Source organism: Berghia stephanieae, chromosome 1 (genome assembly GCF_034508935.2).
Source record: "Berghia stephanieae isolate SIO BIC M18660-M18661 chromosome 1, UCSD_Bste_1.3, whole genome shotgun sequence".
Taxonomy (NCBI): domain Eukaryota; kingdom Metazoa; phylum Mollusca; class Gastropoda; order Nudibranchia; family Aeolidiidae; genus Berghia; species Berghia stephanieae.
The window spans coordinates 109,342,653-109,414,741 of NC_088360.1; the positions used below are offsets into that span (position 1 = coordinate 109,342,653).

Here is a 72,089-nt window from a genome sequence, read left to right on the forward strand (position 1 = left end):
TGTATGCTGTTTTGATTGTTTTTTGTTTTTTTGTTGTTTTTTTTTTTTGGGGGGGGGGGGCTGTTTTTTTTGGGTTTTTTTTTTTGGGGGGGGGGGGGGGGGCGATTACTGAAAGAACGACCCCGACAAGTTTTCTTACGTTATAATAATATTGACATTAATAACTTTAACTGAATGAATTTTGTCATCCTATGTTTACACTGTTTTACTAACTATCTTTGATAAAATATTTTTATTTTTCAAGTCGGGGGGGGGGGGGGGGGGGGGGGGGGGGTTCAAGATGAATTAAGAGTTGTCTTAACGTTTTAATGTGTGTTTATTTTGTTTTTATTTTGTTTTTGTTTTTTTTTTTTGGTTTTTTTTTGGTTTTTTTTTTTGTTTTTTTTAACTTTTTAAACTTTTCTTTGAAAGATCAGCTTGTGTCCTTAATACTTTTGCTAAGTGATATGTCTCGATGTTGAAAGATTTTGTGGATTATGTCGACCCTTTCTTTTGATTCATGAATAAAATATGATACAAGTTTGTTTAAACTCTTTGAATGGTGTGTTTTCCGAACATGATCATTATTATCGTTCCTCATAATGTGTGACCCGCCGTGTTATTTGCGGTAATATGATCGAGATGAACAAGGGAATGAAAACTTGACTATAACGTGAGAGTGACCAGAATTCAATCGCACTTGTCAAATGGAATGAACAAGCTTTAATTATTTTTAATAACGAATACAAGCGATGTTTCCCCTTTGTCAACAAAACGCGATGAATGAAACGCTAAAGACGTATAATGAGAGATAAGGGGACGGCATTCTCATGCTATAACAATGCCACAATCCTCTCATCTCTATATATTATTATATATTTAATGTTTCGTTCATGGTGTTTGTTGACAAAGGGAAAACCTGAAACGTCTACATCATCTGTATTTTATTAATCAAATTGGAAGCTTCCAATCCATTTGACTGTTGTTCTTTAGAGCTTTATTCTTAGAGCTTCGAGCAGCAAACTTTACATATTAGAATCAAAAAGGAAATTATATTTTTGGTGCCGTTTGCAGGATTACAGTTGGTCGCCTTGCAAGTGTGACATATAGGGATGATTTCTAGACACAACACACGAGGAAGATTTCTAGACATAATTATGACACATGGGGGGATGATTTCTAGACATAATTATGACACATTAGGAAGATTTCTAGACATAATGATGACACATGGGGAAGATTTCTAGACATAATTATGACACATGGGGGGATGATTTCTAGACATAATTATGACACATGGGAGGATTATTTCTAGACATAATTATGACACATGGGGGGGGGGATGATTTCTAGACATAATTATGACACATGGGGATTGATTTCTAGACATAATTATGACACACGGGGGGATGATTTCGAGACATAATTATGACACATGGGGGATGCTTTCTAGACATAATTATGGCACATGGGGGGATGATTTCTAGACATAATTATGACACATGAGGGATGATTTCTAGACATAATTATGACACATGGGGGATGATTTCTAGACATAATTATGACACATGAGGGATGATTTCTAGACATAATTATGACACATGGGGGATGATTTCTAGACATAATTATGACACATGAGGGATGCTTTCTAGACATAATTATGACACATGGGGTAAATTTCTACACGTTATAGTGGATAATCAACACGATGTCTTACATCCCAAAGAAGAAAAAAAAATACTACACATGTGTATTCCTTATCGTTTTGATTCTGCCTTTACTTTGAGGTGTCCCGTTCTCCCCGGCGTATTACCGTGTGTAGACCGTGGGTCACAAATGCCCTTTTCAATCTCATCATTTCCCTCACCATCTTATTTCTTCGTTTGCACAACAGTCTGTGTTGAGTTTTGTCATATTTTCTTTATCTTAAAAGAATTCAAGCAACTATTCATATTAATTAATATTATTATTCCACGCATTGAAAATGCTTTTTTTTCCTCCTCTCCTCTGTTTTAAGGTAATGTTTATTATTGAAATGTATCATAGATGTTCATTGAAATAAATAAAAGTTATTCACTTTTACAAAGTGTGTTTTATCTTTTTTATGTTATTCAATTTGCTTGACTTACTTGACTTAATTTTTTTTAAAAAACAAAATTCCGTTTATTCATCCCCATAGGGGAAATTTGTTTTTAGAGTCTATTCCAAGAGAAGACTAGAATAACCCAGGCGTCAGCCGCAGAACAGCGCCGCAAAGTGAGCTGAATGAAACGCTAAAGAATTATGATGAGAGATAAGGGGATGGCATATCAGCGCCAGTAAAAAGGAAGAGAATGGGATAGAAAACAGTTTTAGAATTATATTAAAGCACCCAAGAGAAAGTAAGACATAGGGGAACTGGGAACAGCGGCGGGTGATCGAACTCGGTACGTTTCGGGTACGACGCAAAGACCGTACCAATGAGCCACGCTGCCCCCTTAACCCCAGTCGAAACATAGGCCATCAATGATGCTTCGCCATTTGACTCTTCCTTGGACTGTCTTCTCCACCTGCTGCTTCCATGTGTAACCGCCTCTCCTTGCTTCTACCACCGTGCTTCTTAGTTAACCATTTCTTGCTGAGTGGGGTTCCCGACCTCCCATAATGGGCAGGAAGGTACTTGTTGTGTCTTCTATCCCACTGTATCTGTTTTCCAATTGCTTTCTGTCTTTGTCTTGGAATGAGATTACTTAGTCTTGTTCTGACCCTGGCCGGGGTGTAAAGTTTTGGGGAAAATCCGGAAAATGGGATGTGAGGAGAGAGTTAAAACAGTAAACAATCCGATCCATTCCTGTCGTAACCAACGTCAATAGTAATTACCCTGAACCAGGATCTCTCTACATTTCAGACATGTCTGGATTCAGATGAGGCCGAAATAATCCCTGAAGAACTAAGAAAAGCTGCAGTGCCCTCCGTACTAAAATCACAACAAGATCTTAACAGCCTCGATCAATACTCTTGCCCAGAACAGTGACCAATGGAAACAATTAATTAACAACATGGATGGAGAGAGCAGCTATACTGATGGACCATGACTGAATCACACAATTCTCAGCAAGCGTCATTCGGACTGCGAAGCTTACTACTACTACTACTACTACTACTACTACTACTACTACTACTACTTACTACTATTACTACTACTACTACTACTACTACTACTACTACTACTACTACTACTACTACTACTGCAACTACTACTACTACTACTACTACTACTACTACTACTACTACTACTACTACTACTACTAATACTACTACTACTACTACTACTACTAGAAGAAGTGGACTGGTGTGACTGTGTGGTCATGTGGTATGACACTCGCCTTCGGATCGGAAGCCTCGCTGAAAGCATAGTTGAGTCCTTGGAAAAGGCTCTTTGCTCACATTCTCACACCATGCTCAGGTGTAAAATGAGTACCTGGTCGTTAACAGCGTTGTCTCTGTCGGAGAAAATTGTATTAACGCCTAACGGGTGTCATGGCTCGTCCTACATGTTAAGTGTTGCCGTTGGCCAAGAACCCCTTTGAGCACGTTTAGTGGATATTGCGCTATATAAAATCTCAGGTGTTTTGGGGTTTAAAAAAAAATGATTTTCGAGATCTACTAGCAGACAAGACGTGCCACTCCTTTTCTGTCTCCTGTTTGGCTTTCAAGCAAATTAATGTATTACTATCTAGTTATTGGCTGAAGAAGCGTTTTGAGCCCAAAACGTTCTGTGTTTTGGGTTTTGTTCTTGTTCGAAGCTGATATATTCATTTTTGTTAATTACTCTTTACTATGAGTAATTCATGTATTCCATATCCAAAGTTCACAAATTCACATCCAACGGGAAGGAATAATGTATGGTACTGTGGATATGTTTGAATTATCACAGTTATGTCCCTTCCCTTCCTTCACTTCGTGGAAATAAAAATCAGAACATTTTTTTTTTTTATCAATATCTAGCAACGCCGCCAGGGTTTGAGTCTCGCTTTGAGCAGCGCATAGTTGAGTTCTTGAAAAATGCTTTTTTCTCACATTATCTCATCGTACGAATGTGTAAAATGAGTGCCTGGTGGTTAACAGTGTTGTCTCGGTCGAAAAAAAAAAGTGTAATACCGCCTAGCTTTGAGCACGTATATTCGTCCCCAAGGGGAAATTTGTCTTTAGGGTCTATTCCATGGGAAGACTTGAATAATTCAGGCATCAGCCGCAGTGCAGCTCCATAATTTGGGCTAAGGCGATGTGACTTGCTCAAGGCCACACAGCGAAGCGAGTAATCGAACTCGGTATCATTCGGATACGAAGCAAAGACCGTAGCGCTGAGCCACGCCGTCCCAACAAGGTCCTTCAGTGGAGAGGAGTGAAAGATTAAACTATGCAAAAAAAAAAAATTGAAATGAAGTGAGTAGGAAAGTGCCAGAAGACATCAGAGAATAAAATTGTATTCTCTGTTGTCTTTTGATTCTGGCACTTTCCTACTCACTTCATTTCTTGTTATTATCAACATAAATGCCTGCTTCAATCACTTTTTTGAAGCAAAAAGTTTGGTTCGATAAAAAGAAATTCTGCCGTGTGACTGGATTTTACGTGATGTATTAACCCTTTCCTTACCAACCATAGGAAAATCGTCACATTCGTTAAGATACAGCCAACATTTTTCTTATTCAAAATATCTCTTGTACAATATAACATTTTAAGAAAACGAACATTGTGTTGTAGAGTATGTTTTGTTAAAGAAATTATGCATCGGAAGATGTTTACTGCTATCGTTTTTGAGTGATAAAATATACATTTTTGTGTTAGTTGGGTGTGAAGTTTTGGGGAAAATCCTGAAAATGGCTGGTAAGGAGAGGGTTAATGTTTTTATTGTTTTTGTTATAGGCTGAAAAAGGGGTTTTGTTTTTGTTTTTGTTTTTGTTTTTAAGGGTTTTACGGCAATTGCAACACATTTAGGTTTTATCAGCGCCAGTAAAAAGGAAGAAAATGGTATAGTAAAAAGTTCTAGAATTACAAATAAAGCACCCAAGAAAAAGTAAGACATAGGGGAACTGGGAACAAATAGGGATCAGATGTAGATTCCAAGAGCATACCACCAATGTACTTAGTTTGAGATCGCCTATAAGTCTCATCCGGACAGAAACACAAAATCCAACAAAGAGGAATACACTCAAATGCTTAAATTATACATTCAAAATAACAAATTTAATAATACATAACGGAGAGATGATTTACAAGGAAATAAATATCATCTCCCAAAACAATAACTATGCATTTGACTGCTTCCCTCCCAGCTAGGACTCCGGCCAGGGCCAGTACAAACCAAGTAATCTCATTCCAAGACAAAGACAGAAAACATGTTGGAAAACAGATATAAAGGGATAAAGACACAGTATGTACCCCCCCCCCCCCCACCCCCTGCCCACAATAGGAGGTCAGGAGCCCCACCCAGAAGAAGGGGTTTGAGTTCCGTTTATTGTTTGTTGGTATTTTGTTCTTTTCTGAACCTGTTATATTCATATTTTGTTTCTTCATTAATAACGTGAGAAAGACAACAAGATTTGATATTAGAACAATAACGAAGTAAAAGTAAAGGCGCATTTCAATTTTAAAATCGTTTTATTTTATTATAATAATAATACTGTTTGTGACTGACTCCAAATCTTCTATCAACATTCATAAGTCTTTTTTCTTTTAGTTTTATTAAAATAATATAATGAATAAACTGTAAATTTATCACAATTTGAATCGACTGTCCGTCTGGAAATCTTGTGAATAGGTCGGATGAAGTGAGTTGGAGAAATGCAATATGAACTAATAATAATATAATAATAATAATAATAATAATAATAATAATAATAATAATAATAATAATAATAATAATAATAATAATAATAATAATAATAATAATGATGATGATGATGATGATAACAATAATAATAATAATAATAATAATAATATAATAATAATAATATATAATAATAATATTAATGATGATGATGATGATGATAACATATAATATTAATAATAATATATAATAATAATAATAATAATAATAATATAATAATAAAATAATAATACTAATGATAATATATAATAATAATATAAAATGATAATAATAAATAATAATTAATAATAATATAATAATAAATAATAAAAATAATAATAATAATAATAATAATAATAATAATAATAATAATATGATGATGATGATGATAACAATAATAATAATAATAATAATAATAATAATAATAATAATAATAATAATAATAATAAATAATAATAATAATAATACTAATGATAATAATAATAATAATAATAATAATGATAATAATAATAACAATAATAATGAACAATAATATTAATAATAATAATTAATAATAAATAATAATAATAATTAATAATAATAATAATAATAATAATAATAACGATGATTATGATGATGATGATGATGATGATGATGATGATGATGATGATGATGATGATGATGATGATGGTGGTGGTGGTAGTAGTGGTACAAAAACAATATCGAGTAAACAAAGAAAAAATTAGAATAACAACTCAAAAAAAAATATATAAATGAATAAATAAAAATATAAATAACTAAAGTGAATTAATTCAAAATTAGAAATAAATTAAACTAACAACCAAGAATAAATAAATTATCACTTCATTGAATTCTAGTCAAGTGTCTCATATTAAACATTTCCAAATGAACAGGCCTTTGTAAAAAAAATAAATAAAAAAGGAAAAAAAAAACAAATAAGGTGACCAACTGTGTAGATAAATCCCAATGTACACTTAAATTCTCTCAGTTAGTTTTCTGCAATCCTATTTACAAAATGAATACATAAACAAATTGAAAATTCGATGGCTTCAATTGGATTCAATAGCCTGATGTCACGTCGCCCAGCAACGGCAGCCATCTTGGTTCTAAACAAAGAAAATCAGAACTTTTTATTCTTCATGCTGGCTAGAACTTTTCTTATGTCTTGTGATCAGAATGTGTAAAAGTCAAAACATGATCAGATTTATAATGTTGTTTTTTTTTTCCTCTGGATACGCTTTTATGCTCGTCGGAGAAATATTTCATAAGGGCGTCCGCCACCATTGTTCCGATGGTTTAGAGCCAGTTACTAAGTTACCATGCGTCATTACGAGGGAAGAGCGTATTTAAGTCCAAGATCGCTCTTTAACCAAAGACCAGAGCTGCCTACTGCTACCAATAATTCGTAGAATTTACGAAATTTTGTCTCCAATTTCAGAACCTTACGAGCATCTATAAGTTATTAAATCTTATTGAAAATGAAAGTCGATGCCAGAGTGTATATTGTGACCCAACGTCTCAAAACGGTATTATGTCGGGAGGAATCAAATGCTAAAAAGTAAAATGAAAGGTAAACGGGTCATAAATATGAATTGCTGGTGTTTAGCAACCTGAAATATGATATTCATTCTCCTCTATAAAGTTTATGAACTCAACGCAAGTCTGATATTTCTGGCCACAAATTTAATTTTCAGCATCTTAATCATCCCGACTTAATACCGTTTTGAGGTGAGGGGTCACTAATGTTGAGGCTATTGAAGTATAAAATCATCATTGTGTGGGAACTGTTTGTCTATAAAGTAGTGACGTCATGGGTACGACCATCCAATGAAAATAGTTTATTTGGAAATGTGACAAAACAAAAATACGCCTTTCCGCCACAACATCATAAGATATCGTCGCCAAGCATTCCATGAATGAATATATATATAATCCATCAAACAAGATTTCTGATGTCAACAGGAATCACCCACGTTGTCCAAGTGAGCAAATTTGGTGGGTTAATAATCTTGCCCAAGGAAAGAAAAATGAAAGTGCCTGAAGCGGGGTTTGAACCCGGGGACTTTCCGGATCACAGTACAATGCCTTAACAACTCGGCGACCCCCCCCCCCTTTCATGTCCATTGGCCATTTGCATAGTCGGTAATTTAGAATACAAATTTCATGCATAGTTGGGTTTTCACGAGTTTTGACCGTTTCGAAACCGAAGCCATCCATATGTAAAAAGTTTTTATACTTTCCATAAGCGTATTCGTGATATCACAAAAGTGTTATATTTACAATATATATTATCTCTAAAAACATATATCAATATAAATCATGACTGAAAAAAAACCATGTGTTAATAGCGTAAATATATATCAGTATACCACAACACATTGTATTCTGGTAAAAGTGAAGTTAAAAGTAATAGTGTCTCTCATCCACGCGCAGGTGGAACTGAAGATGATACGTTCACAATGTGAAACTGAGACGAGAAGTTTACAATGTTAAACTGATGATGATAAGTTTACAATGTTAAATTGAAGATGATATAAGTTACAACAATGTTAACTGTGGATGTACAATGTTAAACTGAAGATGATAAGTTTACAATGTTAAACTGAAGATGATAAGTTTACATTGTTAAACTGTGGATGATAAGTTTACAATGATAACCTGAAGATGATAAGTTTACAATGTTAAACTGTGGATGATAAGTTCATAATGTTAAACTGAAGATGATAAGTTTACAATTTTAAACTGAAGATGGTAAGTTTACAATGTTAAACTGAAGATGAGAAGCTAATAACGTGAAACGGAAGATGACACACCAAGTTCATATTGAAAACAAAACATGAATTTTCCAAATGTTCAACTGAGGATGATGAGCTTAAAAATATATGAAACGAAAGATGATCAAATATCTACTCAGAGTTCAATTAAGCATATTAAACAGAAAATCAAGTGAGTAGAAAACTGCAAGAAGACAATAGAGAATAAAAAACATTTTCGCGGCGATGCGGGCTCGAACCCACGACCTTACTGATACGACAAATCCGCCTGGTCGTGAGAGAGACGTTATACACTCGACGCCATCCATCACTCAAAAATAAAAAAGTTGCTTCAAACGTAGTGTCTATCCTGAGTCCCTCTCCCCGACTTCTTGAGGTCATGGGTTCAAGACACACAAATCCGCGAAGTTTGTTTACAAGCCCGCAGTTAAGTTTAAGCTCTATTCTAAACACAAACATATAACAGAGACACGATTGAGACACTGAATAAACTCCAATATTGGGGTTGAAAATTAACTCAGAAATTTTTCTTTCCTGAATTAAGTATATGTATTATTGTTTGAAATGAGAGCCAAGCACCAGCAACAAATCAAATGCGATTTGATTTGAGTAGTCGGTGCTTCTTTCTTAATTAAAGAAAATGTTGTAAGAAATTGTACACGTTCATAAACTAATAAGTACCCATATCATCAACTCAAGCATCTTATAATTGGTCTATAACCTAAGTTGTAGTTAAAGCTGACATGTACATTTATGCAGGTCTGGCATCTGCTCCGGCGTATGGGCCTAGTTTAACATTGTTGTAATGAACAATATTTTGCTTCTTTTTTTTTCTTTTTTTTTTTTTTTTTGAGATTTCCATTACAACAACGAGCCCATAAGGAAAAGGTTATCAGACCTGCGAATATGTGCACGTCAGGTTTAAGCAAATGCTCGAGAGGAGACAGACATGGTGGCAAAAATTTAAATCTCTCTCACATTTCCATTGTAAAATTAAGTTGATTCGTTACAACATAATACTGTTTTGAGATGAATCGTCGCCATTGAGATGCTAACAGTGAGATTAACCAGTAGATTTTTTACCAATCAAAACATAGAATTTGTGACAAACTTTCGCACACATTAGTTGATTGTTTATAAACAATAGCGTGAATGATATCGACCTCTTTCTGATTACACATTGGTTTTATTACTATACCGAAATAGGTGACTAGTTATCACACGATTTTCTCGATCATAAATATTATAAACGTTTAAGTTTATACATAGCTTTATGTGCTGGTTCTATTGACCAAGCGGTATAACTATGGGTATTTTATCTAGACACGTGCCACCGATAGTAAAACCTGTGTCGTTCGCTATGTTTACCACCAATCACTGCTATTGTTTACATTATGACGACTGTCCGAGAGGCGTGGTTACCTAGGTTTCTATTATGACCAAGTTAATTTGAAAAGAGAGAAATAAGCAATGGGGATTTGAATTGTTTTGATTTGGGGACTGGTAAAAAGTCAAAGTCAAGGCAAAAGGAAGGCATCAAATGTAAATGTAAATATCATGAACAACCGGTTGAGTTGTTAACTCTTTCCTTACTGATCAGTTTCAGCAAAGAGCGTGTAGGTAACGATTGTTATGTTACCAAGAGCTCTCACTTCCCGCTTTTGGTGAAGCCAAGCATCTTCCGTCTTCTACTCGTATTTTCTTCATTGTATCAGTAAGCCTTGCGCGCATGATACACGCGGAGCACACTCATCTCGCTGTCTCGCCTGGCACGCGACAATAGCATTGCGGTTAAGACAAGTGAGAGCTCTTGGTAACTACGTTACCCTACACACTCTTTGGTTTCAGTATAGATAGTTCGAAGATGACGTCACTCAGGCCTTTGTTATTGTTTTTGCCATCCGCGTTTGTGAGTTGTTCTCACTAAACTGTATTAACCAGACTATAAAAGTTCATGGTTACACAGAGTTTGTGGGTTGGTCCGTTATACTTCCGGATGGCAATGTTGTGAACTCCTTGGCCAAGCGCATTCTATCTATAGATAGCTCGAAGATGACGTCACTCAGGTCTTTCTTATTGTTTTTTGCCATCCGCGTTTATGAGTAATGCTCACTGAACTGTATGTATTGTAACACGCCTGACCGGCGAGTCTTGTTTTTGTTGGCTCTTTCATTTACGTGTTTTGAGTGATTTTTATTTGACATTTCGCCTGGATTTTAATACCATCTGATTTGTGATAGTCTTGTGGTTTTATTGATATACATTTTAACGATTTCTAACAGAGGATTTTTCTAAAATTTTAAAATTTAAGTATGGATTTTCCAAAGTCGAACATAGTTTTAAACTGCTATTTGTTTACAGCCATATTGGAAACTTTATTCACTGTGCTATATTTTACAACTTTTAACAACTACCGTGTACATCGATCTATTTATAATACTAATTTTGTGAACAGACTCAGAGGGGGTAGACGAAAACAACGCCCTATAACCACCGTCATTGGTCATCGGCCAACCCCACGCCCGCTCCCCCTACGACCTCGATCCTCGCTTCAATTTATCAACACTCGTCCCCATCCAATCTAATCACTTCAATGAGTAATCCTCACCGTTCCTTGTCAAATGTCAACACTGTCCGTGACAGTCAGTATGAAATTAACGACCACCATGACAACAACTCGCAGCAACAGCACCGTCTTGAGCAACAACAAAAACAACAACAACAACAACAACAACAACAACAAGCTGCACGTAGTGATCATACCAGTTTAAAAATTGGATTACTAAATGTTAGATCGTGTCGTAATAAAACTCAAGACATAATCGACATTATTGAAGATCATAAAATTAATATTTTTGTCATCTTGGAAACATGGCTTAATCATTCATATGATGATCCAATTATGAAAGCAATTACACCCGAAGGCTTTTGTATTAAATCATTTCCACGCATTGGGAGGAAAGGAGGTGGTATTGCAATTATTTACAACTTGTCACTCTTTGACAAGATATCATTTCACCATGATAATTTTAGAAGTTTTGAATACGCTGGATTTGCCATTCATGAAAATAATTTTAAAAAGTCGTTTCACTGTGTCTACCGCCCACACCAAGCCAACAAAACAAAATATCAACAATTGATTTTTTATCTGAGTTCGGAGAATTTATGTCAATGCAATCCATTAACAAAAAGCATAATATTTTTATGGGTGATTTTAACATTGATTATTTCGGAAACAAAAATGAATCGAAAGTATTTCGGGAGATTATTGACACAAACAACAATATTCAACTTGTAAGCGGTCCTACAAACAACCATGGCCACACAATAGATCATGTCATTACAGACATTGAACATTCTCTCTCTTCATCTGTCTCAAATATTGATAAATTAATCTCTGACCATCATTTAATTGTGTTTTGCGTTTTATTTCCAATGAAGCACGAAGTAAAAAAGATGATAACATCTCGTAATTTGAAGAATATAAACATGAACATTTTTAAACAAGACCTTGACCATAACGTTAAAAATAAACATGATGCGAATGGTCTCCACGAGTCAATTGTTGGTACGGTGGACAAGCATGCTCCCTTAACAACTAGAGCAGTAAAAGTGAGACGTCAAGCACCCTGGTATAATACCGAAATAAAATTGAATGGATTAGCCAGGAGGCGGGCAGAAAGAAAATGGCTCAAGTCCAGAGATGCTGTCGATAAGAAGCGATACATCGCGGCTAGAAATGATGCAAAAGCCGTCAATTTCAGGGCCAAAAAGAAATTCTATGAAGAAAGCCTCAAAAACGTGGGACGTTCGAGACAATTCTTTGCCTTGACCAAGGAACTGCTGGGACAACAGACGCAACCAGCTCTCCCATCTTTAATCGATCGTGCAGATCTACCAACTCGCTTTGGTCAATATTTTAAAGAAAAAAACGGATACCATCAGGAAGGAACTCTCGTCTGAATCGATCCCTACAACATTTGACAAGTTTCATGGTGATTCGTTAACACATTTTTCAAAGATTACTGAAGCTGACTTACGTGATTGCATTATGTCGTCTCCAACTAAAAGTTGTGATTTAGACGCCTTAAATACTGCCATTTTAAAAAAATGCATTGATGTAATTTTAACACCATTTACATGTATTGTTAATAATTCGTTGCAGTCAGGTGCTGTACCAGACATTTACAAAGTTGCTCATGTCAAACCCTTTTGAAAAAACCTGATCTCGATAAAGAGAACTTAAAAAACTATCGCCCTGTCTCTAATCTTCCTTTTCTCTCTAAGATCTTAGAAAAGCTTGTTTTGAAACAATTACTGTCTCATCTTAAAAATAATTGTCTTGAAGAAAAATTTCAGTCTGCTTATAGGCAACATCATTCGACGGAAACCGCACTTGTTAGGGTTGTTAATGATCTCCTCTCTGTTATAGACAATGGTTCATGTTCTTTGCTGAATTTGCTTGACCTATCGTCTGCTTTTGATACTATTGATCACAATCTTCTTCTCAAACGTCTTGAAATTACTTATGGCGTGTCTGGTGCAGCGCTTGATTGGTTTAGGTCATATTTGTTTAATCGTAAACAGATTATTACGGTGGATGAATATAGATCGGAGGAAATCTTTCTTGATTGTGGGGTTCCCCAGGGTTCAGTACTTGGACCCGTTCTTTTTGTTTTGTACGTTGGCCCTCTGTCTAAAATCATCAGAAGTTTTGGTCTGTCTTACCATCAATACGCTGATGATACGCAATTGTACTGCGTTTCCAATATGAGAAATTTACAAGAAGTATCAGCCAATAGTAAAAATTGTATCCAAAGTGTTAAGAAATGGATGAATGAGAACAGACTGAAACTGAATGATGATAAGACGGAGGTGCTGTATGTGGGGAACAGGAAGTGGAAAAGTGAAACAGATTTGAAGTTGGGGGATGCCTCTATTCAAATTGTTGACAAAGTGAAAAACCTTGGCACATTCTTAGACTCTGGACTGTCGATGGAGCATCAGGTTAATAATTTGGTTAGATCTCTCTTTTTCCAACTAAAAAAGATTGCTTCCATTAGACGGTTCATATCTGAGGATGTGACCAAGCACCTGGTTGTGTCCCTCGTACTATCGAAATTGGATTATTGTAATGCTCTGTTGTTTGGCGTTTCGCAATACAATCTGAAACGTCTTCAGATTGTCCAAAACAGCGCTGCCAGACTAGTATTTATGAAGCGTAGGTGCGACTCTGCCGGACCTCTACTTCATGACCTGCATTGGCTGCCTGTTGAGAAAAGAATTAAATTCAAAGCTTGTGTTTTAGTGTATCGTTGTCTTGAAGGTACTGCCCCTTCCTACCTTTCAGAACTAATTGAAAGATATTCAAAACCCCGCCCCTTACGTTCGGCCAGTGATTCCACAAAACTAGTTGTCCCTCGAATTCGGAAAAATGCTGGAATGAGATCCTTTTCTCATTTCGGACCCTCTATTTGGAACGCCTTACCGCAGAGCATTCGTGAAAAAGAATCTTTGTCTATTTTTAAACGTTCGCTTAAAACATATTTGTTTCGATTTTAGTAGATGGTATGAGAAGCAAGATAGGTTTGGTTTGTGTTGTGTGTTGTGTTGTGTGTGTGTATGTGTGTGTGTGTGTGTGCTTGTGTGTGTGAATGAGTATGTTTCAGCCAAAGTAATTTGTAATTTAAGCGCTTAGAGTCTGGTGTCTCGGAGTTATAGCGCTATATAAGTTTTCAGCATTATTATTATTATTATGAACTGTATTAACCTGACTACAAACGTTCATGGATACACACAGTTTTGAGTGTTGATCCGTTATACTCCCGGATGGCAATGTTATGAGCTTCTTAGCCAAGCGCATACTATCTATATTCCCAAAATATAAACATAAACAAATTGATTTTATTTTTAAAATTAAAACAGACTCTCAACAAAACAACTTGATGTTCTTATTATTTAAACAAAGATCATTGTGATGGGCAAAATAAATCTGATTTTTTAAAAAATGTATATTGTGTCGTAACAAATGTGACGATTTTGCGGCAGGTGATAAGGAGAGGGTTAAAAAACAACAACGTGAGAATAAAATGGATGAATTGTCTACAAGGATATTTTGTGTTAACTCACTCAACCCTAACACCGACTATATCCGTAGTTTACCCGGGTCACTTTTACCCCATCCTTTTTAATTACAATTTTCTGAAACAAATTACAAGCGTAGTATCAAAGCTTATGTTTTTGTTTTTTTTCATTTTTACATGTTAATGGTAGTTGAATAAAACTATCTACGTACATGCTCATTTTTAATACATTTTTTTCCAATTTTGAAAAGTAGCAAAAAATCTCTAGGATTGAGTGAGTTAATATCCCTGTGAACACCGAGTGTGGCAAATGATATTTTTTCAGATTGGAAATTAAAAAGGAATAAATAAAACATGAATAAATATAGAAGGAATGAAGTTGACGTCACTCAGCTCTTTGTTATTATTTCTAGACAGCCATTTGGATGGTTAGTTCTGAATAATAAAAGGTTCTGCATAGTTTTGCGTGCTGGTACCTTTTAAACAGGCTGGCGGATGTTGTGAGTATTTTGCCTAAAGGCATAGCATCAATCGGAAAAAAAGAAGCGGCGACATGCTGGATGGCTTTAGCCGCTATTTTTGATTTGGTAAATAAAAACCTTATACCCCTTGTGGTTAACAGATCGAGATCTGTTCATTTTTTGGGGGGTGGTCGGGTGTCTATAGGATTCAATAGTCTGATGTCGCGTCCGCCCAGCAACCAGCACCTTGGTTCTTAACAAAGAAAATCGGTACTTTTTATTCTTCACGCTTTTTTACACGTCGTGTCATCAGAATGTAGAAAAGTCAAAACATGATCAGATTTATAAAGTTTTTCTCCTCTGGATACACTTTTATGCTCGTCAGTGAAGGGCGCCGCCATTGTTCCGATCATTTAGAACCAATTACTGTTACTATGCATCATTACGAGGGAAGTGACGTCACGACTGTTGAAGTCTATTAGACTAAAAGCGTGAGTTTCTTTGGCTTCACTTGCTTTTAAATGTTTCCTTTATTTTGTTTGTTTGCTTTCTTTTGATATCTGAAAACAATCTATTTCATAAATAATCGTAGTAGGGGAGTAATTATTATTCATCATCGGAAACTTCAGATTTTAAATTGTAATATTATATATATATATATATATATATAATATATTATATATATATATATATATATATATATATATATATATATACATATATATTCATAAAGACATATCATTTTTAAATCTTATGACATTATACACAATCAATAATATTGAAATACATATAAAAGTGGAGAGCTATAACCCCCCGTTGAAGGGAAAGAAAATATATCAATATTCAAGTGGTAGTTAATCGTATAAAAAGTAAGACTTATAAAATGCATTTATTAATCTATCAATATCAAAATAATTTCAAAATTTAAAATTTTGATTATTTTAAAAGCTTTTTTACTTTGAATAAGATAATTTGTAGAATTTTATAAAAAGTTCAAGAAATGTTTAGTACAGCGATGGTACATAATGATAAAATGTATGAACTCGAATGAAGAAATATTCACTTTACAGTACTCACTCACAAATCACTCATTTCACAACTCTCCAAAATCTTACACAACTTTAAAGTACGATCACAACATGTATTTAAAACAAAAACAAACAAAAAACACATAAAACGACCTAACTTAATACAGTTGAATCCTAATTAAGTCAACGCCTTTTAAGAACAACTTCCGTTTAAAGTCAACATCACTTCGTTAGTCCCAAATTTTCTCTTCTTTATTTAAGCGCGTCCCACTGAAAATGGATAAAGTCAACTTTGCTTAAAGTCAACCAGTTTTTCTTGTCTGTTAGTGTTGGCTTTATCAGTATTCCACTGCATTCACATCAGGGTAAAATTTCTCTTCACCAAATAATATTACTTCTTCAAAGTGTCACAATACAATGGTCATAATACAATAATACAAAACCAATGAATGTCATTGATAATCAATTAATGTGAACTCCAAACCAGCTACGAAGTCCCAGGTTTGACAGTTTTTGCCCAAGATGACAGTCATTAAAATGGATTGATAATTGGAGAAAGAGCTTTCTGGCTAAATTTTTAATCACATGACTTTCCAGAGCCTGGTTGCCAATTCAAGAGGCCAAAATTTAATAAACTCTTACACAAAAACATTGATCAACCCCTTTCTGTGTGCTGAACTCCCGGAAAAAGACATTTTGTACTTACTTTTTTTCCCGTTTAGCCAGTGTTTGGAAAATATAATGAGGGTTTATAACATACTGAATTCCATCCGTAATATACGGAAAATTGGCAACCTTGCCAGAGTACGACCATTAACGGGTTAAACTGGGAATATCTGGCAACTCAAATAGCCTGGAGGGCATTTTTGACTTAACTCTCTCCTTACCAGCCATTTTCAGGATTTTCCACAAAACTTCACACCCAACTAACACAAAAGTTAGAATTTTTATCACTCTGGCGTAATATTAGTAAGTTCTTACGATACATAATTTCTTTAGCAAAACATGCTCTACAACACACTGTGTTCATTTTCTTTAAATTTTATGATGTACAAAAGAAATTTGAATAAGAAAAATGTTCGTTGTATCGTAACGAATGTGACGATTTTCCTATAGTTGGTAAGGAGAGGGTTAACGAAGATTTCTAGATTTGAATAATTCTTTACTTAATACCTTCTTAAAACAGCAGTACTCCGGAGTCAGGGATTAGCATTTCTATGTAAATGAGATCGTTTGCAAAATGTTGATCAATCTTGTTCTTTCTGGGTTTTTTTGGTTGTTGTAAGTAGCATTAAAAGTATAATAAATATAACCTTAACAGATGCAATTATATATATATTATATATATATAATATATATATATATATATATATAATATATATATATATATATATATATATATATATATTGGTATACCTCAAAACAAAACAAAAAAAAACATATGTTGATATAAACTGATCATTGATAAACAAAATTTTAAATATAGAAAAATGAAATAATACTGGATACATGCTATAATTACCCATTCCTTAATCTCAAAACATAGGGTTTGGTACAAATCATCATCATCATCATCACCGTCGTCGTCGTCGTCATCATCATCATCATCATCATCATTACCATTATATTGTATTATTTATGTACATGAATACTGGCATTTACGGTGGGTTATGAAGAAATATCATTACATAAGAACAGGATGCGCATTTGTGGCCCGTCACTACAAAACTGTATTATTGTCGGAGTGATACATTTTTCTTCAAATTATGTGTTCTTTAAAACAAATCTGAATGAGAAAGATGTTGTTTGTATCGTAACAAATGTGACGATTTTTCTACAGTTGGTAAAGAGAGGGTTAAATTCATATAAAGTTGTTTTTTTTTAATGACAATTGATACAAAAAAGAAAACTTTAATCATGTTTACTTTATATTAAATTTTCTGAAACTAATTCAACAATTGGATTCCAGCAAAGAGGATCTATAAGAACATGTGTTGGAAATCATCGCTAAGATGTCGTAAGTGAGTAGTTGATTCTGCCATGAAACTGGATCGAGGCGAGTTACATTTGGCATCTGTTATAAAATACAGTGGAATCCGCATATAGTAAACACTCTTAAAGCCAACTTCTGCTTAAAACCAACACCTCAAGTTGGTCCCAAATGTATCTCTATGTCTTCTGCATCTAAGCGCGTTCCATTGATAATGGATAAAGTCAAACTTGCTTAAAGTCAACCAAATCTTTCTTTCAAATCCTGCAGTGTTGGCTTTATCGGGATTCCACTGTAGCAGAAAAGACATCACGTAAAATTGAAGAAATTACAGGCACTGATATCACAAAATGATAATGAATGGCGTGTATGGAACGATGTCAGAGTGGAAACAAAAACAACAATGATAGTTATCCTGGTGAGGATCGTGACTCGTCCCAAAATAAATACAAAAATTAGTCCAGTCAAGAGTTACGCAAGGCATAAAGTAAGTAATATTGGTCCTGAAAATAAATAAATAAGATAAAGCAAGCAATCCACTGTTCATCTTTTTGGAAACACAAAGGATCAAAAAGAAGTTTGTTTTGCCTTGTTAATTCTATGGGGTTTTTTTCTGAGTTAAGATTGCATGACTTAGACTTTGATGCTAACATTGACTATTATTTATTGTTTTCGGTACAAAGAAGAAACTATATAATACCTTTAAATAAGAAAGAATCATCCTAACAAGTCAGTTTAAGGCTATCGTGATTCAAATCATGGTCATCTCACTTCACCAAACACATAATGTTTCGGGCTCCTTTCTTCAGCCAGAAACAAAAACAATAGAAACCATGTTATTGTTATGGGTTGAAGATGGGTTTTGAGTCCGAAACGTTTCTTGTTTTTGGTATTTTGTTAATTTTTTTAATGAAGCTGATACAGACCTGCCGAGTACAACGAAAAATTTGTAGAAATACGAATTTTTGGCTCCAACTACAGAACTGTGTTCGTCTCTTTGACTCAATAAATCTTGTTGAAAATTAAGGTTTGGTTCCTTATAACATATATTCAGGTCTTTGGGCCATTTTGGGATCATGCTGAGTCCAAAGTGTTCTTTCTAAGCTATTTAAAGGTAATTTTTCTAATCCCCCCCCCCCCCCCCGAAAACTAGGAATTTTTGAAATTTCAAGTTGGCAGCTCTGCTAATATTACATCAATTGTTGTTCATTACTAAATAAAATATTAATGAGCATTTTCCACTCCTAAACGTATACCTATTTACATTTTTTAAAAATTCCTTTTACTTTTATCTGACATAGTTCAATACACACATTTCGTATTTCAGAACATTTTCCAAACACACTTTTCCACTCACTCAATCATACAAGTTGATGTTGATGAATGCCTTGAACCTCCAGTTGGAGCTGCAGACGTTCAACACGCCTGGAGAGCGGTGCAGACTTGATGCGTAATGGTCTGTTGTCCTTAGTGGAGCTGAGAATAAACCAAAAAGAAAAAAATTATTTCCAATTATCAACAAATAATCACAATGGAAATTTATATCTATATCCTTCGAAAATTCAAGGTTTTTTTTTTGTTTGTTTTTTTTGCTTGTTTTTTTTACCATTATCAATTCTGGAAATTATACAATTTAAAATCATAAGTGCATATATTTTTCATCCACCCCTTCCCTTAAGATTTTTTTTTTAATGTAATGAATAATTACGATAATATTGATTATGGAATTTATTTACATATAGCGCCTGTCCCATATCGCTATCAATCCAGACGCATAATGGACATGTCATGCAATTATACATCATACAAATTAACGCTTACATATCATCAATGTATTTGAAGCTCTCAAAGAAACTTAAAATTTTAAAGAAGCGCTTGAAAGACTTCAACCATTTCTTTTGTCGAGATCTTTTTTGTTTTGTTTTGGTGGATGGGTGGGAGGGAGCCAGCAGGAGGAAAAGCTGAGGAGTTTTGCAGAAGCTGATGTGTCACCCCAAAAATCAAGAATGTTTAAAAATTTCCCAAAGTCGTTATATTTGCCATTCAACTATTCTGGGGGATGGAATTTTGTAAATTGGTCACTTTTTTATATAATATATTAAAGTAATAAAAACAGTTTTAAAAATTAAAAAGTATTTTAAAATGTTCTTTAAAAAAAGCGTCTTGCGCTGTATTAAAATTCTAACTTATTACTTCAATGAAAACACACCAAAAATAAATGTTCTAATAAAAATTGGCAATTGATTTTCTTCATAAAATTCGGTGTAGAAAATATCGGATAAAAGATATGAAATAATTAGATATCCATCTTATTCTCCATGAATTTCGGGATTTCTGATGGCAATCAGAAAAAAAATTTGCGGACTAAAACGTTACATCAAACAATATGTCCATTTGATATCTTTTCGATCACAGGATGTCACGACTATTGTGATATAGATAGAGCAATAACCTAACACATCATACTGCACCACACAAATGATGCGTCTATCTTGATTATTGAAGCTGCAAAAGTATGAATTGGATTGGATTGGATATGAATAAAAGTAAAAGTTCACTTAAAGATGTTCATTGAGGGACTCACGAGCTCAGTTGTTGCGCAATCAAAGAGAACTGATATCAGTTCTAGGTTCATTTGTGAGATTGTAGGTTTGTTTGTTTGTTTGTTTGTTTTGTTTTTTTATTCATTTTCCCAAAAAATGTGTCGATCACTTTGTTCACCCAGCAGTTATTGGATAGTTGGGTCTGTAAGATCTGGTGGAAAGTACTTTATAATAAACCACTGTCCTATCCAAAAGATAGTAAGCAAGTGTTAATGTCTGTTTAACAATACAGAAAAGGGGATTAACTCTGGCGCCATGTGCCTTAAAGACATCCTTCGGCTGTGATGGACAGATAATTGAATTATATTAATGTTTTAAAAAATTAAATCTTTTTTATGATTGTAAGAGTGTAATAAAAAGTGAATTAAAAATGAAATAACTTATAAATTCAACTCTTTACATATATATATATATATATATATATATATATTTTATATATATATATATATATATATATATATATATATATATATATATATATATTATATTATATATATATATATATATATATATATATATATATATATATATATATATATATATATATAATTAAAGTATAAAACATAAAATGAATAAATTAACAAAAAGCCTAAGCCAATGGCACAAAATAGTTTAAAATGGCATTTTGAGATAATTTATCTATCAATCAACATAAAAATTAAAGCATTCGACCAATTTTCTAAATATGTCGTTTTAATACAGAACCATAATTAATATTCTTTATCGTTCATTGTGTTCAATATACAAGAGAATAAAATAATAAATTATTCGATAAATAATATAGCTATTGTATTCAATTAAACAATTTATAGTCACAGGTGCAGGGTTCCACTTCTAGTAAAAAAATTACAATATACAATTTTTTTTAAAAAACATTCAGAAAGAAACTCTCAATTTTTTAAAAGCATGCTCAATGGTGAATAATCAATTTTTAAAACGTGACAACTTGAAAACAAAGCAAAGAAATCGTCGTACAAAATTTGCCTTATTATTACCGGTTTATTTGACTTAGTTTCTTTACCCTTCATCTTTGAAGACATAGTCTAGTAAAAAAAAGTGATGTTAAAAATGTATGAATAATAAGTCATAATTTTTTAAATGATATATTAGATATTTAGAGAGGAAAAAACCCCACCAAAACAACCCACAGTGTGTAATGTCTTTATATAATGAGTACCTGGACATTAACAGCTTTGTCTCTGTCGGAATAAAAATTGAAATATCGCCTAATAGGCGTCATATGTCTATTCCTCCATATTGAGTCAGCCACCCCTTGTAAAGAGCTTTGAGCACGTCTTGTGGATATCGCGCTATATAAATGTTCTATTTTTTTTTGTTTTGTTTAGTTTAATGTACGTTGTTGTTTTTATTACAAGATATAATAAAATGGGTACATCAGCGTGTAAAAATTCCACACAGATAATAAGCTTAAAGCTGAATTCATGCGTGTAGCAGTATGATGCGCATTGAGCAATGAATAAATACAGACACAAAAATGCATTGCACTGTACACCCGTTTTGCCCTATTTATTTACCTGTTTTCTCTCTCTCTCTCTCCCCCCCCCCACCCCCCCCCCCTCCTTTTTTTCCCATTACTTCAAGCAATTCACGAATCGTATTATAAACTTTTCGAATTTGAAGATTTTGCAAATCTTTTTCTTCACTTAAAAATGTCTGATGACATTTTCTGTTATATAGAGAGAAGTAATAATTTGATTACTTTACTCAAAACTGGTCAATATTCTGTAATTATTAATATTAACAATGTAAACCTCTGAATTCTCAAGTTTAAGTCAATAAGTCTGTAAAAGAATTTCCATTTTTTGGATGAATAAAGTCTACTGTTATTATTATTATTATTATTATTATTATTATTATTATTATTATTATTATTATTATATATTATTATTGATATTTTTTTTATTATTATTATTATTATTATTATTATTATTATTATTATTATTATTATTATTATTATTATTATTATTATTATTATTATTATCATTATTATCATGAATAATTTCTCTAGTAAAAGAGACCATAATATTCTATGCTAAAAATTTTGTCATGCATTCTAGGAAACAAAGATATCAAATTGTATTAATATCAATATGACTTTTTAATTAATGGAACATGAGCCGAATTTGACTTACTAAATTTCTATCTTTTGTAGAAAATAAATCTTTTCTTTTTTTTTTATTCTAGTTATAAAAAAGGTAAAAACCCAAACCAAAACTTGTCCCCAAAGACTTTGTATGTAACTAGCATTTCACCATTCTAAACTAAACTAAATTCAAATATAATACTCCATTTATAACAAGACAAAATTCCTATTTCTAGGTTGTAGCTTATTTGTATTGCATGTTAATTCTCTCGAGTTCATATGAATGGAAAATCAAATTTGTTCAAATTTCAATCATGGTTAACTTGAGAGAGTTAAACGATTGAACATGTCTTTAACATCTTTTCGTATCATCAGTTACTTGTCTAATGGCTGCTATTGGATGTCAACCATACAAAGCTTGTCAAAAAGTTTGTACTTGGAATATCATTGTGCGGCTATGTCGTCTAGTTGTATGACACTCGCTTTCGGATCAGTAGGTCCTGGGTTCGAGCCTCGCTTGCTCAGCGCATAGTTGAGTCCTTGGAAAAGGCTCTTTTGTCACATTCTCTCACTGTACGCAGGTGTAAAATGAGTATCTGGCCGTCGTTGTCTTTGTCCGAAAATTGTAATATCGCCTAACAGGGCATCATGCCCCATCCTATATGTTAAATGTTGCTGTTGACCAGGGACCACTTGTAAAGCGCTTTAAGCACACTTAGTGGATATTGCGCTATATAAAAGCTCACTTAAATTTTTCTTTTTTTTTTACTTGGAATATCACAGGTTATTTATTGTCATCGAACAATACGTTTCTCATGGACAGGATTGACGATTTTAGTAAAATATCACCAAAAAAATCCCAAATAAAAGCATTTGATTTTTTACAAGTTATCAATTCATATAAAAAGTGTCCACATCAATGAAGAAAGGGCGAAAAAAGCGCACACCAAAAAATGTCTTTAAAAAAAAAAAATATAAAAAAAATAATATGTGACCCATCGTCCCTAAGCGGATACGTATTATGTCGGGATGAATTTGATACTAAAAATAGCATTTTATCGACAGATATGAAACTTGGGAGTTAACTTCTATCCGTCATGATAAAGAAATAATAAATACAATTTCTTACATTGCAAAAGACCCAAACTTTGTATTTTTTATCATTTTAACTCTAAATTCGGGAATCCCAATAGCTCAGTTGGTAGAGCAGTCGCATCACAAGCACAGGGACTGTGATCGATCCCAGTTGCAGTCGAGATTTTTTCTGACCCCCCCCCCCCCCCCCCCTCTCCCCATCCGTCCACCCAGCAGTGATTGGGTAGCTGGGTTCATTAGATCTGGTGGTAAGTACTTTGCGATAGACTAGTGTCCGATCCAAAGCGTAGCAAGCAATTGCTATTATTATTCGTTTCACGCTACAGAAATGGGGATAAACTCCGGCTCCATGAGCCTATGGCTCTGAAGGACTACTTTTTAAAAAACTTCAAATTCACTTTTCGGGTTCTGATTCATTCTGACATAATAACGTTTTGGGACGGTAGGTCACATATGGGACGTTCTTTCTTATTTTTTTTCTTTAAAAAAGCATATCCATATGCACAGCACCACATTTCTATGGAGAATTAAAAAAAAAAAAAAAAGAATTACGGTTACAACAAGGGCACCTTGCTTAATGACATTAAAGACGAAAGTATGACTTGGTTTCACCACGGGCAGACAAGAAAAATCTATCTGGAAAGATTCTGAAACTGAAAATGTTACAATTCTACTAATAAAAAAAAGGACAACACAGCATTGTTGGGAAAATAATGTTAATTACTTTAAAACAAAATTAAAAGCAGTTAAATCAACACATTACATTTTCTACATTTCTTTAACACACATCAAATCGATAACAAAATAAGTAACACAAATTTGTTTTTAAAATCTAACTGAAAAAAAAAAATAATAAATTGGGTAGGTAGAGAAATGAATGTGTAAGGAGATTATGAAATGGTCGCCAGCTGGATAAATATGTTGATTAGACACAGGCCATAACAAAAGCCTTCCACCGAAGAGTTTAGCATGGGGTGTCTCCAATTACCAGGAGGAATAACTCCAATAGGGAATGAGATTAGCGGAAGAGTAGCGTCCCTTGATTGGACGTCACCCATAGTCTGTGACGTCACAGACAGAAAAGTTATTAGAGAGAGAATTCATGTTGGTTGTGCGCATGCGTCTCTCGTCCTCTCTCTCTCTAATAACGTTTCCGTCGGTGACGTCACAGACTATGGGTGACGTCCAATCAAGGGACGCTACTCTTCCGCTTATCTCATTCCCTATACTAGGATGAATAACTCGTCTTCTTACCTGGAGTAACCCCTCTTACCAGCTCTGCTATTGAGAATACACTATCTTCCTAGCTACAACTTTCCTGATTTTTTTTTTTTTTTGAGGGAAAATAAATGGATTGATTTTTAAAATTTAAAAAATAAAAAGAAACGAATAAGTGTAATTTTTTTTTTCATGGGCCTTTTTGATACAAATGCAAAACTAAAACACCATCGTATCAAACAGTGTTCAAATTGTGACTTCTTTATAAACCCTAAAATATCAACATAAAACAATTTGGTAAACAAGGGGATTGATATATAATAAAGAGGCAAGAACCAAAATGTTTATTCCAATGATTCAGAATGGCTTTCTCGTATCCACATTATAGAAAATTATAAAGTCATCTGTTAAAAAGAAAAATACTGCCTCTGGATTATATATAAACTCATTCGAGTCAATAAATGAATTACAACTACCTGACTTACACCGGTCTTGAGAGAATTGAGTGAGGATAAACTTTGTATAAAAATCTATGTGATACTAGTCTACTAGAATAGAAAGAGCGTAAGGAAAAGACTTTCCAATGACTCTCCAGGATTTTTCTACAAGAGAAGACCTACATATCATCTCTGTCACCTATCTGGAATTCAGAATTGTATTTATGTCTTTATTGTTTTTTTTTGTTGGCTGAAAAAGGGGTTTGAGCCCGAAACGGTCCGTGATTGGTATTTTGTTCTTTTTTGAAGCTGTTATATTCAGTTTTGTTTATATCAAAATCATTGAAAAGTACTTTAACTTTGATTATAGCTCTGTAAAATTCAGACGAATGAATAAATGTACGTTTCACAATTAAGGTTTGGCAAGGAAAGGATTGTGAAAGTACAGCTTTGATTTAGTTCTCTCAAAGCAAAGAAGGAAAAAAAGAGCTTTTATATAGCGCAATATCCACTAAACGTGCTCAAAGCACTTTACAAGGGGCCAACAGCAACATTTAACATGTAGGACGGGACATGACGCCCGTAAAGTGGTATTAACATTTTCTCAGACAGAGACAACGCTGTTAACGACCAGGTACTCATTTTACACCTAAGTACGGTGAGAGAATGTGAGTAAAGAGTCTTCTCCAAGGACTCAACTATGCGCTGAGCCAGGCTCGAACCCAGGACCTTCCGATCTGAAAGCGAGTATCATACCACTAGTTTCGTACGGGCGGCTATGAGGTTGTACGAAACTGTTTTGGACTTTCAGTTACAGCAACGCAGACCTATTAGGTGGCTGTGATAGCTCAGTTGGTAGAGCTCATGCAAAGGGATGGATATCGATCCTGGATGAAGTCGAGTTTTTTTTTTCTGATGACCCTCCAACCACAGCAGTGATTGGGTAGCTGGATCGGTTAGATCTGGTGTAAAGTAATATGATATAGACTAGCATCCTATCCAAAGGGAAGCAAAAAAATTGCTATTGTCTATTTCACGATATAGACACTGGATAAACTCCAGCTTAAAGGGGCTTATGGCTCGGTATGGATACTTTTATTTTTTACTAACGCTGACCTATTTGCAATCTTTTATTATTATTCAAAGGTAGTGGCAGTAGGATATCAGCATATTATATAATATTATTGGATTAAATAACAGTGTGCTTGTGTGTGACGGTTAGGTAGGTCAGTGTGAAGGGATAATATAACATGTGTGAAAATAAACCTGGGGTAGCAAACAATATTAGATAGGGATGGCTTATAAGGTAGAAACATGTGACGTCATGGGTAGAAACCTTCTTCCTCCCTCCCTCCCTCCCTCCCTCATTCTATATCCCTCTTCCCCCCCCCCCCCCTCCCTCTCCCCCTCTTCTCTCTCTCTCTCTTTCTTTCTTTCTCATCATCATAAACATCATCATCATCTCAACCATCGTTATCATCATCATCATCATAATCATCATCATCTCAATCATCATCATATCATCACCATCATTTTCAACTACATCAACAATTTCCTTTCATCCAATTTTCAACAAATGAGTGTTGACGTTTACCATGTTTGATGTCAACATATTGCCTAGAAATATTGAGTAGTAACTGTTTTGAATACACTTTCTTGTTCAGCTATGACTAGCACTTAGCAACGATAATCAAATTATTACCATAACAAGAGACAAGAAAAACAAACAACTCACTAAAATGAATCTGAAATTCAAAATAGACAAAACAATGAATCAAACTACAAAACAGTAAAACTAAAGTCAACGTTTTCAGAAATGTGCTGAAAGCGACATCTTCAGATCTGACAACTCAAATCTTTATGGGCTCATTGTTGTAATGGAAATCTAAAAAAATGACGCAAAATATTATCCATATACGACAATGTTAAACTAGGCCAATAAGTGGGTTCGGATGTCAGACCTGCATAAATGTACACGTTGGTTGAAAGAGACAATTCACAAAGAAAAAAAAATAATTGAAAGATCGAAAGAGCAAAATGTCACATTCACATCAATAAAAAAAAAAACAAAAAAAAAAACTACTACCGAAAGCAAAGGTTAAATAATTTTGTTTTCCTTAAATGTTGCTTTGCTTTCCTAATTTAAGTCTGGAAGCAAACAAAAGTCTATACACTCGAGCACAGTTTCCTCAAACTCCTTGGATTTGGGATATGCAAAACAGTGAGGGTGGAAACCGTCGTTCAGGAGGGGAGCAGTATATGAATGTATGAAACTCTGTGCAAAGGGTAATAGTAATAAGGAAAGAATTTAGGATATATATATTCAAATGAGTTCAAGAAAACCATGTGTTATTTGAAACCGGGTTTGAGGAAACCGCAAGTACTCGAGTGTATTTAACTATTCTGACTTTCTGAACGTGTAGGTATTATTCAAGGAAGAAAAGTATTAGTCCCTGTTTATGACTTATGGTTACTTACACTTATGGCTACAATCTTTTTACTGTTTTCTTTCCATTTTATAGTTGAAAACACGCAATGATAAAAAAATCATGCATTGATGATGTGTGCAAGAAACAGTGGAAAGAAAACAGTGTAGTTTGCTTTTCTCTGCATCTTTAGCTAGAATTCTATTTTCAGTCTTAGTAAATCACAGACACGTCACTCACAAAAAGCAATCCTACTCAAGAACATTCCACGCTAGATTAGTCAAACTAATCTTCAAACAGAAAGAGTTTCAAAAAAGATCCAAAACTCTTGACGCCTCACCTGATGGCTGACTTCACTCAAGAGGTCAATAGGTCTGATAATAATAATTTATAGTGATTATAACATTTCAAAAAACAGGTTATGTATTGGTGCATTCCAAAATATTTATTCTTAAAACAGTCTAACAACCTTTTTGGTTTTTGGGTTGTTTTTTTTATTTATTTGGCTCTATAAGGGGTGCAATGTTCCAAAGCAATCGGTCCCTTGAGTATTTCATCAATCACGTGGAAAAACGGTTAGATTCAATTTAATTGCTAAACGATAAATAAAAAAAGAAAGAATGGCAATACCTCGAAAGATTTGAGAAATTTACTTGTCAATTAGTAAACATTTTTGTCACAGGAGGAGATAATTATTGTGTTATCGTATAGAGCCATAACCTAACACCATCCTGCACCACACAAAAGTTGCATTTATTTTCAGTACTGAAACTGCAATGGTATAAATTGGATTGAATTGGAAGATCTTAAAAATGATACACAAATTGTCTCCTAGAAAATAAAAGTAGGCTACTTGTTAATTCCTCAATTACCACAGAATAATTACATACAAGAGTTAAATAAACTTAATTACTAAACTATTGGGAAAGAACAGATATTATTCTTCGTTGAGTGAAAAGGCATACTATGAGCAATGTAAAGTGTGAACCAGTTACCAAAAATATATAAATATATCTATATAACAGGACATATATTATATATCTACTTTTTTATCGACTTAACACGCAACTTAAAATAAAACATTGTGCAAAGCACTAGCAGTCAAGAATCGTGGATTATTGCCTCTAAGAAAGTGTAAGATGAGTCGAAAGGAAATGAAGAACCCCTACAAATCGATTCAGCTTGATTATAAGTCCTACACATAGTGCTCTTTGGATACCATATAATATAACATGTTATGGCAAATTCAGTGAACTAAAACAGTTACAGCATATTTATTGTTTCTAGATACATTTTCGAAAGACACAAAAACCACAGATATATACCAACGTAAAAAATACTTATCATATAATATCTTTATAACTTTGACTAATAAAAACACCTTATTTTACTTTGAATTTGCATTCATATATTACGCAATCCATCAGAGATTGCCAAAACGGTAAATTGTTTGTTGGTTTTTTTTCATATCATACTTACTTTGATCTAAGATTGCTGCTCCTCGTCTTCAACGATCTTTCATGTACAGGAAAACTCGACTTTGCCATGATCTCATCAAATTGTTTCCGTGGTAGGCCTGAGAAATAGACAGGCCTTTAATAAGGTTAACTGCTGTACTCCAGAAAGATGCGTATTTAAAAACTTGGCGAGAAAACTCATCCTTCAAACATCGATCAATTTAAATGTCCATCTTGGCAAAAACTCTCAAACCTGGGACTAAAAAAGACCTCGTGAAGTACTGGGTTTGAGAGATTTTGCCATGATGAATTGATCGATATTTGTTTTCTGGCCAAATTTTTTAATACAGCAGGTAACTGGTTTTAAAATTTATTTCAAACAACAAAATATTTTTATATTGTCAGAAAACAGATAAACATTAAAATTATATTATGAAACAATAAGCTTACCACCCATTCATCAATCTGCTTGAAAACTTAAGACAAGTTAAGCTTGTATTTCATAACCAATTTTGCTGGTGTCACTTTTCTATTTTATAGAGTCTTAATGTGCGGTTTTCTGGTCTTGTGGTATGACACTCATCTTCGGATCAGACGGTCCAGAGTTCAAATCCTGCTCTGATTGGCACATAGTTCAGTCCTTGGAAAAAGGCTCTTTACAATCGCATTATCTTACCGTACTAAAATGAGTACCTGGCCATTAGCACAGCGTTGTCTTTATTGAAAAAAATGTACTATCCCCTAAGAGGCGTTGTGTCTTGTCGAACACGTTTAGGTGTTGCTGTTGGCTAAGGAGCCCCTGTAAAGCGCTTCTGAGTATGTTTAGCGGGCATTGCGCTATTTAAATGCTCTAGTTTTTATTACCTTATTTTGACCATCTCTATTGATGGTTAGTTCCAAAATCTTAAATGTACAGGTACCGTAATATAGGTTGAAATCTTCCTTGAGTTTTAGAATTATGTACGCAACACAGGGAACATAGAATGTGAAGCGGAGAATTGATTGACATTTCAGTATTTCAGATATTTACTCAGGCTCTGCTGATATCTGCTAACAACATTTTTAAAAATTCGGTTTCAAGACTGTTCTCTGTTCCTGTTATTTCAATAAGTAAATGAATGAATAATCAGACAAATAAATAAATAAACAAATAAGAAAATCAAATTAAACAAATAAATAAATGCATAAATAAATAAATAAATAAATAAATAAATAAATAAATAAAATTCACTCTTTCTTTACAATTCACACAAACCTGGCATGAGATAGCCGGCGACATTGGACTGTCGTGTGGAAGCACTTCGAACAGGTGGTAGCTCTTTTGGTCCTGGGAAAAGAGTTTTTTAAAGGATTAATACTGACATTTGTTCCGTAGGCAAGGCTTAGCAGAGTAGAAGAAGAAGAAGAAGAAGAAGAAGAAGAAGAAGAAGAAGAAGAAGAAGAAGAAGAAGAAGAACAAGAAGAACAAGAAGAACAAGAACAAGAAGAACAAGAACAATAACAAGAACAAGAACAAGAAGGAGAGAAAGAGACGGAGGAGAAGGAGGTTGAGATCTAGAGGAAGAGAATAACTATTTGGACCAGAGAAAATACTTAATTTTCCGTAAACATTTACAATGCATTAATAAATGATTAAATGAGGAATAAGCAAAACATTGGCAACACAGACGTATTCACATCTAGCTACCTGCTTTTCCATTAGGTATTGATGCTTGGGATGTTTCTCTACTCAACAGGTCGGCACTTTTCTTCTGACTGGTCTCTCGACTTGCATGCCAATTCATCAAAAACTGTCTGGCTGTATCGGTTATCTTTTTGCCATTCAAGACCTCTGTGGAAACATTTGAATAATAGTGCTTTTCTAAAAAGGATATGACCTTTCCCAAAGATAAAAAAAGACACAAAATAAAAGCAGAAAAAAAAACTGCCATTGATTATTTTTCTAATCCGACATGTGCTTACTCGCACGTCTTGATAATCCAAATTGTTATGGGTTCATTGTTGTAATGGAAATACTCTCCAACCAACCCAATATTATAGTGTCCATTACAACATTGTTACATAAAGCCCAAAATCAAATACCTGCAAATATGAGCACCTCAGTTTATTCCATTAATAAAATTATTAATTTATAACCTAAAGGGGTTAGTTAGTGAAAAAAAAGAAGTTAATATTTGACGTCATTAAGCCATAAACTCTGGCATAATGCAGGATTGATTTATGACCCTTTTGTTTGTGAATCAGGTGCTCTTTAGAATCAATTAGTGGGTCACGGTGGAATCCTAATAAGCCAATACACCGGACCTGAAATATTGGTTGACTTTAAGCAAGGTTGACTTTATCCATTATCAATGGGACACACTTAGATAAAAAAAAAAAAACACCAGAAAATTTGAGACCAAAAAGAGGTGTTGACTTTAAGCAAAAGTTGTATCTAAGAGAGTTGACTGTACACAGATTCCACTGTAATTACCTAGTCACCACACAGGCAAGCCCAAAAGATGAAAAACAGAACCCCGAAAAAAATCATAATAAGTGCTGAAAAGATCATACAAACTAGAAATTTGCTGGACTTAAAATTTGGTTTGTGCGTCTATGTCTCATTATCTTGCCATTTTGTCTAGAAGTCATGTTCTTTTCAATCAGTTCTCTAAATTCCTAAGAGACTTCAGAGGTACTCTTGCATGCATGATTGTCCACCCAGCTGTGATTGGGTAGCTTGGTTTGTTAGTGGTGGAAAGTACTTTGTGATAGACATCTGTCCTATCCAAAGCGTAGCAAGCAATTGCTATAGTCCGTTTCATGCTAAAGAAACTAGGATAAACTATGGCTCTACAGGACTACTTGGCATGCATGATGCAGATTTGTGAATTTCTATAGGACATTCCACTTTGAAGACACCTCCAAAATTTGCAAAGTTACCTGTATTTCGATGGTTGGCGGATGAAACCTCTGAAGTCCCAATTTTCATGATCGGTGAATCAAAACTGAAGTCTACATAATATGAGCTTTGTGCACCATGTTTTATTTAAGTTTGGGCAGATTAGACCATTCTGATGACATCAAAGGTCTGATCTACCCAAACTTAAATAAAACATGGTGCACAAAGCTCGTATGTAGACTTCAGAGTTTTGATCCGTCAATTGCGAAAATCGAGACTTCATAGGTTTGATCTCCCAACCAGCGATAGTTTGACACGATTTAACTTGCTAAATACTTCAGTATCTAACCCAGTCTCCTGGCCATGACGATTATGCGATCTTTGAATTTGGATTTTTGACACATAGGGTTTCCTGTCAAGTCCAGATGAGACATTTCCCGCCATATTGACAACAGATGGGCCATCTCCTTCATGTCAGACAGGTCATTTTCTGCTGCTATCAGTTGACATAGATATCGCAGCTGATCAAGGTCTCGAATACTTGTTAAATTGTTCCCAGATATGTTTAAAACTTGAAGAGTATCCTGTAATATAAGAATAAAGTTCATTGGCGGAAAATGTTTATATGTGGTTTTGTCTAATGGGTTAAATTAAATGAAAGAAAAAAGGAAAATCGTCCCGAAACCTTTGAACTACAGATGAATACATTTAACAAAGATGCAGTATCTTCACTTTATGAAATGAAAATTTTGAATTTCTAACCCTTAAAAAAAACAACCCAAAAACAACTTTATGTAATATGCAAAGTATAAATATTTATTCCTGACCATCAGGCCATTTTTCTTTCTTTCATTTTTTATCCTTATTTTTACTTTTTGATATTTGTTTGTTCTATTTCCATAAATATGAATATATACATCTAACAAAATTATATAAGTTCTAACATACTGAGAACGCTCTGAGAGATCTTGGATCAAAGAGCAGCTGTTCCCCTGGAGGCAGCCTTTGGTTTTCTAAATGTAATTCTTGAAGGAGGTGAAGTCTTTCAAGGCCTTCCACAACAGTTATGCAGTTACCACCAACATATCTGGAATTTGGAAAATCATGATAAAAATAATGATGATGATGATTCTTCTTCTTCTTCTTCTTCTTCTTCTTCTTCTTCTTCTTCTTCTTCTTCTTCTTCTTCTTCTTATTATTATTATTATTATTATTATTATAATTATTATTATTATTATTGTTGTTGTTATTATTACTATCATAAATAGTATCATAGTGAATATTTAATCCAGCCAAACATGAGAAAATAAAAAGAGGAAAAGTTCAGTTACAAATTTTGGATAATTACACGATTAAAAAAAAAAGAAAAAGAAATCTTAAAAGGATGATGATTCAATAATGAATATAAGTTTGATTGATTTATTGATCATATCTTACAGTTTCTGTAAACGAGTGAGAGCTGACAAATTTTCAAGTTTTGAGATGTTGTTGTTCTGCAGATACAAGTGTGTCAGACTACAGTTATGGTTCAGGCAGGGAACAGTACACAGATCATTGTCATATAAGTACAACACAATCAAGTTGCGACACATAGCCAAGTCATCACCCTGAAAAAAAAAAAAGTCGTTCTTCAGAGCCATCAGGCCCATACATCCGGAGTTTATCCCGGTTTCTATAGCATGAAATGGACAATATTAATTGCTTGCTACCCTTTGGATAGGATTCCTGTCTATTTCAAAGTACTTTCTGCCTGATCTAACATTGCATCTACCCAATCACTGCTGGGTGGAGAGGGGCGGTCAGAAAAAAATTCTCAATTTCACCTGGGATCAAACTCAAATCTTTTGCATGCGAAGTGAGCGCTCCTCCAATTTAGCTATCGGGAACCCCCCCCCCCCCCCCCCCCCAACCCCACCTCTCCCCCAACCTTGAAAGACAAATAAAAAGAAAGGATTAAAAGGAGAATAAAATCAATTATTAAAGGCATTGATGACTCACGAACATGTTTCGTTTAGGATGGCGAGCGGGTGTCAATGATAAAAATCTTTCAAATCTTAAATTTGGTAGTTCAGAGCCAAAAGGCCCATGGAGCCAGAGTTTATCCGTGACTGTGGCATTCAACAAACATTAATAATTGCTTGCTATCTTCGAATAGGACGCTAGCCTATTACAGAGTATCATCCACCAGACCTATTGGTTATCTAATCACTACTCGATTGATAGGAAAACTGCGACTGTAAAATGTCTTTCCTAAAAGTACACCATGGAAGAGTCTCATAGCCTGTTCAGACCATTAATCCATGTTTAGGCCATTAGGTGAATTTCAGGCCTAATCACTACACTTCTAGAGCTTTTATATAGCGCAATATCCACTAAATGTGCTCAAAGCGCTTTACCGCACTTCGGTAACGTATATACTCCCTAATATTTAAAGTTCATACAATATAATGAGTAATAGCATTGCAGATCTTGCTATGCCATAACATAATTTAAATAACTTACGATATCATCAATGCCCCGATTCTCAAGATAAAGATGAGTCAGTCTGCGAACATATTGCTGCATGTTTTCATCTCTTTTCTTTTTTGTGTAACCAGAGGTGCCTCTGGCTATGAGGTCCATTGTTAACTTCACCATGGCTGTACTGTTGTTGGGTTTGGGAGACAGAATTAATCTCCGATCAGTCTAGTCAATAAGGACACACAAATACCTCATCACAATAAAGGAAGTTGATCAACTCAGTCTGAGGAAAATAAAATACCTATATCAAGAGTCAAGAGGCACTTCATCAATGAGACAAATAAAACATTCATAAAGTTATAATATGGTGACGTTTCCATTTTATCAGCAGTCTAGAGGATCGTTATAATACAAATAAAAGTTGTATTTTGGTAAATGATGACGACGATCACATTCGTCAAACGTATTATTCTGATATTATCGTATCAATGCAAAAGCCTCCCAAACAACAACACGAAACAAAAATACGAGATGTCACATTGAGGGCACATAATTAATGGTTTCCAAGAGTATTCATTTTGTAAAACAAAAATCATTCAGACAACCCACATTATAAACATAATTTCATCCGAAATGGTTAAATATCGATCAATAATAGGTATTGATCCAGAATTATAAATTAATGAAGCCGTTGCTATGAACAATAGCCTTGGTTGCTATGATTCTAAACCAATTTTTGCCCTATATTCCTATCTAATATATTCAAAAAACATAACCTTCTGTATAAAAAATAAATGTCAGATAGAATTCTGAAGCTGTAATTAAATTAATAACACGAATCATGACTTGTGTATCATAAATAAGACGCTAAGGACGCATACCAACTTCACCGGCGTCAACAATTCAAACGGAAGTGTCCCAGTGTAAATAATAGACGCGCAGTTGTTTACAAACAATGAAGAAATAAATATTTTTATCTCGATAAAGCAAATTAACTAAATAAATAGCTTTGAAAATTTATTTTACATTTATTTATACATTTATATAATTTTTCTTATATATCGTTTAAGATTACGTGTATATCTTGCTCAGGTCAGTACCGCAACTAAAAAACACAAAACAATATGGCACCCACCAGAGGAGATGTGTTGGCACATACCGACTTTCCATTATACACAGTTCATTCCCTAGATGAACGACATTTTCTTGTCGCAGGTGGTGGAGGTCAAGCAAAAAGCGGAGTACCCAATGCTGTGGTAAGTAGATTCCCTAATGATTTTGTGAATCAGGCAGGTCTCTTCTTCTACTTCTTGATGAAAATGAAACTATTCACAAGGCCAAGGCTGCCTCTAATTTTCTCACCCCCGGGATGAGGTAGTTGCCCCTTCTTGCTGTTCTCACCCCTGTAACCAACAGGTAGGGAGGGTAGCCTAGCCTAGCCGCCGTCCCTTCTCGCTATTCTCATCAACTAAAAATGCTGGGTATGGGTTTGTAGTAGAATACCCAGATAAAACATGTGATGAAATCCACAATTCTTGCGGAAGCTCCTGCTCAAACTACGAGGCAGAGGCAGTTGCAATAGAAGCCTCACTGCGACACCTCTCTTCTGTTTTCCAGCTAAACCCTTCAAAACTTCAAAACACTGTCATCTTCACAGACTCCAAATCGGTTCTCCAAGCTCTCGATTTAGATAAACTCTCCTCAACGTTCAAAAGTTTAAGATCTCAACTAGATGAATTCCTTACAACATACAGAGTAGACTTATCTCTCCCGTGGATACCGGGACATTCAAACATACCAGGAAATGACAATGCAGACAGACTAGCCAGACTCGGATCAACACTTTTACAACCATCAATTCCAGTATCCTTAGACACAGCGAAACAAATAATCAAATCAAATAAGAGAGAAGAATGGATGAACAGTTGGGCAATGAGCACCACGGGTAGATGTATGTTCTCCCATATGACCACTCCTGTAAAGACTGATTGCCTAAATAAGCTCAGAAGACACCAGCAAAGCATCATCTTTTAACTAAGAACACAACACATACCGCTCAACAACCATTTAAGCAAAATTACAAAAGACACATCCCCTTCCTGCCCCCTATGTCAACACCCCAATGAAACAGTAACACACCACTTGCTTGAATGTCAACCTCTTGAAGACCTGAGATGCACATTCCTCCCACAAATCCAAGCATCAGTAGCACACTTTATAGTCACCTGGAACAACTACAAAAGACATCTAACTTCTACGTCATGGCACAAGACCGAAGGGCTAGAGCTCAGGTGGTCACTGGTTCGGATAAGTAAGTAAGTAACAGAGGTGAGAATAGCGAGAAGAGACGGCGGCTAGGCTAGGCTACCCTCCCTACCTGTTGGTTACAGGGGTGAGAATAGCTAGAAGGGGCAACTACCTCTACTCTCATCCCGGAGGTGAGAGCTCGATCGCTTTTCTATTCTCATCCCGGGGGTGAGAATAGAGGCAGCCATATTATTATTTTGTGCTGAGTTAGCTGTCTCAATTTCTCCCTACGTTAGGTATTTTAACTTGTTTATATTTTCTCGCTCTTTCCCTCCCCCTACCCCAAACTCTATTTCTCTACATCTTTTATATTGTTTGTATTTCCTTTCTCTCGTTCACTCAATATTTCATATCTCTCTCACCCTCTCCCCATCCCCCCTCTCTTTATCCCTGTCTTTCTCTATTTTAATTTGTTGGTATTTTCTTCTTCTCTTTCTCCTCCACTTTCTATTTCGTCTCCACCCCCCCCCCCCCCCCCCTTCTCTTTCTTTCTCTCCCCTGTCTCAATTTATATCTCTCCTTCTTACCACTCTGTCGTTAATTTTTCCAATATCAACAACCATATATTTCAAATATTGATGCTCTGCTATGTGTGTAATTTTTAAAAAACTCATAACATCTACCAACGGATATATACGGGATGAGAATAGCAACTACCTCTACTCTCATCCCGGAGGTGAGAGCTCGATCGCTTTTCTATTCTCATCCCGGGGGTGAGAATAGAGGCAGCCATATTATTATTTTGTGCTGAGTTAGCTGTCTCAATTTCTCCCTACGTTAGGTATTTTAACTTGTTTATATTTTCTCGCTCTTTCCCTCCCCCTACCCCAAACTCTATTTCTCTACATCTTTTATATTGTTTGTATTTCCTTTCTCTCGTTCACTCAATATTTCATATCTCTCTCACCCTCTCCCCATCCCCCCTCTCTTTATCCCTGTCTTTCTCTATTTTAATTTGTTGGTATTTTCTTCTTCTCTTTCTCCTCCACTTTCTATTTCGTCTCCCCCCCCCCCCCTTCTCTTTCTTTCTCTCCCCTGTCTCAATTTATATCTCTCCTTCTTACCACTCTGTCGTTAATTTTTCCAATATCAACAACCATATATTTCAAATATTGATGCTCTGCTATGTGTGTAGTTTTTAAAAAACTCATAACATCTACCAACGGATATATACGGGATGAGAATAGCGAGAAGTGAGAAGGGGTGGCGGCTAGGCTAGGCTACCTACCCTCCCTACCTGTTGGTTAACAGGGGTGAGAATAGCGAGAAGTGGCGAGGACCTCTATTCTCATCCCAAGGGTGAGAGCTCGATCAATTTTTTATTCTCATCCCGGGGGTGAGTCACTTCGATTCACAATTCTTCTTCTTCTTCTTCACACTTTTTAATTTTTAAAAATGGGGTGAGGCCTTCTGTAAGCTACTCATACTAAAGGAAACAACCAAGTAGGTCTTTCACTAACCATAAGAATAAGAAAATCTAAAGGCTAAAGGCAGGCCTTCCGAAAGCTCCTCGGTCTCAGATTTGTATTTTCACCGTGGATCTTTTGTCATGCGTTTATTTTTTATTTACTGGAATTTGTCAATATTAGATAGATAGGCCTAGTAGCATTTTAAGAACTCTAGAACAAACTTTGTTAGATTAGTGAAAGTTTAAAATTTCCTAACACTAACATTACCATTGTTTTGGTTCTCGACCGCCATTTTGTTGGGGAGTATTGAAAGGTGGTGCAAAGCAATCCTAGTTTTCCTTTTTTTCTTTTACTTTTAGGATTATGATATTTTTTTTTCCTATTAGGGTCAGTTATAAGTCTTAGTAAAGGTGCTAGGGTGTTTGTTTTTCCTATTAGGGTTAGTTAAAAATAGTAGTACTAGGTTTTATTTTTTTCTTAGGGTTAATCGAGGGAATACTTGGGTTGTTTCCCTTAGCATGATGAGGTTTCGGAAGGCCTCCCAAAATGAAGCCTAAACTAACCCTAATAGGAAAATGAAGTGGTAATTCGGACTCGACTCTGAATTAGTTTCCTGTGGAATTAGTTTCCTGTGGCTATTCGGACTCAAACTCCAATGTGTGTATGCAAACGTGGGGGGAGGAGACACAGTGCGGCAGTTGACAGTCAGAGGGTGGAACTGATATGAAAATAGAAGAGTTCATAAGAAATTCTGTTTTGCTCATATCAGTCTGACTCATCTTATAACCCCTGCTTCGGCCTGTGGAAGGATTGTTGCCTGTCTTACACTATCACAATATGTAATTTTTTTTTAATGTCATAATTTTGTTTAGAAATGTGTTGTTAGAAAAGGCTTTTCCTTTAGACCACTGTGACTTTAACTGACATTTGTTACTTTTGAAGAGTTTTAACTCTTCTTTTCTTTTCAATTTCTAACTGGACTTCCAACTGATCAATGGTTTTGTCTTTCTCGTCAAATAAAGCGGATTTAGACAACCCGTTGATAGTTGCTATAGCTATAATTGTTATTTTGATTTGCATCAATTTTACGTATTTATCAATATTAAAAAAAAAATTTTTTTAAACTATACTGCCACGGAAGACGAATCAGACTGAGTCCAAATAATCTGTTGATTGCACATGCGCATTGGAACTTGAGTCCGATTACCCATGGGAGACATTAAGACTCGAGTCCGAATAGCCACAGCCATAGGAAAAACAAACACCCTTGTCTAGGACCTTTACTAAGACGACCTATACTATAACTTTAACCCTAATATCTAGTAATAGAAAAAAATCCTTCGACCTCAAGCTAACCCTAATAGAAAAAATACCTTCCACTTCTTACTTCAACGACAAAATGGCAGCGGAAGCTGTGAAAAAATTATAATTTTAAAAATTTGTAAATGATCCAATTTTAGGGCATTGACAAATAATTATTAGCCATAACTCATTGGTAATTTTTTTGTCTGTCACGTTCAGGAGGTGTTTCATCTAAAGAAAGACCAAAATGGTTATACAGCTGAGGCCTTGTCTCGTCTTAACACCGGAATTCGAGCTGTGATGAATAGCTCAACATACTCTGATGATCGCAATCACTTCCTAGCCACTGGGGAAGATGAGTTATGTAAAACATATTCTGTGAAGTACAAGGTTGTGAGTGGAGAGTCATCATCAAAAGGTATTTTTCAATCCAATTCTATACATTGTTTATTTGGGTTTGTTTGTTTTTGTTTTGTTTTTTTTTAAACCTTTTAAAAGTCTATTTTCCTTTGAAAAATGGTTAAACATCTTTGTCTCCACCTAATTTGTTTAGAAATACAAAATATCAAGTTTTTCTTACTTTTGGTTTAAGTATAACGTTAAGTTTTGATATGAGAGAAAATTTATTATTTGTAAATCTGAAGTGCCGTTTTCAGTTGACACATTTTGATCAAGAAATTTTTCTTTTTTCTAATACTAATAAGAACCCCCCAAACATGTGCTTGTTAATGATGGATGTCTAATTGTTTTAATTTCAATTAAAACCTCATCAATGTTGAATGTCTAATCACCATAATTAATAATATAAATATAAGAAATATTCTTTAGGTAGTCATCTTTTGATCAAATAGTTATATTTTTATAAATTCTAACACAAAAAAAGGCATTGCCTTAACTTTTGATAACATTTGTTAGAATTAATATGAAGGAAAACGATTTTTAACTGACAACTTTACAATCGTTCCAAATAATGTTTTATTTGACTGTCATATATCCAGGAAATGAAGAGGGTGTCAGACAAAGAACATCAGAAAAGGAATCCAAACCCAGTGAAGGTTCATCAAAACGCTCACCGAGTAAGAAAATCACATTCCACATTGAAGAAACGGGGAGTGTGGAGACCGATTTTTCTAAAGATGGTGGGTTCCAGAAATGTGTTCAATTCTCCCCTGACCACAAGAGTTTAGCTACTGGTGGAGCTGATGGCCATTTGAGGTTGTGGAAGGTAAGAAGAATGTTGAGATAACGATAATTTGCATAAATGATTCACTTCTAATTTGGTTTTCTCTCTTTGGAAATCTTTCTTTGGGTTTTTTTCAAAAAGTAATCAAATTAGCTTCATTGCCAATGCTGTCGTTAATACTGGTGCCGATTGTCTAGCTTAGACATTTTAAAGAATAAATATGTGAATAATATTAAATTGTAACGTTTGTTATGCTTCAACTTTTAAAAAAATATATGCTCACCTTTGTATCATCTCACAATTTAAAGTCATGTGATCAAAAAAAAGGTAGGGGGGAAACATAATTAAAAGACAGATCCTTACATTGGGCAACTCCTACAGTGTTGAATTCCCTGCTATGTAGTCTGCGCTCTAGTTTTATAAATTTTGAAGCAATTTTATCAGATTTCAATAGATCTGACCATGAATTATTTTATAAAATGTCATGACTTTCATGCTCAAGTTATTGACAGTGAATTAATAATAAATGTGTGCAAATTACATGCTCACTGAATGTTTTTAAAAATCTTTTCTGAACCATAGAATGCTAACAACCTAGTATCATTTGTTGGTGGGCAGTCTATTCTTTATTGATCTTGCATGTCTAAATTTAAATTTCAGTATGATTTTAGGTTGTTTTAAACTTGATTTTTATAGTTTTAGATGACTCAAAGGATATCTTTTTATTATTATTATTGTTATTATTATTACTATTACCATTTATTATTATTATTATTATTATTATTATTATTATTATTATTATTATTATTATTATTGTTATTATTATTATTATTATTATTATTATTATTATATTATTATTATTATTATATTATTATTATTATATATTATATTTATCTTATTTTTAAATTACTATTTATTACTGTGATCATTTAAGTTTTTAACGTTAATTTTTCACAGTTTCCAGAATTGACTAAAGTATTTGAGGTTGAAGCACATAAGAATGAAATTGATGACTTAGACTTCTGCCCTGATGGTCTAAAGGTAAGAGGATTCTATCATTTGTTTTTTAAAAAGTGATAATCATAAGTTGCAGAGAGATGTATGAATGAACTCCGATCACAGTAACTGAAATTGGATTATTTGTGTTTGAAAGTCATATCTACTTTTCGATTTTCTTGAGTTATTTCCCTTTGATAATTGGTTCAGACATTCAAACAAAAGAGGACTGTTTTTTTGCCTCTTTGTTTTGTATTTTGTAGTCTCATAAAGCGGTTAGTTTTGTATGCTTAAGACAGATACTGACAATTTTTTGTTACTTTGAGTTGGACGTTTTAAGTACTCTTAGGGCCCAGAGATACCTAATTATTGACTCTGGGCAAAAAATGAAAATAATCAATAGAATCTCGAGTTCTATAACAATCCGTACAACTATTATGGGGTATTACAAAGAAAATATGTAAATGTGTGCATCCCTGACAATCAGTCACATGGTAAAAATTTATATTTAGCTTCCATAGATGACAAGAGTTGAAATTAAATCTAATAATTACCTTCATAAAAAAAAAATTAAAATAAAATATTAAGGAGTAGAATTCAATTAAAATATTTCATGAATATTTAGAAAAAGGTTTGATTTAACCATTTTTTATGAGAACTCATTTTCCATAAGAACTGATCTCTTGCCTAAAATTGTCAAAATCTCTGTTCGAAGCTTTTTGCCATGTAACTGATAATCTGAAGGATGCCCACAAATTATAATGCTTTTCAAAATAGAATTTTATATAAATCATAGATTACTTTCTAGACCGATGTTTCGATGACTCAGCATGATGTGAATAAATTTTTTATTTTGAATGTTGGATTTTTTTTTTAGTTTACAATTATTGTTTGTTTCAGATCATTACAATATCCCGTGACAAGAATGGGGCTATGTGGAGTTCTAAGGATGGCTCAAAACTTACAGATTTGGTTTGGGGTGTAAATGTACCAGAGGCTTACAGATTTAGAGCATGCAGGTATACTAGGCTTGTTTTAGATGGCAACATTTTTGTCTTGATTCTTTTTTTTTTTTAGGTCATAAATTTGTGTTGTTGTGATGAGTATTTCCCTTTTTAAAAAAATAAATAAAAAAAAAGAATGGGTTGCGAAGTGGTAGAGTGGTTAAGGCATTGCACTGTGACCCGGAAGGTCCCGAGTTCGAGCCCCGCGTCAGGCACTTTCGTTTGTTTTGTTTTTCCCTTGGGCAAGATTATTATCCCCCAATTTGCTCACTTGGACAACATGGGTGATTCCTGTCGGCATCAGACATCTTGTTTGATGAATTATCTATATTCCTTTTTGGATTGCCTAGACTACGATATCTTATGATGTCGTGGCGGAAGGGCATAATTTTTTTTAATTTTTAAAAAGAGAAATACTAGGAAAGAGTTCTTGCTTCATCCTACCTACAAAGGAAAGCATAAACATGACGTGTAACATTTTGCAATCTGCGGAAAGTTCATTGTTGAACTCTTTTTGTTGCTTGTATGTAATATAATGAAAGTTAATTCATTTTTCTTACATCACAGATATTCTATAGCCTATTACTTGGTCATCATGAAATTCGACCATCATTTTTTTCAACACTTTTTTAATGTTGATTTATGTGAAAGTCTAAAGAGGCTTATTCTCAATCTTTCCGTGAAGCTCATTTTGGTACAGAGATTTGTCTTTAAACTTTTAACATTATTCTTCGTTTACAGATACGGCATTGTAGAAAACAAAAGAGACAAGTTCAACTTTTTTACTGCCCACATTCCAGTGGTTCGATCCAATAAGAGCCCGTGTTATCTCTCCTTGTGGGACCAGGGCAAATATGCAGTGAAGAAATCCGTGAAGACTGGAACCGAAGTTATCTCAGCTTTTAGTGTCAGGTAAGAATTATTTTGTGTTGTTTGTGAATTTATGAACAACCAATTTGCTCACTTTTGACAACATGGGGGATTCCTGTTGACAGCAGACGTTTATTCAATGGATTATTTCTATTCCCCTACGGAATGCCAAGACTATATCGAATATAAGTAAGTAGTCCTTCAGAGCCGGATTTTATCCCTGTTTCTATAGCGTGAAATGGACAACAGTAATTCCTTGCTACCCTTTTGATAGGACCTAAGTGTATCCCAAAGTACTTGTTGCCAGATCTAACAGACCCAGCTACCCCAATCGTTGCTGGGTAGACAATGGGGTCAGGAGAAAAAATCTTGGTTGCGCCCGGGATCGATATCTGTCCCTTTGATTGTGAAGCGAGTGTGCTACCAGCTGAGCTATAGGGACTCCCAAGACTTATGTGCAATCTTTGAAGTTAGTATTTTTCTCCACAGGCAGCCAGTGCAGATCCGATGCAGAGGTCTAGAAGAACCGTGAACGCACAAGTTTGGCTGCCCTGTTCTGGACGGTCTGCAGACATTTCACAATATAAATAAATGGGGAAATATTCATCATGAAAACACAAATTTATGACCTTTGATAAAGTATCTAATTAATCAAATTCTTCAACCAAATCATCAAGACAAAATGTTGCCATCTAAAACAAGCCTAGCAAACCTGCATGCTCTAAATCTGTAAGCCTCTGATACATTTACACCCCAAACCAAGTCTGTACGTTTCGAGCCATCCTTAGAGCTCCACATAGCCCCGTTCTTGTCACTGGATATCGTAATGATCTGAAACAATGAAAGGCAATTTGACAGAGGAGCGTTAGAATATTCTAATTTTGATAGCATTACAGACACACCCAATTGCTAGCTCACACCCCCAGACATGAAAGCAATCGTTTTGTTTTTCTGTTTGTTTTTCATTAAAAAGAGAGATTTAATCAAATTATTATTCAGTTGCTCCATCGACTTTCCAGAATCTTAAGAATGTGTCCAGGTTTTTTCAATTTGTCAACAATTTGAATGGAAGCGTCCCCCATTTTCAAAACTGCTTCACATTACCGCTGCTCGTTCTGTCACAAATAGCACCTCATCATTCATGTTCAACCTGTTCTCACTCATCCATTTCTTTACACAATTTATTCTTTTCAGTCCCGATGGTGTGTATCTAGGAGTTGGTTATATTTCCGGTAGTGTCTCTGTATACATCTCATTCAGCCTTAAGGTAAGAATCTTTTTTTTTATGGTGTTGAGATTATTGAAAGACCGGAGAGATTTAGTATTTATATTTTTTCTGAGGTATTAAATTTAAAAGATTATGAAAAATTACTCGTGGTTTGGTGCAGAAAGAAAAATCTGGAATAGTCGATCAACCATAAAAGAGCTTTTGTTATTTAAAAATCGTATGCTCAGAAAAGTTCTTTAAAAGGTTAGAGGTATATTTGCAAATATTTGGCTTTTACGCAAAACGGTAATTTACCATCACATATTCAAATGACAAATTGGGGAGCAGGAAGCGATGTAAGACACAAAGATCTGAAAAAGTGTGTATGGGAACAATGTCTGATAAAGCAGAAAGAAAAATACAAGAAAAAATTTTTTTTTTTATTTTTCTCTTATTTTTTCTTCTTTTTTTTTCTGCTTCTGAAATTCACATAGTTTGGTCTGACTTGGGCAGAATGTTATATTTTAATTAATTTTTTTTTTTTAACTTCACTTTGGATTATGTTTTCTTTTCTTTTTTTTTTTTTTTTTTTTTATGTTCACCTCACACCTCCTTATCCAAATGTGACAATAGGGCAGCAAGGTCGTGACGTCACACCCTCTACTCTTCCAGTTCTAAAACCCTTGGAAGTGTGCATGTAACTAGTCTTTGGGGTGACTAATAATGAACGGGTTACATATTGAATAATAAGGTGGCATAACTATTTTAGTCGCAGGATGTATAGGCAGATTTTTAAAAAAGGATTACATGAGTTAAAAGAGCAAGGATGGATGATCTTTATTGACGACCAGCATATAGTTGGACTAGAAAATTAGATCCCACGACCCTGAAACCAGACAATCAATTCCACAAAGGATGTGTTCTGTCCTTCTGGAAGAGTAGTTTTACACTTCCAATTAGATTGGAACCGGTCTTTTTTTGGGGTTTTTTTTTTTGACATCACACTTTTGTTCGCTATTATTGATCAACTCAGTGAAAACAAAGAATCTAAATCTTTTTTTTTTTTTTTTTTGTCCATCGCTCTTGTTTTTGTCCACAGAAATTATACCATGTTGTGGAATCTCATTCTATCTTTGTGACTGGCTTGGACTTTCTGCCTTACTCAGAAGCAGCCCTTGCCATTGCCGGTGCACCTGACTTCAAACTGTTGAGTATTTCAGCCGACAACACGATTCAGTTACACTTGTGCCCTGAAGCAAGTATGTTGACACTTTAATCTTTTATATTAACTTGTAAATATTTCGCTTTTTGTCGTTTATACAAAGTATTGAATAAAATGAATATATAGCAGCTCCGAAAAATAACAAAATACCAAACACAGGTACCCCCGTGTGGCGTCCGGGGTCCCTCAACTGAGAGGGTAAAGAATAGCCCAAAGCCAAGCCAGCGTGTCGTAAAAGGCGACTATTGGTGTGTGATTCCCCCATCTTTGAGTCACCTGGTCCTCCAGGTTGGGGGTTGGCAAAGGGTTAACACCCTTTTCCGTTAAACTCAAACCGTTACAGAAACGCAGACAGACCGAAGAGTTTCTGGAATTACAGAATTTATGAAGGACAACAGACAAAGCAGCCGAAAGGACTCTGCTGACCCGATGACGTCTTCGTCAAACAAGCAGCTTCGAATTGCGTCGTGATTAAAGAAGCTGATATTCAGAGAAGTGGTAAGACCTAGAATGAGAAATAATAGTTAGCCCAGGAAAGAGAAGGATGGAAACTGTTTGTCTGTGGCCTATACCCTGACCCAGGGTGAAAAAGACAATGATGATGATGAAACACAGGATGTTGTAATAATAATAATAATAGATCTTTTTTGTCCATAAATATGGCAATTTGTCATTTAGTTACACTTGTTATAACGTTATATGATAATAACATTGAACAGATATTTCACTCCTACTTATTTTCTCTCTCTCACTCTCTCTCTCTCTCTCAAAACAGTTCTACGGCCAATAATAAAAAATTAACAATTAAAAATCAAAAATTATATTTTTTGTTATTGACTGAAGAAGGGTTTTGGGTCCGAGCCATTCCGTTTTTGATATTTTGTTTTGTGTAATCGGCTGAAGAAGAGTTTTGAGTCCAAAGCATTCTGTATTTGGCATTTTATTCTTTTTCGAAGCTGTTTTATTCATTTTTGTTTTGAGCAGATGCCCAACAAATCGTACAGTCTGAGATGAGCTTTGAAATTTATTTTATTTATTTATTTATTTTTTTGACACACATTAAAATTTATTTCATGTTAACACTGAAAGGAGGAATGCATCAGAATTCAGAATAATGAATTTTAAACAGAGAGTATTCATTTTATTTTCTTCAAGACCCTCAGCTATTCTTTAGAGTATCTCGGCATCATTCAAAGATGGACTTCAATCCAGTTTGTTTGAATTGCTTTAACGTGGGGGGGGGGGGGGGGGGGGGGGGGTGTTTAAAACATTTTTATATTTGACATTTCAATTTGAATGTGGACAAAGGACGAAAGTCAAAATGTTAATAGAAGTTTCATATCTTCTCATTTTTTGGTTTTTAACATGAATTCCTTTCATTATAAATGGCCAAGTGGTCAGGATGTCCCGACTATGACATAGTTAAGAAACACTGGAGGCAGTCATCAACAAGATGGGTGTCATTGAGCATGGGTTAGTCATAGGAAGTGGATGTCGGATTGTAAAAAAATGCCTAACAGGATTCTTGTACTGTAGTGGATATTGGATTGTAAAAGAATGCTAACAGGATTCTTGTACTGTATGACATTGCTTATTTAGGTCCCGTGTATTCTGTTAGAGTTTGTGAGATTGATATCTTTACCATTTGTTTATTTCATGAGGTCTGTTTTAAGAGTTGTTATAAAACTACAAAATATCAATCATTGTATTATGGATACATTAAGCTGGGTGTTTTAATCGTCTTGTCGTACATGTATGCCTGTTGCCTCTATACATCTCTCTTCTCTCCATCTCTCTCTCTCTCTCTCTCTCTCTCTCTCTCTCTCTCTCTCTCTCTCTCTCTCTCTCTCTCTCTCTCTCTCCATCTCTCTCTCTCTCTTCCCCCGCCCCCAATCCCTCACCATTGCTATTGTTTCATCGCATTTTTTTCTCTCCTTTTGTTGTTTTCCAGCAACGGTTCATCCATTTTTAATCATTCTGGCTGTGATAGTTCTGCTGTATGCCTTGTTCTACACAATGACAGAGCTCGGGTTGTGACGACTGTCAGAAGGTCTAAATCAGAAGTCTGTGTGGTATCAAGTGCTCTTAAAATCTACTCATGGAAAGGCTGGTTTGCTTCTGATATTGCGAAGGAAAGACACAAGGTCGCAGTGTTGTACATATATGTTACAGTGAAAGACATAATCAGTCGGGTGGTGAAAAGGTTTGAACTGAGATATTGCCAAGTTTAGTTAGAAAGTAAATTTTTATCAAAAATGAGTTCTTTTCATAGATGATTAAATCAACCCTTTTTGTACATCTTCGGGAAATAGCAAAGCTTATTTTCCCTTCTAAAAATTTTTTACAGCTATCATGTTGAAAAAGTATGAAATTTGAGAAAAGTTGCTGGATGCCTTTCCAATACATCTTACCATAACTTCATGAAAAATCATCCGATTTACGTCAAATACAGATTAAAATGCAAATCCAACATTTTCAACTTCTGACTGATTATGTCCTGCACTGACACATATAATATTAAGTGATGCATTGAAAGCCATTTGACATGAAACGTAAATTAATAAATAACCAACGTATGTGTTCAAATTTAAATGCAGCAATAATCGTTTAACTTCTTACATAGTATGGTAGTTGAAAATAAGCTATTGTGAAATTCTCTTACAAGCCATAAGATTGATTAAAAATAATAATAAAGGTCAGCACTATAGTCTAAATGATGCATTGAGTATATAGTCTTATTTATGGCGACCTCGAAGGGTTGAAAGAAAATTGAAATTTAAATGTGCAATGGATAATTTAATGCCTCTGAATAGCTTTTAGATTTATAGATAGACAATATGTTTTAAAATCAAAGTTATCTCCCTTTGTTTGGAATGTATATAATTTTTTGTCCATTTTCATCCAGCTCGTTATCAATAATATTGAGCAAAGTTGAAGTTTGTTTAATCTTTGACCTTTTTAATGAATAAATCAAACTAAATCAAAGATATGATGTTATCATCGGATAATAATAATTCATATACATTGAAATTACTTTACAAATTCTATTCTCATTTGACATAATTATAAGTTATAATCATATGCATCTGCAAACGTTCTTGCTATCGATATCCTGATTTCAATAAGATTTCGGATCTGTTTATTGTTATTGTGTTACTTTTATCCAATTAAAAAAAAATTTCTTCACATATTGATGCAAAGTCAATTTTCATTCACCTATCTATTTTCTTTCGTTTTAGACTTAATAACTTTATTTCTTGATTATTAAGCCATTCATTATGTTAATTTAATTTACGTACTCTTCCATTACTATTATTTTTTCTTGATTTATTTATTGATATTTTTTTTTATGGGTGTATCCAGATAAGAATGGTATGCAATATTTTTTCTCGTTTAAGTTTTCAGTCATTTAAGATTGCTGTTTTGTAAGTACTCTGTGATAAATATTTTGTCAAATAATGCATTGAAATCGAAGTTTTTTTTTTTTTTTGTAGCTTTGAAAGTGTAGCAATTTTATTTTAAAAGTCTGCAACTGAGTGATTCATACTTGTCTGCTACGATGCTCGTGTTTCTAATAGACATCATTAACATTATTGATACTGTTTTAAGTTGAAAAAAGTGTATTTTTGTTGTTGTTTCTGGGGGGGGTTTTTCACTTCCCTTACAAATTTTGCAAAAACTAGAGTTATATAATCTGTTAAATTTTAAAAAACAAAAAAAAAAGCTCTTGACTGGTTAAAATTAGTGATAGTTGTCACAAGAGTTCTCAGGCTTTATCTGATACGAGGACAATTTAGATACTTTTGTAGTGGAATTTGTCCTTCAGATTCAGAACCATCCAGAGTCGGAGTTTATCCTGGTTTCTCTAGCATGAAATGGACAATGGCAATTGCTTGCTACCCTTTGGATAGGATGCTAGTCTATCGCATAGTGACTTCCATCAGATCTAACAGACCCAGCTACCCAATCACAGCGTGGACAAGGGGGGTCCACAAAATTTCTCGACTTTACCGGGGATCGATCTCGTTCCCTTTGATCGTGAAGTGAGTGTTCTGTCAACCAAGCTATCAAGGCCCCCTTTTGTAAGGAAGGCAAAGTAATATTCTTGTGACATATCTCCTCTGTCTGGTATCATTTTGAGGTTGAGCACACGTCGTCAAAAGTTGAATGTGGGCCTGGACCTATCCACGCTTTTAAGAAATTATGATTTTTGTCTTTAGCTTTAAAAAATCAAGCTTTGTCCAGGTCTTATATTCTTTCCTTACTTAATCCTCATTGCGACATAGGGTGAATAAGGCATCTATTACCAAGGACTTCCATTTCTCTCATTAGGCTGCATGGACATATCCACGTATTTTTTTTTTGTATAGCGCAATATCCACTACGTGCTTATAGGGTTTTACAAGGGCCAACAGCAACAGTAAACATTTAGGACGGGACATGACACCTGTTAGGTGATAATATTACATAATTTTGGACAGAGACAATGCTGTTAACGGCCAGGTAGTGACTTTACGCTTGAGTACGATGAGAGAATGGGAGTAAAGAGCCTTCTCTAAGAAAAGTACACTGAGAGTGTGCTCTTGAGTTCTACATCTGTTCCCTATTGCAACTTTTCCATGCTTTGAAATTGTAAATCCTATCCATCTTCGTCTGCGTCTCTTTATAGTTGGAGCTATGCTGTCTTATATGCCAGGCTATAAATTCAATTTTTTTTTCAAGACCTAAGTCATCCCAATATATTACTGTTTTCAGGTGTTGAATCATAATTATGAGTGTATGAGTTATTATTAGTATGTGTTATTTTATTTAACATTCCTAAGTTTAAACCTGTGCTATAACATTCATGAATGGTCCATAGAAGTCCAGAACTTATTAACTCACTCAACCCTAACACCGACTATATCCGTATTTTATCCAGGTTACTTTTACCCTATGCCTATTTATTACATTTTTCTGAGACAAATTATAGACGTACAATCAAAGCAAATGTTTTTAGTTTTTGCATGTTAATTATAGTTGAATAAAACTATCTATGTACATGCTCATTTTTAATACATTTTCTTTCAATTTTGGAAAGTAGCAAAAATCTCAAGGATTGAGTGAGTTGATACCTGTGCAGAGAGAATAGAATGTATTAACACTTGTATATGAATATCATGCATATATTCACATGTTTTTATAATATTACTTTTTTTTTTCTTTATAATATTGATAAATATAGATCTTGTCTACAAAAATTTTGCCAGAAGACGGTTATATTGACGTTGTGGTCTATCTGTGTCAACAAAACTTACTTAGTTATTGTCGATCTCCTCCTAATCTTCGGACTGGGACGCTTTGGCAGCATCTCTGATTTGTTGAAGGAGTTCTTTCTTTCCATTGATGTCGGTCTGCTGCGATGAGTCTCAGGTATTCTAAATCCTTTTTGCTTTTCAGTTCTTATGTGTCATCCAGGTCTTTATTTATCGTACTGTATATGCCTGTCAACAATATTTGGTCTAAAACAAACCAAAGAAGAACCAATAAAGTTTGTTATTGCTTATACAGCGATAACCAGCAGTGAGGTGAAATGACAGCTAATGAAAATGAAAATTCGAGATTATCATTAGATTAACTCCAGAATCTTCATTGATCAGACCCTCGATGTCAGCATTAAAAGTCAGTAACAGTATTATTTCTTGGTACTGATAACGAGTGCTTGGAATTCCTAATATTTCTCGGCTTTAAAAAAATAGGCAAATGAATGATAAATATTGCCCATAATCCCCCAATATGTATGTGCAAGACTGTTTACCTGCACAGGTAGTCCTTCAAAGCCATGAAGCCAAAGTTTATCCTGGTTTCTATAGCGTGACAATAGCAATTGCTTGCTATACTTTGGATAGGATGCTAGTCTATTGCAAAGTGTTTTCTGTCAGATCTAACAGACCCAGCTACCCAATCACTGCTGGATGGACAGGAGGGGCATCAGAAAAAATCTCGACTACACCCAGGATCGATCTCGGTCCCTTTGTGTGTGAAGCGAGTGCTCTACCAACTGAGCTATCAGGGCCCCCATGGATCTGCATGGGTCCAGCCAAGTTTAACACGATTGTTACTGAGTGGAATGAGTTGGATTTGGAATGATCTGAAGTGTTTGACTATTGGTGTCTCTGGCTTGTTAGTCCTGATTGCTTTTATTAACTCGGATCAAAACAGGTGGATTGCTGCTAGGATTTGCCTTTCCTCTTTTCTGGTCGTTAACAGCCGTTGTCTTTGTCCGAAAAAATTGTAATATCGCCTCCTAACAAGCATCATGTCCCGTCTTACATGTTACGTGTTGCTGTTGGCCAGGTATTCCTTACAATGTGCTGTGAGCACGTATTGTGGATATGGCTCTATATAAAAGGTCAATTATTTCCCTTTACCTTTGTTTTTCTGTGGTACTTGTTAGTTTTATAAGTTATTGGCCATTGGCCTTTCTATGGAATTGTTAATAGATATACCATTATACCATTTTCCTTTACAACTGCAGTTTTATGATCTAAAAGTTTCACAAGTCGTTGATATATAAAGTTCGAAGCTTGGTGAGGTTCCTGACCTCCCATAGTGGGCAGGGAGGTACTTGCTGTGTCTTCTATCCCCTTATATCTGTTTTCCAACTTGCTTTCTGTCTTTGTCTTGGAATGAAAATACTTGGTGTTGTCCTGACCCTGGCTGAGAGGGAAACAGTCAAATGTATGGTCAGGTTTGGGAGATGATGTTTTTTTTCATTGTAAATCATCTCTCGGTTATGCACTGTATTGTTTGGTTTACTTATTATTTATGATTTGTTGAGTGTATTCCTCTTAGTGGGGACCTGTGCGTGTGTCTGGATGAGAATTTTGGTGATCTCAAACTAACTACTTTGATATTGTGCTCTTGGAATCTACATCTGTTTCCTATTTGAGCCAATTCCTCTTTGTCTTACCTTTTCTTGGGTGCTTTAATTGTAATTCTAGAACTTTTTTACTATCCATTTTTCTTCCTTTTTACTGGCGCTGATATGACCTTAATGTGTTGCAAGCGCTGTAAAACCCTTAAAACCTAAACCTTAACTTCTGCTCAATGTCAATGTTAACACCCCTTGTTGGTTCCAAATGTTCTGTTCTTTGTTATTTATTTATTTACTATTGATAATGGATGAAATCAACCTTGCTTAAAGACAACACCTTTTATTGGTCCCAACTGTTCTGTTCTTTATCTCAGTGTTCCATTGATAATGGATAAAGTCAACCACCAATAGTCTGGCAGTGTTGGTTTATCAGGATTCCACTGTATCTGTTTTGGAAAAGGTGTTTTGCTTTTGTTACAGTTTAAATACTGTTGAATTAATCATTAATATAAAAAAGTAGCTTCATCTCTTTGTTTTTTTTTCGTTGTTTTAAAATAAAAATATCTATATTATGATGTGATACCAATGCATGTGGAAAAAAAATAAATAATAATAATAATGACTTGAATAAATGCATAAGATCATATTTCATTTCTTGCCTCTTGTTATTGTTATATCATGGCATTATGAGTGGTGACTTGAATTGTAATCTCTTGGTTTTCCTCTTCAGTCTTACTGTTGGTCACAACGAACAACCTTTACCCCTTTCCTTACCTCCCATAGTGGGCAGGGAGGTACTGACTGTGTCTTCTACTTCTACCTACCTATATCTGTTTTCCAACATGCTTTCTACCTTTGTCTTGGAATGAGATTACTTGGTTTTGTCCAGGCCCTGGCTGGGAGGGAAACAGTCAAATGTTTAGTTAGAGTTTTGGGAAATGATATTTTTTTCCTTGTTAATCATCTCTCTGTTATGCACTGCATTATGTTTCTTTATATTATGTATGGTTTGTAAAACATTTGAGTGTATTCCTCTTAGCGGGGACCTGTGCTTGTGTCTGGATGAGATTTTTAGTGATCTCAAACTAAGTAATTTGATAGTGTGCTCCTGTCTCTTATTTGAACCAATTCCCCTTTGTCTTCCCTTTTCTTGGATGCTTTATTGTAATTCTAGAACTTTTTACTATCCCATTTTCTTCCTTTTTACTGACGCTGATATGACCTTAATGTGTTGCAAGCGCCATAAAACCCTTGTGTATTATTGTTTTGAATGCATAGTATACGCATTTGAGTGTATTCCTCTTAGTGGGATCTTGTGCTGGTGTATGGGTGAGACATTTAGGTGATCTCAAACAAAGTACATTGATGGTGTGCTCTTGGAATCTACATCTCTTCCCTATTTGAACCACTCCCCTTTGTTTTACTTTTTACTCAAGTCTTTTTAATTGTACATCTAGAATCTTTTCACTATCCAATTTTCTTCCTTTTTTACTGGCGCTGATATGACCTAAATGTGTTGCAAGCACCGTTAAAACCCTTAAAAACAACATGGCTGACACCTGTTGACGTTGAACTCCGTACAACAGATAGTCTGTTGCTTGACCACCCTGTATTGTGTACAATTCCTTCATATTATCTGTTATGGTTTATGCAATGAAAGCTTCCACTCAGTGTCATATTGTTATTGTTATCTGAGGCTATGAGGTCTTGTGGTATGACACTCGCTTTCGGATCAGAAAGTCCTGGGTTCCAGCCTCACTTGGCACATTGTTGAGTCCTTGGAAAAGGTCCTTTACTAATATTCTCTCACCGTTCTCGTGTGTAAAATGAGTACTCACCTGGCCATTTCTGTCGGAAAAAATTGTAATATCGCCTAACAGGCGTCATATCTTGTTCTTCATTTTACGCGTTGCTGTTGGTCAGACACCCTTTGTAAAGCGCTTTGAGCATGTCTAGTGGATGTTGCACTTTAGAAATGCTCTATTTTTTTTTTGTTGCTTATTTCTCCTAGCTTCAAGCAGCATCATTTTCATTTCTCTGAAAAGGCATGCAATATAACCAGAGTCATCTTATAATATCTCTGTTTTGGCCTGAATTATAACTCATAAAAACAAAGAAACAGGCAAAATCAGGGATAATTTTCTTTTCAATTTTATTTTATCAAACAAACTTTTCTACTAGGTATGAACGTATGTTGGGGAGAACTTTATGAATGATTTGCGATTTATTTATTATTATATTGGCTTTAGGTGGAAATTGGTGATGCTGGCTGAGGCAATTATTGTAATTTTGATCCGACTTTAAAACTGATTTCTTAATCAGGATTTGTTAACATTTTTTTTTTCATAATTTATGAGAAATAAAATTTGCATAAATCACCAGTTTAGATTATTTTTCATTCGCTTGTTTCGTTCATTTATATTTATAGTAAAAATTTTACTGAATTGTTATTAAAAATAAACAATTTGAGCATATATTTATATATATAGCGAAATATCCACCGCAATCTAAGCGCTTTACAAGGGGTCCCTGACCAACAGCAACACGGAACATGGAGGACGAAACATGACGCCTGTTAGATATTACAAATTTTTTTTTCCAATTGACAACTCTGTTGACAGCCAGGTACTTATTTTACATCTGAGTATTGTGAAAAAAAATGTGAGAGTAAGGCGCCTTTTCCAAGGACGACTTTGTGGCTCTGGAAGCGGGACTCGAACCCATGACCTTCGGTCCAAAGGCGAGTGTCATACCACAATGCCTTATAGCCCCACATAGCATCAGAATCAAAGACACAATGTTTAAGTGGGGGTGTTGCATTTTCTGAAGTTTCTTCTATCCCTTTAATCTGGGTGGGGTTCCCGTCCGCCCATACTGTGTCTTCAATACCCCTATGCCTATACCTGTTTTCCAATTGCTCTCTGGCTTTGTCTTGGAATGAGTTTACTTAGTTTTGTCCTGACCCTGCCCGGATTCCTTGGCTGGGAGGGAAGCAGTCGAATGTATAGTTAGAGTTGTGGGAGATGATAGTTTTTTTTTTCCCTTGGAAATCATCTCTCTGTTTTGTATTGGTTTTTTTTTTTCAATTTGTTAACATATGACTTGTAAACATTTGAGTATTCTACTCAGTGGGATCTTGTGCTGGTTTATGGGTGAAACTTGTAGGTGATCTCAAACTAAGTACACTGATAGTGTGCTCTTGGAATCTACATCTGTTCCCTATCTGAACCTTTTTTCCTTTGTCTTTCTTTTCCTCATGTCCTTTTAATTGTACATCTAGAATGTTTTTACTATCCAATATTCTTCCTTTTTACTGGCGCTGATATGATCTAAATGTGTTGCAAGCGCCGTAAAACCCTTAAGTTAAAAACAAACAAAACAATCCTGTGCTGATTTCCTGATGAGACTTTTGGGTGATTTCAAACTTAGTAAATTGATGGTATGTTCTTGGAATCTTCATCTGATCCCTATTTATTGACTAGTTCCCCTTTGTCTTACTTATTCTTGGCTGCTTTAATTGTAATTCTAGAACCTTTTACTATCCCGTTTTCTTCTTTTTTACTGGCGCTGATATGACCTTAATGTGTTGCAAGCGCCGTAAAACCCTTAACAACAAACAACCAAAGACGAATGTCATACCACACAGTCTCACATAGTATAAAAGAGACAATGTTTAAGTGGGGATGTTGCATTTCTGATGTCTCTTCTATCTCTTTAATAAAAAAAAGAGCTTTTATATAGCGCAATATCCATGACTCGTGCTCAAAGCGCTTTACAGGGGGTCCCTGGCCAACAGCAACATTTAACATTTAGGACAGAACATGACGCCTGTTAGGCGATATTACAATTTTTTTTCGGACAGAGGCAACAATGTTAACGGCCAGGTACTCATTTTACACCTGAGTACGGTGAGAGAATATGAGTAAAGAGCCTTTTCCAATGACTCAACTATGCGCCGAGTGAGGCTCGAACCCAAGACCTTCCGATCCGAAAGCGAGTGTCTTACTACTAGACCACATAGCCGCACAATGGAATCCGCATAAAGTCAACTTCTGCTTAAAGCTTATACCTCTTGGTGATCCCAAATTGTCTGTTGTATATAGATAGAACGAAGATGACGTCACTCGGGTCTTTGTTATTGTTTTTTTTTTTTTTTTTTTTGGTAAAATAAGGTGATTCCAAGAAAAACATTTTAGGATAAGATCGGAGATCACCATAGTCTATAGAATTGACCCTTAGGCAATCTTTGGGTCATTAAAGAATGCACCCAATATTGTTTTGTCTTTCCATTTGTCTTTTTTTCTAAGTACGTAGTAAAGCACAGAAATATGCAGCCTCTATTTCATCCATTTTGATAATGCATTTATTTGTGCAAGCGATACGCGAGATGTGTCCTGGGACAGTTCTGGGCTAGTGCAATACCTGTTTTGAATAGAAGTTTTCTTCAGTGGGACAGGACAAATTCGTCCCAGGACAGTCGAGTCCTAGTGCGGGAGGGCCCTCGGCTGTACCAAAAATAGCATTATGTATACTTTTTGATTTGTTATAGGGAAAAACGCCGGGTGTTTCGTAATGGGAATGCTGACGTCAGGTTGACGTCACAACGCCATCATAACATTATGGTCACTGACATTTATTACTGGATATCATGACAACAGCAGAAGGTATTATTACGAGGGGTTGCAGGTTACGGGATTATGTGAGATCCCCGAGGCCTTTCCCACTGCCCAGCTGTTTCTCAACATGTGCTGATTAAGATGGAAATTTATACAGCGAGTAAAACATCACCTACAAAGGTTTCCATACGTGACATAAATAATATCATATAATATATACACTGGTTACAGGTTCCCTGAATGTACGACAACAGCGGCCGTGACCTTTTCCTTGCGGCTTTAATGTGGTCGAGTGGCATGACACTCCTATTCAGAACGGAAGGTCCTGGATTCGAGCCTCTCTCCGCGCATAGTTGACTCCTTGGAAAAGGCTCTTTACTCTAAACTCTCACCGTACTCAAGTGTAAAATGAGTGTCTGGTCATTAACAGCGTTGTCTCTGTCGGTAAAAATGTAATATAGCGTAACAAGTGTCATGTCTCGTTCTAAACGTTACGTGTCACTGTTGGTCAGGGACCTTTTGTAAAGCGCTTTGAGCACATTTAGTGGATAATGTGCTATATAAAAGCCCGCGTTTTAAAACATAATAATAATAATTATTATATTAACGCACCTGGTTACAGGTTACCTGGATGTAAGACAGCAGTGGCCTTGACCTTTCCATTGATTTGTGATCCAATCCAACAAAATGGTATTTTTTTTTTTTCGGCATCCACGTGGGGTCTTCTATCGGATCTCTCATGGTGGGCAGAGGTCACGTCTTGTCCTTTTTTTTCCCCACATCTGTTTTTCCTTTCTGTTTTGCTCTCTGTCTTTGTTCAGGATTGAGATTTTTTTCTCTTCATTTTACTAGCAGGGATCCATGGCTGTGAGGGAGACACAGTCAATTGTTTGAGAGATGATTTGTTTCCCATGCAAATCATCTCTCTGTTTTGTATTTATATAATTATTAGTTTTGAATATATTGCAGTTTGTTAGTTGGAACTTTCTGGGTGGTATTCTAGACCTCCCATAGTGGGCAGGGAGGTACTTACTGTGTCTTCTATCCCCCTATATCTGTTTTCCGACTTGTTTCTGTCTTTGTCTTGGAACGAGATCATTTGGTTTTGTCCTGGCCCTGGCCGAATTCCCTGCCTGGGAGGGAAACAGTCAAATGTATATTTAGAGTTTTGGGGGATGGTATTTTTTTCCTTTTTAATCATCTCTCTGTTATTCATTGTATTATTTTTTATTTACATGATTTAGGTTTTGTAAACATTTGAGTGTCTTCCTCTTAGTGAGGGCCTGTGCTTGTGTCTGGGTGAGACTTTTAGGTGATCTCAAACTAAGTCACGCTGTCCCATGAGCCGAAAGAGTTGAAAACAAAGCAAAATCAATCACTTTTTAGATAAAAATCGCATAATACACAAATACAACGAATCCCATAACACCGTACTGAACAAGATAGACACACAATTGTTTTTATCTTTAAAACCCGATTCCAATAGTTGTAAAGTGCACAGATACACACAAGAGGAATTGGATTCAATAGTCTGATGTCGTCTCCCAGCAACGGCGGCCATCGTGGTTCTAAACAAAGAAAATCTGCACTTTTTATTCTTTATGCTGGCTAGAACTTTTCATATGTCTTGTGATCAGAATGTGTAATAGTCAAAACATGATCAGATTTCTAATGTTTTTTTCCTCTGGAAACGCTTTTATGCTCGTCGGAGAAATATTTCATAAGGGCGTCCGCCATTGTTCCGCTAGTTTAGAGCCAGTTACTAAGTTACCATGCGTCATTACGAGGGAAGTGACGTTACGACAGTTGAAACGTATTGCGAGGTACTTTGCAAATAAAATATCAAAGTACTTTCAATTAAGACTTCACCTAAACCCAGCTACCCATCCGCTACGGGTTGGACCGAAGAGTCAATGGAAAATAAATAGCACCAACCCCCCCCCCCCCCCCCCCCATCCAAAAAAAAAAACCCACCAGATTTTAGGCTGATTCAAACTACACAGATCTGTTTGTGTGTAGCCTGAGTTTTTTTACCAACTGAACCACGGGGATCCCAATCGCACGTGTTACGTAGCGTATAATAGACTGCGTGTAGTGACGCGTCAACCTTCGCCCAGTTGATGAGATAATCGCGGACAAAGAGTTGAAAGAGATGAGAGATAGGATAAACGATTGATAATAAAATTCAGTGAAACTCCTGAAGCTAAGCTAGATTTGACATGAAGTGAAGGTGTAAATGGACGCAAAGATTACCAACACATTTCGATCTATATATAGATAGAACGAAGATGACGTCACTCATGTCTTTGTTATTGTTTTTTGCCATCCACTTTTATGAGTAGTTCTCACTAAACTGTATGAACCGGACTATACAAGTTCATGGTTACACATAGTTTAATGTGTTGGTCCGTTATACTTCCGGATGGCAATGTTATGAGCTTCTTAGCCAAGCGCATACTATCTATAGTTGGATACATTATTCAGACCTGCCCAGTTTTACGAAAAAAACAAAATCGTAGAATGGGAGCGATCTATATTCGTGTTTTCGTCCAACCAGGTCATCAATCACATGATTTGTTGCTATCCAACGATTGGATATTTCTTAACATATGTAAACACACTGCTTTGTTTACAAAAGTTATAAACATACCAATGTGTCGAGATGAATAAAATAACCAATCGTGATGTTAGATATTTCAAAAGCTGTGAACACTTTTCACTAAGTGGGTCATTTGAAGCACATTTTGCAATGTGACCAATGACCTCGAGCACATGGAAAGTTAATATAGATCATGCCCATCGAATTGTTTTTTTTTCTGGTTGCAGAGATGCAAATGTATCTTTGACGAAATATATCTTACTGAAAAGGAAGATGCCATTCCTGAGAACCTATATTTAGGACTTTGGAGCATTTTGCCCATGTTGAGGGCAAATTATAATGTGTAAACTTATTTTTATGGTGACTTTTCATTTTTCCCTTGGAAATTTCGAATTTCTGAAATTTCAAGTAGCAGCTCTGACGTTAATTTGTATGGCTATTGAGTTCTTGGAAAAGACTCTTTTCTCACATTCTCTCACCTTGCTCATGTGTAAAATGAGTACCTGGCCGTTAACAGCGTTGTCTCTGTAGGATTAAAGTGTAGCCTAATATTGCCTAGCAGGTCTCGTTCTGCATGTTACGTGTTGCTGTTGGTCACGGGCCCTTTGTAAAGCGCTTTGGGCACGTTTAGTGGATATTGCTCTATATAAAAGAACGAGTTTTCTGAGCGGTCTATATTCATGTTTTCGTCCAACCTTGTCATCGATCACACGATTTGCTGCTGTCCAACGATTGGATATTTTTCAATAAATGTAAACACGCTGCTTTGTTTATGAAAGTTGTAAATATAGATAGTGTGCGCTTGGCTAAGAAGCTCACAACACATTGCCATCCGTAAGTATAACCTACCAGCATACAAAACTATGTGTAACCTTAAAGGTTTATAGTCTGGTTAATTACAGGTTAGTGAGAATTACTCATAAACGCGGATGGCAAAAAACTAACAAAGGCCGGAGTGAGGTCAACTTCGATTTATCTGTATACATGTGTCAAGCTGAACAAACTGACCAATCGTGTTAAATATTTTACAAGTTGTGAACACTTTTCACTATGTGGGTCACTTTGAGCAACGCAAATCAAACGATGTTTAACTTGAAGAAGGCCAAAGGTCGAAACGTCGTTTGATTTGTGTTGTTCCCTTATATATAGGCATAGGGAATGAGATTAGCGGAAGCGAAGTATCCCTTGATTGGAGGTCACCTGCGGAGAAGTTATTTGTAAACAAACCAACTACAAGCCAAGCGCTCCAAATACAAAATTTATTATTCATAATCAACGTAGATAATAAAAAATAAAAGATGTTGATAAATAAAACAATACGATGAGACAGCCCTCCCTAAACTTACTGAACTTCCCGCTAATGATTGGTACTAATAATGGCGAAAGCGTCTGTCGGTTGTCAAGACAAGACTTCCAACAAAGGGGCGCTACTCTTAAATCTGTTTTGAAATTTCTTCCTATATATATATTATAATATGAGGCACATTCACTCATTTTGTCTTTCTCTCCATCTTATTGGCTCATGTAGCACCTCTAGCTTCTGATCTGTTTTGCATGCGGGGTGAATTTTCTACCAAGCAAACGATTACCGATACAGATTGTAAACACCAAATTAAAATGTTTTTATTTTTAGTATTATTAAATCACAATGTAACAGTGAACAATATTTATGTTTTAATCTCCAGTTACATAGTAAGACGTAACATTACCCCAATCACCTTGTCACTTTGCTCACTATATCAGGCCTGGATTTGTCCTGTAGTGCAATCTGGGATTAGAAACTCACAGGTCATTATTCATTCATTTGACGTAACTGTTACACGATAGCAATAATCATAACAACGGGCTTCGATGTCTGTTTAATCCTAACTCAAGTTACTCAATCCCACTCGACCACGTATGTAGGACTAACATTGTCGTACTCTGGTAAAACCCATATTTTGAAAATTTGGCCAGAAAACTCGTCCTTCAAATAACGATCGATTTAAAGGACCCTCATCTTGGGAAATAAAAACAACTCTCAAACCTGGGACTTCACGAAGTCCCAGGTTTGAGAGGTTTTTTTTCTTCTCCAAGATGAGAGTTATTTAAATCGATCGATATTTGAAGGACGAGTTTTCTGGCCAAATTTTCAAAATATGGGTTTTTCCAGAGTACTGCCGTACAATATTACGCATGTAGATACCATTAATCGCCGGTTACGGTTACGCCGTGTAAACTTGACTTTTTTCATAGTTATTATAGACTACATCGTAACGTCTAGGTGGAAAACGCAATATTATGACATGACATAAAACTTGCCACTGCTCCCCCCCCCCCCCCCCCCCCCGCCCTTTTTTTTCTTTTAAAGCTATCAATATTACAACCCATTAAGTAATTAGATAACATGCCATAACACGATATAATGTAGTATATGGTTTAATTTAGTATTCTATCCTTTAAATGCCTTTGATATGAATTTTTTACTTTTTATCAACCTGGTTGGCTGTGTGGAATCCTTCACAATCTATATTTCAAAATTCTAGTTACATTACAAATCCACTATTACAACTCTATTCTACTTTCATGCCCAATTTTTATAGCATTGCTTGTAACTGCTGTATATGTTATGAATATTTTATTATATTTGATGTTTATTTTGCTGTTAAATAGCTTCGTATTTTCATCAATTATTTCATGACAGTGTATAAATCTGTGCTAATATAACGATGAATGATGTGTAACATGATAATTTCCATTCAGGATCAATAAAGTATATCTTATCTTATCTTATATTCAATAGACAAAAATAAATATAATAATAAAGCATGCTAATCGAATGTTAGGAAATAATGGATGGAACAATTTTGAAGATATTGCTCTTGTTAAGATTAATCTAATTCAAAGCGACGAGTCCCACCCTCTGTACAACGAAATCAAAATAAGCCCGACGAGTAACAGACATAATCAGCCACAGGAATAACAGACTAATACACATGAAAACCAAAAGACAAAGATATTTTAATTCATTTTTACCATCAGCAAAACGAACATTTAGGATGACTTTTATTACATGAAATTTGAAAGATACTATATTATTCGCTCTAAAATCTATTTATTTATGCATGTTTACATGGTGCTATATCTACATTATTTAATATGTATTGATACATTCAAATGCCGCGGTTTATTATTACTTTTCATCACCTAGTCTTGGCTGCTGTGTGCAATCCTTACCAACTATTTCCAAAATTCTAGTTACATTACAAATCCATTATTACAACTCTATTCTACTTTCATGTCCGATTTTTATAGCATTGCTTGTAACTGCTGTATATTTTATGAATATTTCACTATATTTGATGCTCATTTTGTTTTAAATTAGCTTCGTATTTCATCAATTGGTTCATCAAAGCGTATAAATCTGCTAATAGAACGATGAATGATGTGTAACATTATAATTTCCATTCAGGATCAATAAAGTATATCGTATAATTTTATCTGATCTTTTCAATAATGTCATCAACGAATCAATAAACAAATGAGTAAAAAATCATTAAGATCTGAACAAGTGGTGATGACATGTGCCAGACAAAGCAAGAAAGAAAAATACAAGAAAAAAAGAACATCCCAAAAAATAAGAAAACAGACCGGTAATCAGAAGGTCGGAGGTTCGATCCCCAGTCGGGGTGGACTGATTTTTTGGGATGGTCTTTTTTTTTCTTGTATTTTTCTTTCTTGCTTTGTTGTCTGGCACCTTCCATACACACTTGAAGGAGGAAGAAGAAGAGTAAGACAAAGGAGAGGTTGGATGGACCATAGCAAGGAATGGACAAGAATGAAGATGGAAGAACTCTTGGAGAAGGCCAACAATAGAGAAGAATGGCGGAAAGTGGTGAGATCCACAGACTGTATTCTCTATGGTGAGATCTGCATCCCGTGTATCCATCCCCCGACGATCACCAGATCATGGATTAACCCTCTCCTTATAAACTGCAGGAAAATTGTCACATTCGTTACGATATAACCAACATTTTACTTATTCAAATTTCTTTTGTATCTAGATACATCATAAAATTTACAGAAAATGAACAATGTGTTGTAGAGCATATTTTGCTAAAGAAATTATGTATCGCAAGAATTTTACTGCTATTGTTTTTGAGTGATAAAAATACATTTTTGTGTTAGTTGTGAAGTTTTGGGGAAAATCCTTAAAATGGCTGGTGATGAATGAATGAATGAATTAATGAATGAATGAATTTCATATACACTTACTTGTTCAGATCTTTGTCTTACACCATTGCCCACTCCTTTGTCTCTTAATTTAAGAAATCGTTACTGGTCATATTGAAATGTTAGATGAATTCGGAGGGTGAGCAAAATTACCTACATTGGCAACTCAACATTCCATGCTCAATAATACGTTGCAAAAAATTACATTATTATTCACGTGGCAAATTCAATAGACAAGAAATGGAAGTGAGTTGGAAAGTGACAGAAGACAAGAGAGAATAAACATTTTTCGCGGAGGCGTGTGGGGCTCGATCCCGAGAACTTACTACTGGTACGACTGGCCGGGGAGAGCGTGGCTCTTCCATATTATGAGCTATCCACCACTCCAATGTGGGCACGATCTATAGATAGAATGCGCTTGGCCAAGGAGTTCACAACATTGCCATCCGGAAGTATACCAGACCAACACACAAACTCTGTGTAACCATGAACTTTTATAGTCTGGTTAATACAGTTTAGTGAGAACAACTCACAAACGCGGATGGCAAAAACAATAACAAAGGCCTGAGTGACGTCATCTTCGAACTATCTATAGATAGTATGCAGATGACGTCACTCAGGCCTTTGTTATTGTTTTTGCCATCCGCGTTTGTGAGTTGTTCTCACTAAACTGTATTAACCAGACTATAAAAGTTCATGGTTACACAGAGTTTGTGTGTTGGTCCGTTATACTTCCGGATGGCAATGTTGTGAGCTCCTTGGCCAATCGCATTCTATCTATAGATGGAGTGAAGTTCACGTCAATAGTCTTCAATAGTCGGAACGTCACTTCCTTCCTAATGACGTATGGTAACTTAGTAACACTGGCTCTAAACTTTCGGAACAATGGCGGACGCCGTATGAAATATTTCTCCGGCGAGCTTAAACGCGTATCCAGAGGAAAAAACCCCCATCAATTTGATCAAGTTTTGACTTTTACACATTCTGATCACACGGCATATGAAAAGGGAATGAAAAGTTCTAGCCAGCATGAAGAATAAAAAGTAATGATTTTCTTTGTTTAGAACCAAGATGGCCGCCGTTGCCGGGCGCGTGACATCAGACTACTGAATCCAATTGGGTCTTTGATATTGTTTTTTTTGTCCATCCACGTTTATGAGTAGTTCTCACTTAACTGTATTATCCAGTCGATAAAAGTTCAAGGTTACACATAGTTTTGTGTGTTGGTCCATTATAGATAGTATGCGCTTGGCTAAGAAGCTCATAACATTGCCATCCGGAAATATAACGGACCAAGACACAAACCTGTGTGTATCCATGAACGTTTATAGTCTGGTTAATACAGTTCAGTGAGCATTACTCATAAACCGGATGACAAAAACAATAACAAAGACCTGAGTGACGTCATCTGCATACTATCTATAGATAGAGTGAAGTTCACGTCAATCGGGTCTTTGATATTGTTTTTTGCCATCCACGTTTATGAGTAGTTTTCACTTAACTGTATTATCCAGACTATAAAAGTTCAAGGTTACACATAGTTTTGTGTGTTGGCCCATTATACTTCCGTATGGCAATGTTATGAACTTCTTAGCCAAGCGCATACTTTCAATATTACATTTCCATGTGCTCGAGGTCATTGGTCACATTGCAAAGTGTGCTCAAAATGACCCACATAGTGAAAAGTGTTCACAATTTAATAATTATCCAACGCTACAATTGGTCATTTTGCTCAGCATGACTCATGGGTATGTTTACAACTTTCATAAACAAAGCAGCGTGTTTAGATGCATTGAGAAATGTCCAATCGTTGTACGACAACAAATCACGTGATCGATGACTAGGTTGGACGAAAATATTAATATAGATCCTTCCCATTCCATAGAAAGCTGTTATTCCATCTGTTTGTAGCACGTCATACTATTTCAAACTTTAAGTCTTAAGCGGCGAGAATGAATTTGGTTCAAAATCATAATTTCACATTGTTTATCGGATTATAAATGCAGACCTCACGGCTTTATACGCATACGACTTAGATTTTAATAACGCTCAAGTTGCTCTTATTTATTTCAATGTTGTAATGGTTGCTTATTGAATATTGCATTTATTTTGTTGAAAATAGACACAACATCACCCCCCCCCCCTCACACACACACACACACACACATATATATATATAGTATGACGTTGACGTCACTCATGTCTTTGTTATTGCTTTTTGCCATCCGCGTTTATGACTAATTCTCACTAAATTGTATTAACCAGACTATAAAAGTATAAGGTTACACATAGTTTTGAGTGTTGGTCCGTTATACTTCCGGATGGCAATGTTGTGAGCTTCTTAGCCAAGCGCATGCTATCTATACAAACAACAACAACAACAACAACAAAATCCAACAAAAACAGACACACAAACACATACACAATCCTTCACAACTTCTCATTAGCTAACCCATTCAGTGAAGTAATATTATACCCCAAAACACTTGATAACTCTAACCCTCAAGCAACAAGAGCATTGCATCATGGATTCAAATCTCATCAAATCACAAGAAACATAAACCTTCGTAACTGGTTTTATATTACACACTATATTATCCGTGCCCGTACATATATATATATATATATATATATATATATATATATATATATATATATATATATATATATATGTGTGTGTGTGTGTGTGTGTGTGTGTGTGTGTTTGTATACATTATTCAGGTTTTATCTAACATCACTAGGCCTCGCAGGAGGAGATTGGATGGACGGGCAAAGCAAGCTACGGATTTTCCACTGGTCCGATCTCTTAGTTACTCAACAGCCCATAATTTCGAGATAAATTATTACGAGGCGTTACGTGTACGGTGGAGATGACGTTGAAGCATGTGTAGTGTGTGTAACCGCCCCCCCCCCCCCCCCCCCCCATCCTGCCAATGACCTCACATTACGCTTATGTTTACAACTATGAATGGTTCGGTGAGATAAAAGTCCGTACTTGATTCTACCTTGCGTTGATTACTCTGTCGTAGGTACTCCGGAAAACCCCATATTTAAAAATTTGGCCAGAAAACTCGTCCTTCAAATACCGATCGATTTAAATGACCTTCATCTTGGCAAAAACTCTCAAACCTGGGACTTCCCAAAGTCCCAGGTTTGAGAATTTTAGCCAAGATCAAGGTCATTTAAATCGATCGATAATTGAAGGACGAGTTTTCTGGCCAAAATTTTAAATATTGTTTTTTCCAGAGTACGACAATACTGTCCGAGTTACCATAGAGATGCAGTGAACTGTAAACAGTAAACATTAACCGCTCACCCCTCCCACTCCCTCCCCCAACATCGATCGCATACTCACCTGTATTTACATCCCCGCCCCTGTTTTATTTAAATTGTCAAAATTTACCGGCGTCTGTGGCATTCACTGATTAACCCTTTACAAGCTAAAATCCATTTTTGACCTTACCTCATATCTAATAGCAATTTTTGCAAAGAGATTAACATTAGAGAAGTACCGCGAATTTCAGTAAAATAAGGTCGAACATGTTACTCCATTCTGGTAAAGATGAGTTGATCCTGCGCTTAATTTTTTTCAAAATATATCGATGTAAAACATGGTGCGCAAAGCTCGTATGTAGAGGTTTGATCCACCGATCGTGAAAATCGGGACTTCAGAGGTTTGATCCACCGATCGTGAAAATCGGGACTTCAGAGGTTTGATCCACCGATAATGAAAATCGAGACTTCAGAGGTTTGATTGAACGATCATGAAAATCGAGACTTCAGAGGTTTGATCCGCCGATCATGAAAATCGGGACTTCAGAGGTTTGATCCACCGATCGTGAAAATCGGGACTTCAGAGGTTTGATCCACCGATCGTGAAAATCGGGATTTCAGAGGTTTGATCCACCGATCGTGAAAATCGAGACTTCAGAGGTTTGATCCACCGATCATGAAAATCGAGACTTCAGAGGTTTGATTGAACGATCATGAAAATCGAGACTTCAGAGGTTTGATCCGCCGATCATGAAAATCGGGACTTCAGAGGTTTGATCCGTCGATCGTGAAAATCGGGACTTCAGAGGTTTGATCCAACGATCGTGAAAATCGGGACTTCAGAGGTTTGATCCGCTGACCATCGATATGCCATTTCCAAAATTTGCGCCAATATAAAAGTGCTCATTCTGTTCAATCTTGAAGTGAAGGAAGGATCTGGTGACACGGTAAAAGGTAGTGAGCAATTTTATTCTGGTCTGATAATATTTTGCCAAATGGCCCTAGAGGACTTTTGAAAAATTGATGTGCGACATATTATTGTAAATCTACAATGATCGCTGAATTCAAAGATAACGGATAGGCAAAGATAGAGAAAAAAGAGGATGATAATAATAATAATAATAATAATAATAATAATAATAATAATAATAATAATAATAATAATAATAATAATAATAATAATAATAATGCTGAAAACTTATATAGCGCTATAACTCCGAGACACCAGACTCTAAGCGCTTAAATTACAAATTACTTTGGCTGAAACATACTCATTCACACACACAAGCACACACACACACACACACATACACACACACAACACAACACACAACACAAACCAAACCTATCTTGCTTCTCATACCATCTACTAAAATCGAAACAAATATGTTTTAAGCGAACGTTTAAAAATAGACAAAGATTCTTTTTCACGAATGCTCTGCGGTAAGGCGTTCCAAATAGAGGGTCCGAAATGAGAAAAGGATCTCATTCCAGCATTTTTCCGAATTCGAGGGACAACTAGTTTTGTGGAATCACTGGCCGAACGTAAGGGGCGGGTTTTGAATATCTTTCAATTAGTTCTGAAAGGTAGGAAGGGGCAGTACCTTCAAGACAACGATACACTAAAACACAAGCTTTGAATTTAATTCTTTTCTCAACAGGCAGCCAATGCAGGTCATGAAGTAGAGGTCCGGCAGAGTCGCACCTACGCTTCATAAATACTAGTCTGGCAGCGCTGTTTTGGACAATCTGAAGACGTTTCAGATTGTATTGCGAAACGCCAAACAACAGAGCATTACAATAATCCAATTTCGATAGTACGAGGGACACAACCAGGTGCTTGGTCACATCCTCAGATATGAACCGTCTAATGGAAGCAATCTTTTTTAGTTGGAAAAAGAGAGATCTAACCAAATTATTAACCTGATGCTCCATCGACAGTCCAGAGTCTAAGAATGTGCCAAGGTTTTTCACTTTGTCAACAATTTGAATAGAGGCATCCCCCAACTTCAAATCTGTTTCACTTTTCCACTTCCTGTTCCCCACATACAGCACCTCCGTCTTATCATCATTCAGTTTCAGTCTGTTCTCATTCATCCATTTCTTAACACTTTGGATACAATTTTTACTATTGGCTGATACTTCTTGTACTCGATTCCTTTTTAACGGAAGGAACAGTAGGATATCGAAGAGGGTGACTGTGGCGGGTTGTGTGTTATTTTTGTGGGATCGAGTCCAACCGATAGCTCAATGGTCTGGATTCGAACTAGTATGCGCGCTATGGCTCTCGTTACCAGCTGCGCCACTCAACCTATACCACAAACGGCTCAGGTTTAATCTTGGGGTGATTAAGAACTGCCTTTGGGTCCCTTATAACTTAATTGTATTAATAAAAGTGAGTCAAGACAATAGTAACGCCCAATACAATAATAACAATTCTATACATAAAGTTTAATTAGATTGTTACAGGAAAAGATAGAAAGAATAAGTATTTATTTAATATCAGGAAGAATAGCTCTAATTGAGTGGATCTTATTTATTATTTATTTATCTATTGATTTATTTATGATTGGTGGATTGATTTAGTTTCTAATCATTTGTGTCTGTGGAAAATGGTATAAGCCCGTTTGGCTTATCTTTATCCTGCCGTCTTGCTTGATTGAGGCACATGTATCAGCTAGTTCCAGGGTTGGCTCCTGCTTGCAGGGTTTTCTGGACTTCACAACAGTGTGTTGTAGTTGTTATGGGCTGACAGAAATGTTCTGGTGTCGGCGATGACTGACATCAGGGGTTTACCACTATGCAAGGACTGGGAGGCAGGGATTCGGCACGGGCTGGGTGCTTCAAAGACAAGGACCTTCAATTAAGAGTTAAAACAACAAGGTCTTAGAGCCAATAGAGTTTGTCTTTCGCCACCGGATTGTCCTTGAGCGACATATCATAATAGCCTTTATTTGCCGACAAAGGCAAGGAGAAGCAGTAACTCCATGATAATGGTAGTTATTACATTTGTATCAAAGATTTACTGACAGTCGAGCTATCTTACATGATGAGAATTTAGCAGGGTTGTGTCCCTGGTATTTCTTAATTTATTTTTATTAATTATATTTGAGGTTATGATGTGTGGCCGGCGATTGGCGGTAGGGTACAGACATTCAAGCAATATACATATTGAATGTAAATGAAATAATAGCATAGATCATAAACAAATGTTAACAAAAGTATAAGATACATATAGATATAGTTTTGTACAGGTATTCCAACTTACGAACATCCATGGAATAGCACAATTAAAATGTATACACAAGCTCTATTAGTAATGCTATATTAAATTGAATTCACAGTAATATCTCGTTCCACTTTGAATGTTAACCAATAATTAATTTTACCTTCAGCCGAGGGAAGAAAAACTTTTACAAGTTTGAAATTGGAGGGATAGCTCTTCTTTCTTGGGATTCTTAGCGTGTGTGTGATTCGATTCAGAGATGAATTTGATTTTGTGAATCAAAGGAACGCATTGGGATTATGGAAATAGCCAATCAGAAGAATGTTCCTGTTTAAGATACTCAATGATATTCAGATGCTTTGATTAATACGGAGTAACGAAGAATGAAAGGAGAGCTAGAACTTAATTGCAATTTTAGCTACTCTTGAACGAGACAAGAACCTCAGGGCATATGCACGTTGGAGTCTTGTTTGGAAAAGGTAATTAGCAGGAGGTATGGATACAATGGGCAGACGCTGAAAGCGAGTGTTCCGTTATACAATGGGAAGGTTTTCCACCTATCGACCAAAATTTCCGTTAGCAAAATTTAGAGCTTTATTGGAGAAACGACTGTCCATGTTTTGAGTATCTTAACTGGAGGTGTTAATCTGCCTTGGCAAATATATATCGTCCACTAGATTTGAAGTGGTTTTGAATGAGACGCTGACGAATGATAAGGAAATCATGCAGTGAAAGAAAATCGTTCGTCACAGTGACCCATCCTGCACAATTCTTATTACCAAGTGGTCAAGATTGTAGACCGGCCTACCCTGCCTACCCTGCCTAACCTGCCTATTGAAACTGGTTTTAAAAAATCGTATTTTTAAGGGGTAAAAACAAAGCTATTTATCGATATCAATCGATATTTGAAACATTTTAAGCGCAGGATCAACTCATCTCCACCAAAATGGAGTAACATATTCG

General features: G+C 35.4%; 2 protein-coding genes across 7 annotated transcripts; one reads left to right on the forward strand and one right to left on the reverse strand.

The window, feature by feature from the left end:
* Positions 1-17,591: 17,591 nt before the first annotated feature.
* On the reverse strand, positions 17,592-35,767 carry LOC144962698 (protein phosphatase 1 regulatory subunit 42-like). 6 transcript variants are annotated; one of them, XM_078895860.1, is made up of 11 exons: positions 35,726-35,759; positions 34,887-35,127; positions 33,822-33,991; positions 33,333-33,471; positions 32,734-32,968; positions 31,191-31,334; positions 30,759-30,830; positions 29,526-29,622; positions 28,387-28,420; positions 21,762-21,809; positions 17,592-19,639 (listed from the first exon to the last, which is right to left on the reverse strand). In XM_078895860.1, exons 2-11 carry the CDS (start codon positions 35,019-35,021, stop codon positions 19,631-19,633), a joined length of 1,083 nt encoding a protein of 360 aa, XP_078751986.1. In that variant the 5' UTR covers positions 35,022-35,127; positions 35,726-35,759; the 3' UTR covers positions 17,592-19,630. The 6 variants fall into 6 exon arrangements, with proteins under 6 accessions (XP_078751986.1, XP_078751987.1, XP_078751989.1 ...); XM_078895861.1 differs by lacking the exons at positions 21,762-21,809; positions 28,387-28,420 and adding an exon at positions 24,535-24,618 and having other exon boundaries at positions 35,726-35,767; XM_078895863.1 differs by lacking the exons at positions 21,762-21,809; positions 28,387-28,420 and adding an exon at positions 25,220-25,283 and having other exon boundaries at positions 35,726-35,757.
* Positions 35,768-35,964: 197 nt separating this feature from the next.
* LOC144962702 (guanine nucleotide-exchange factor SEC12-like) lies at positions 35,965-55,581 on the forward strand. Its single transcript, XM_078895873.1, has 9 exons — positions 35,965-36,100; positions 40,082-40,280; positions 40,861-41,087; positions 42,003-42,086; positions 42,942-43,060; positions 43,787-43,957; positions 45,110-45,182; positions 46,222-46,381; positions 48,296-55,581. The coding sequence occupies exons 1-9, from the start codon at positions 35,969-35,971 to the stop codon at positions 48,379-48,381; spliced, it is 1,251 nt and encodes a 416-aa protein (XP_078751999.1). The 5' UTR covers positions 35,965-35,968; the 3' UTR covers positions 48,382-55,581.
* The last annotated feature ends 16,508 nt before the right edge of the window (positions 55,582-72,089 follow it).

Bases quoted from the DNA above. Each gene is read 5' to 3' on its own strand.
- LOC144962698 (XM_078895858.1), bottom strand. From the start codon at position 35,021: ATGGTGAAGTTAACAATGGACCTCATAGCCAGAGGCACCTCTGGTTAC. The intron at 32,969-33,332 runs GTATGTTAGAAC...CTTATATTACAG, and splicing joins GATCTCTCAGAGCGTTCTCA to GATACTCTTCAAGTTTTAAA. The intron at 19,640-29,525 runs GTAAGTATGATA...GTTTATTCTCAG, and splicing joins AGCAGCAATCTTAGATCAAA to CTCCACTAAGGACAACAGAC.
- LOC144962702 (XM_078895873.1), top strand. From the start codon at position 35,969: ATGGCACCCACCAGAGGAGATGTGTTGGCACATACCGACTTTCCATTA. The intron at 40,281-40,860 runs GTATTTTTCAAT...TCATATATCCAG, and splicing joins TGGAGAGTCATCATCAAAAG to GAAATGAAGAGGGTGTCAGA. The intron at 45,183-46,221 runs GTAAGAATCTTT...TTTTGTCCACAG, and splicing joins ACATCTCATTCAGCCTTAAG to AAATTATACCATGTTGTGGA.